The following is a 62,143-nucleotide window of genomic DNA, read 5'->3' on the forward strand; positions in this document are numbered from 1 at the left end:
TACACACAGACAAGGAGAAAGCAAAACACTTTCATTATTGAAGCTCACTTCTTGCCAGTTGATTCTGGAAAAAAAGGAAAGAAAGGGGGGGAAGAGAAATGAAATGCTTCATTGTACAATATGTACTATGTCAAAGCTGTTATACAATACAAAAGAAAAATAGACAAAAAATAGAAGGGTTTTTCAGATGTTGCTTCTAATTTGCTACAACAAATCAGTTGGTTCCGGGGACTTTAAAAAATGCACTTCTGGGACTTCCCTGGTGGCACCGTGGTTAGGAACCCACCTGCCAATGCAGGGGACACCAGTTCAATCCCTGGTTTGGGAAGATCCCACACCCTGTGGAGCAACTAAGCCCGCGCACCACAACTACTGAACCAGCATGCTGCAACTACTGAATCCCGCACGCCTAGAGCCCATGCCCCGCAATAAGAGAAGCCACCACAATGAGAAGCCCGTGCACCACAACGAAGAGTAGCCCCTGCTCACCTCAACTAGAGAAAGCCCGCGTGCAGCAATGGCCAACGCAGCCAAAAAAAAAAAGGATAAATAAAATAAATTAATTTTAAAAAATGTACTTCCTTAGAGTATGTACAGTCATTGCAAAGCTTTTACAAAGGTCTCTTTTAGACACAAGAGACAGCTATAGAGACACAGGGAGCTGGAAGCCGCAGACTCGGGTCAGAGCCCCGGGTGGCCACCAGCAAGTGGGTGATCTTGGCAAAGCCCTTCCCCTCTCTGGGTCCCCAACAACAGGCCACATGGCTTCTGCACCCTGTCAGTCTGCCTGTTTCATCCTTCCCTATCAATGATTAAAGTTTGTCCTAGATGCTCAATTATCAGTGAAAATCCCCTTGCCCCTGTCATAGAGGAATGACAGAGCACGTGACAGCTGATGATGTTTCTTGACTAGTCAACAACATCTATTGAACATTTGCTCTGTGCCAGGCCTGTGTTAGACTTGCTGTCGAATCTGGCCTCTGTACACCGATACCAAATTAAACCTCATAGACAGAGTTTGGGGTGAAGTAGAAAAGAATAGCTTTATTGCTTTGCCAGGCAAAGGGAGCCACAGTAGGCTAATGCCCTCGAAACTGTGTGTCCCAACCTGGAGAGGGGAGTTTTCTAGTAACGGTTCACAGAGGGCGTGATCAGCTAGTGGACAATCTTCTGATTGGTTGGTGGTGAGGTAAGTGGGTGTCGGCATCATCAACCTTCTGGTTCCAACTGGTCTGGGGTCTCCGTGCTTGCGGGCAGCAGACAGTTAACTTCTCCCGGCTGGTGGGGGTTTCAGTATCTGCAAAACGGCTCAAGATATTGTTATGTGTGTCCCTTGAGGGGGAACCAGGACTCCGCCCCAAGGCTGCACTATTGTTTCTTTTTTTTAATTTATTTTGTATTGAAGTATAGTTGAATTACAATGGTGTGTTAATTACTGCTGTACAGCAAAGTGACTCAGTTATACACATATACACATTATTTTTCATATTCTTTTCCATTATGGCTTATCACAGGATAGTGAATATAGTTCCCTGTGCTGTACAGTAGGACCTTGTTTATCCATCCTATATGTACCGGTTTGCACCTGCTAGTCCCAAACTCCCAGACCACCCCGCACCATCTGCCCCTTGGCTTGACTGTTCCTCCCTTGTCTCCGAGTCCCCTCCCTTCCTGATTAGCAACTGTTTGAACCTCCCCTTTGTAATTCAGGGAAGGTCGTGGAGGCTGAGTGAAGCGTATTTCCTGCAAACAAGAAATGGGGTACACAGAAAGACTTTTGTGCCCTGGAGCCCCACAGGGTCCTAGTCAGTTTCAGACTATGGGCAAAAATCAAACAGGATTGTATAGGGCACCACGGACATGGTATTTAATCTTCACCACCACTGCGTGGAGACTGTATTTTCATCCTCATTGTACATGGAATGAGGAAACAGTGGTCCTGTCACTTGGCTGGGGTCACCCGGTGCGATCCTCACTCCCCCAGCACTTCAAGAACTTTTTTTTTCTTTGGCTGCACCCTGCAGCATGCAGAACGTCCCTGCCCAGGGATAGAACCTGCGCCCCAGCAGTGGAAGGGCTGAGCCTTAACCATTGTACCACCAGGAAAGTCCACATTTTAAGAACTTTTCTATTCTCCTTCTAGGAAAACTTTTCTTGCATTAAAAAAAAAAATCTATTGTTCCATGTGCCTTTTTGTCAGAAAAGTGCGTAGACGTCTCTCTAGCCTGACATGGGGCCTCTTTTGCATCCACACTAGACCACAATCTCATTCATAGTGTTTGGTTGACCACGATTCTTCGTGTTAATTTGAATGTCTAATGTTCTTCTTGCTCTTATTTCATATTCCTGCTCATGCTTAGTTTCCTCTGACATACATTTATTATTATTATTATTACTATTATTTTGGCTGTGTGGCGTGGCTTGGGGGATCTCAGTTCCCCGACCAGGGATTGAACCCGGGCCTCATCCGTGAAAGCCCAGAATCCTAACCAGTAGGCCACCAGAGAACCCCCTATTATTTTCTAAAATGAATCTAATTTCTAATATCTGTAGGTGGATTTGCATTTTACCCACCTTACCAAGGTTAACATGTTTGAAATTTCTGTCCCTCCTAATTTTTCTTTCTAACTTCTGCCCATTTCCTGGTTTGAACGTAATTAAGATGCTCAGCAGAAACAGATTGTCTGCTAAACATAGCCTAATGGCTGCATCTCTTGACATCGGAAATTAGGGAAAAGCTAATGCTAGGATACAGGATGAACTGTCTGAGGAACAGTTTTAGAATGAGTCAAAAGTGCAAGTGGCTATAATTAGGTAGTGTTCAGGCAGAGTTTTAAAAGCAGAGCTCCTAGGATGCAGGCTGGCTCCATTTCACAAGCATCTTTTGAGCACGTAATATATGCCTGGCTGCTGGCACTGTGTGCGCTGGGCGGGCAAGGGGCTCAGGGCGGGGCCCTCCCTGGAGGAGCTCACAGCCTGTTATTTCTCACCTGTCACTTTTTCTTTTGTCATTTAGGGTATGAGTGGTCTAAGGAAGCAGGTTAACCAGGCCACACAGCTGAAACCCGAGAAGGCTGACCCCTTTGTCTATGAACTATAGGGAGAGACCTTCTTCAGCAATTGCTTTTCGAAGTAACATTTCCTAGTCTATTTAGAATTAAAGAAAGAATAAGGCTGGGAATTCCTTGGTGGTCCAGGGATTAGGACTCAGCGCTTTCACTGCCGTGGCCCAGGTTCAATCCCTGGTCGAGGAACTAAGATCCTGCAAGCCACTCAGTGCGGCAAAAAAAAAAAAAAAAAAAAGTGCAGCAGCAGCAGCACCTGGGATTCTGTTAGAGACGGGAAATTTCAAACCCCACCCCAGAATGACAGACTCAGAAGATTTGGGTGTGGGGCCCTGCAGAATCCAGAGTCCCCTGAAGGCAGGTGATTTCGGTGCAGGCTAAAGATTGAAAACCACTGCTCTGGGCAAAATCTCACACCAATTCCCTTTTTGTCTTCCTGCTAAGGTCCCTGTTTGTATCCTTTGATCTTCCATTCCGGAGGCCCTTCCACGCTCCCTCTCCCAGGGCCAGGTACGAAGTGCAGGTTGTGGACCAGGGTGCAGCAGGTTGTGGACCAGGGTGCAGTCTGCGTGGCCCTTGAGGGCTGAAGTCCACTAGCCCCTGCTCACCTGGGGAGGCACACCAACGCTGCGTCTACTTACAGGGGGCGCCTTGCTCTAACGCCTCCTCAGGATCAGGACCCACCTGGTCTTCCTTAGGATTTCACTACTACTTGTCCACAGTGAAGGTGAACAGAAAATGCACATTGGAATCGATGAGGCAGGGGCTCACCTGCTAACTGCATCCGCCTGTTTAACAGGTAGTCAATGAATATCCAGAAACTGGCTCTGCCTCCAGAAGAGATGAAAGACAGGTGGGTGGGCTGCCCAAGGAGCTTAGAACCTACCTGGGTGGCAGAAAGGAACATGAAAGAGACAGTGAGAGAAAGACAAATGTGACTTAAAGACAAGTCCCCACATAAGGGGAAAGACCACAAGGAGGTAAGAAGAGAGAAATCAAATTGCAGTGATCTGGAGAGATTAGATGTGGCTTTTCAGAGCCAACAAAGACAGTACCATCAACAATAATAATACCAACAATAACCACCCTTTGTTTTTTCAATTTACTTGATAAAATTCACATAACATACCATTCTATTTGATATGTACAATTCAGCGGCTTTTAGTAGACTTACAAAGTTGTGCAACTATCACCACTATCTAATTCCGGAACATTGTCAACACCACAAAAAGAAATCCCGTACCTGTTAGCATTCACACCCATTCCCCCAGACCCTGGCAGCCATTAATCTACTTTCTGTCTCTATGGATTTGTCTAGTCTGAGAATATCCTGTAAATGAAATCATACAATGGGGTGGCCTTTAGTGTCTGGCTTCTTTCACTTAGCATCATGTTTTTGAGGCTGATTAATGGGTTTAGGGTTTCATTTTGGGGTGATGAAAGTGTTTTGGAGCTAGATAAAGGTGATCGTTCCACAACATTGTGGATGTACTAAATGTCACACTTTAAAATGGTTGATTCTACATTATGTGAATTTTGACTCACTTTTTTTTTATAATTTTTATTTTTATTTATTTATTTATTTATTTTTGGCTGTGTTGGGTCTTCGTTGCTGCACGCAGGCTTTCTCTAGTTGCGGCGAGCGGGGGCTACTCTTTGTTGTGGTGTATGGGCTTCTCATTCTGGTGGCTTCTCTTGTTGTGGAGCACGGGCCCTAGGCATGCGAGTTTCAGTAGTTGTGGCACACGGGCTCAGTAGTTGTGGCTTGCTGGCTCCAGAGCACAAGCTCAGTAGTTGTGGAGCACGGCTTAGTTGCTCCACAGCATGTGGGATCTTCCCGGACCAGGAATTGAACCCGTGTGCCCTGCATTGGCGGGCAGATTCTTATCCACTGTGCCACCAGGGAAGCCCTTGACTCACAAGAAGTAAAAAAAAAAAAAAAAATCAAGGTAGATATGCATTGACTCAGCAGCTCCACTTTAGGAATTTCTCCTATGGGTACACATAAACGTATAGGAAATGATGCATATTCAGGGCTGGTCACTGCAGCAGTGTTTGAAAGATCAGGCTATTAGAAACAACCTAGGGCTTCCCTGGTGGCGCAGTGGTTAAGAATCTGCCTGCCAATGCAGGGGATACAAGTTCGAGCCCTGGTCAGGGAGGATCCCACATGCCACGGAGCAGCTAAGCCAGCGAGCCACAACTATTGAGCCTGGATGCCACATCTACTGAAGCCCGCGCGCCTAGAGCCCATGCTCCGCAGCCAGAGAAGCCACTGCAATGAGAAGCCCGTGCACCACCAGGAAGAATAGCCCCCATTCTCCGCAACTAGAGAAAGCCCGCGCGCAGCAACAAAGACCCAACACAGCCAAAGATAAATAAAATTTAAATTAATAAATTTAAAAAGAAGAAGCAATCTAGATGACCATCAGTAGGGGACAAGTTAAATAAGGGATGGTACAACCATGAACTAGTATAGCCATTAAATAAAATAATAAAGCTCTTTGGGTACTGGTAGGGGAAAATCTCCAAGTTAAAGGGTCAAGTAAAAAATACAAAACAGAGCAGAGTCTATACTATGCTACCTTTGGTGTAAGAAAAAGGGAATAAAAGAATAAAAGATCTCATATAACATGAGATCTTTGGGGAGATCTACCCTATGGGGAGAGGAACTTCGGACAGAGGGGTGGGAGGGAGGATTTCCACTTTGTTGGCTCTGTTTTTGTTATTTTTGAATCTTGAATCATGTGAATGTATTACCTATTTTATATTAATATATTAAAGTTAGTGGATGTTCAATAGTAAGATGAGAACAATACCTGCAAAGAACAGGTATCAGCTGAAAATTATTTAGTGTGTCCCAGCCCAGTTAAAGCTCAAGGCTGTTGCCCAGGCATTAGGTCCCACATCGCTAAATTCTCAGGACCGCTGGGGTGAGCGATCCCGGGGAAGGCCGTCTGCACAATGATTTAGGCAGGGAACTGCCTGAAGCTGCCGGGGATTGCTTAGCAACTAGAGTGAGGAGGCGGGCCGCAGTGCGCACGCGTACACGTAGGGCGGGCGGGCGCGGACAGGGCGTTTTGCGCACGCGCGGGCTAACGGACTCGAGGAGTTCAGGGCCAGACGGTTGCTAGGGTGACAGGAATACAACATGGCGGCCGGATCCTAACGCTCTCCATCTAGGGACCACGGCGGAGGTCCTAGTTCGGGACCCTGCCCCAAAGGAGTGGAAGCCAGGGGCCACCCTTTCTGTCCCTTTCTTCTCCTTCCACTATCGGCAAGGGGTTGTCGCCGGCTTGCGCATCCATGATGAAGAGTTGAGTGGGGCTGGGGAGGGGCGGGACGAGAGGGAGAGTGGCGGCGGGACGGGGGCCGGCTTCCGCAGCGGCTCAGAGGGCGGTGGGAGGCACCGAGGGTGGGGACCCCAAACCTCCCTGGGCTGTTCGAAACCCCAGCCTGCTGGGGTAGCCCGAGGGGTTCGGGGCTGCTCTGGGGGCCGTGAGGGGTCCCACAGCGCCGACCCGAGTCCAGATGAGACTTATTTTGATGCGAGGTTATGTTAGAGTTTGGGGAGCTGACTGAAAAAAAAATTTTTTTTTAATTTTTTAAAAGGCTGGATTGAACCCGAGATTCTTTTCTTGAACATTCGGCAGTAATGTAGTGAGCGGTTACTGTGTGGCTTCCTGCCTTTTATTGACATTGGTTTAGTGGACAATTGAGAGGAAAGCTGGGCTGTGTATTTTCTTTTATTATTATTTTTAGGTCAAGCAGTAGTGTTTTCATCGGAACTTCCTTATAGAAATTTTGAAACAACTCTTTAGTGAAAGAGTGTACTGGGAAGTTGTGAAATGAGGTAGGGGTAAGACATTTACCTGTGCTTCGATTTGTGGATTATGGACAATCCAAGTGTAACAACTAGAATGGTCTTTTTTTTTACATTACTTTACAGATATAATTGTCATTTACGCTTGTGAGCCAGAGGTGCAGAAAAATTCCGACCTCTCTTGCTGTGAAAAGATTACATTATGTTAGGTGTAGTTATAATGTTTAATTTGCATTGCATTCTAATTGTCAGTTGGTAGTTGGTATATGGCATATACCAACATAAAGTGTGGACTTATATACACATATTTTTTACGGTATTCCTTTTTTCCTTCCCAACTATTTATTTTGAAAAATTTCGAATCTACAGAAAAGTTGCAAGAAGAGTACACTGCATATTCATACACCCTTCACCTAGGTGCACCATTTTGCCTTATGTCTGTGTGCCATCTCACTTGTGCTCTGGCATTTTCTTTCTCTCTGTCTCTCTCAATTATGTGTTTATTTATTTTCGCTGAACCTGTTGAGAATAGTTGTAGACATCATTTCATTTCACCACTAATAATTCAGCAAGTATCCCCTAAGAAGAAGAACATTCTCCTACATAATCACAGTACAAATAACATGTTGATACAATGCTGTTGTGTAATATGCAGTCTATATCTCACATTTTCCCAGTTATCCCAATAATATCCTTTACAGGTGTTTTTATGTTTTCCAGGATCCCAGTCAAAAATCACAAATTGCACTTTGTTGCCATATCTTTTTGGTGTCCTTTAGCTGGCACAGTGTCTTGCCTTTTGTGTCTTTGATGACAACATTTTTCCAGAATCCAGGCCATGTGTTTTGCAGAATGTCCCACAATTTGGATTTGTCTGATAATTTCCTCATGATTAGCTTTATTTTTTTTCTTTTTCCTTTAACATCTTTATTGGAGTATAATTGCTTTACAATGTTGTGTTAGTTTCTGCTGTATAACAAAGTGAATCAGCTATATGCATACGTATATCCCCATATCCCCTCCCTCTTGCATCTCCATCCCACCCTCCTTATCCTACTCCTCTAGGTGGTCGCAAAGCACTGAGCTGATCACCCTGTGCTTTGCAGCTGCTTCCTGCTAGCTATCTATTTTGCATTTGGTAGTGTATATATGTCAGTGTTACTCTCTCATTTCGTCCCAGCTTACCCTTCCTCCTCCCCATGTCCTCAAGTCCATTCTCTACATCTGCGTCTTTATTCCTGTCCTGCCCCTAGGTTCTTCAGAACCTTTTGTTTTTGTTTTTGTTTTTATTTTTGCGGTAGGCGGGCCTCTCACTGCTGTGGCCCCTCTCGGCCATGGCTCACGGGCGCACGGGCTCAGCCGCTCCGCGGCGTGTGGGATCTTCCTGGACCGGGGCACGAACCCATGTCCCCTGCATCGGCAGGCGGACTCTCAACCACTGCGCCACCAGGGAAGCCCCCTTTTGTTTTTTTTTTCAGATTCCATATGTATGTGTTAGCATACGGTATTTGTTTTTCTCTTTCTGACTTACTTCACTCTGTATAACAAACTCTAGGTACATCCACCTCACTAGAAATAAATCAATTTCATTTCCTTTTATGAATGAGTAATATTCCATTGTATATATGTGCCACATCTTCTTTATCCATTCATCTGTTGATGGACACTTGGGTTGCTTCCATGTCCTGCCTATTGTAAATAGAGCTGCAGTGAACATTGTGGTACATGACTCTTTTTGAATTATGCTTTTCTGGGTCATATGGTAGTTCTATTTTTAGTTTTTTAAGGAACCTCCATACTGTTCTCCATAGTGGCTGTATCAATTTGCATTCCCACCAACAGTGCAAGAGGGTTCCCTTTTCTCCACACCCTCTCCAGCATTTATTGTTTGTAGATTTTTTGATGATGACCATTCTGACTGGTGTGAGGTGATACCTCATTGTAGTTTTGATTTGCATTTCTCTAATGATTAGTGATGTTGAGCATCCTTTCATGTGTTTGTTGGCCATCTGTATATCTTCTTTGGAGAAATGTCTATTTAGGTCTTCTGCCCATTTTTGGATTGGGTTGTTTGTTTTTTTGTTTGATATTGACCTGCATGAGCTGCTTGTATATTTTGGAGATTAATCCTTTGTCAATTGCTTCATTTGCAAATATTTTCTCCCATTCTGAGGTTGTCTTTTTGTCCTGTTTATGGTTTCCTTTGCTGTGCAAAAGCTTTTAAGTTTCATTAGGTCCCATTTGTTTGTTTTTATTTCCATTTCTCTAGGAGGTGGTTCAAAAAGGATCTTGCTGTGATTTATGTCATAGAGTGTTCTGCCTATGTTTTCCTCTAAGAGTTTTATAGTGTCTGGCCCTACATTTAGGTCTTTAATCTATTTTGAGTTTATTTTTGTGTATGCTGTTAGGAAGTGTTCTAATTTCATTCTTTTACATGTAGCTGTCCAGTTTTCCCAGCACCACATATTGAAAAGTCAGTCTTTCCTCCATTGTATACTCTTGCATCCTTTATCAAAGATAAGGTGACCATCTGTGTGTGGGTTTATCTCTGGGCTTTCTATCCTGTTCCACTGATCTATATTTCTGTTTTTGTGCCAATACCATACTGTCTTGATTACTCTAGCGTTGTAGTGTAGTCTGAAGTCCAGGAGCGTGATTCCTCCAGCTCCGTCTTTCTTTCTCAAGACTGCTTTGGCTATTCGGGGTCTTTTGTGTTTCCATACAAATTGTGAAATTTTTTGTTCTAGTTCTGTGAAAAATGCCATTGGTAGTTTGATAGGGATTGTGTAGATTGCTTTGGGTAGTATAGTCATTTTCACAATGTTGATTCTTCCAATCCAAGAACATGGTATATCTCTCCATCTGTTTGTATCATCTTTAATTTCTTTCATCAGTGTCTTATAGTTTTCTGCTAACAGGTCTTTTATCTCCTTAGGTAGGTTTATTCCTAGGTATTTTATTCTTTTTGTTGCAGAGGTAAATGGGAGTGTTTCCTTAATTTCTCTTTCAGATTTTTCCTCGTTAATGTATAGGAATGCAAGAGATTTCTATGCATTAATTTTGTATCCTGCTACTCTACCAGATTCATTGATTAGCTCTAGTAGTTTTCTGGTAGCATCTTCAGGATTCTCTATGTATAGTATCATACCATCTGCAAACAGTGACAGCTTTACTTCTTCTTTTCTGATTTGGATTCCTTTTATTCCTTTTTCTTCTCTGACTGCTGTGGCTAAAACTTCCAAAACTATGTTGAGTAATAGTGGTGAGAGTGGGCAACCTTGTCTTGTTCCTGATCTTAGAGGAAATGGCTTCCGTTTTTCACCATTGAGAACGATGTTGGTTGTGGGTTTGTCATATATGGTCTTTATTATGTTGAAGTAGGTTCCCTCTATGCCTACTTTCTGGAGAGTTTTTTTTTTTTTAATACATTTATTTATTTATTTATGGCTGCATTGGGTCTTCGTTGCTGGGCATGGGCTTTCTCTAGTTGTGGCAGGTGAGGGTGACTCTTCATCACAGTGCATGGGCTTCTCACTGCAGTGGCTTCTATTATTGCAGAGCACGGGATCTAGGTGCACAGGCTTCAGTAGTTGTGGCACACAGACTCAGTAGTTTGGCTCATGGGCTCTAGAGTGCAGGCTCAATAGTTCTGGCACATGGGCTTAGTTGCTCCACGGCATGTGGGTTCTTCCTGGACCAGGGCTCGAACCTGTGTCCCGTGTGTTGGCAGGCGGATTCTTCACCACTGTGCCACCAGGGAAGTCCCTGGAGAGTTTTCATCATAAATGGGTGTTGAATTTTGTCAAAAGCTTTTTCTGCATCTATTGAGATGATGATATGGTTCTTATCCTTCATTTTGTTAATATGGTGTATCACATTGATTGATTTGCGTATATTGAAGAATCCTTGCATTCCTGGGATAAACCCCACTTGATCATGGTGTATGATCCTTTTAATGTGCTGTTGGATTCTGTTTGCTAGTATTTTGTTGAGGATTTTTGCATCTGTGTTCATCAGAGATATTGGTCTGTAGTTTTCTTTTTTTGCGACGTCTTTGTCTGGTTTTGGTATCAGGGTGATGGTGGCCTCCTAGAATGAGTTTAGGAGTGTTCCTCCCTGTGCTATATTTTGGAAGAGTTTGAGAAGGATAGGTGTTAGCTCTTCTCTAAATGTTTGATAGAATTCGCCTGTGAAGCCATCTGGTCCTGGGCTTTTGTTTGTCGGAAGATTTTTTTTTTTTTGTGGTACGCGGGCCTCTCACTGTTGTGGCCTCTCCTGTTGCAGAGCACAGCTCCGGACGCACAGGCTCAGCGGCCATGGCTCATGGGCCTAGCCACTCCATGGCATGTGGGGTCTTCCCGGACCGGGGCACGAACCCGTGTCCCCTGCATCGGCAGGAGGACTCTCAACCACTGCACCACCAGGGAAGCCCTGTTGGAAGATTTTTAATCACATTTTCAATTTCAGTGCTTGTGATTGGTCTGTTTATATTTTCTATTTCTTACCGGTTCAGTCTCGGAAGGTTGTGCTTTTCTAAGAATTTGTCCATTTCTTCCAGGTTGTCCATTTTATTGACATAGAGTTGCTTGTAGTAATCTCTCATGACCCTTTGTATTTCTTCAGTGTCAGTTGTTACGTCTCCTTTTTTATTTCTAATTCTGTTGATTTGAGTCTTCTCCCTTTTTTTCTTGATGAGTCTGGCTAATGGTTTATCAATTTTGTTTATCTTCTCAAAGAACCAGCTTTTAGTTTTATTGATCTTTGCTATTTTTTCCTTCATTTGTTTTTCATTTATTTCTGATCTGATCTTTATAATTTCTTTTCTTCTGCTAACCTTGGGTGTTTTTGGTCTTCTTTCTCTAATTGCTTTAGGTGCTTTAGGTGTTGTTTATGTGAGATTTTTCTTGTTTCTTGAGGTAGGATTGTATTGCTATAAACTTCCCTCTTAGAACTGCTTTTGCTGCATCCCATAGGTTTTGGGTCGTTGTGGTTTCATTGTCATTTATTTCTAGGTATTTTTTTATTCCCGCAGTGATCTCTTGATTATTTAGTAGCATATTGTTTAGCTTCCATGTGTTTGTATTTTTTACAGTTTTTCTTCTGTAAGTGATATCTAGTCTCATAGTGTTGTGGTCAGAAAAGATACTTGATATGATTCCAATTTTCTTAAATTTATGAAGGCTTGCTTTGTGACCCAAAATATGGTCTATCCTGCAGAATGTTCCATGAGCACTTGAGAAGAAGGTGTACTCTGTTGTTTTTGGATGGAATGTCCTATAAATATCAATTAAGTCCATCTTGTTCAATGTGTCATTTAAAGTTTTTGTTTCCTTATTTACTTTCATTTTGGATGATCTGTCCGTTGGTGAAAGTGGGGTGTTAAAGTCCCCTACTATTATTGTGTTACTGTCGCTTTCCCCTTTTATGGCTATTAGCATTTGCTTTATGTGTTGAGGTGCTCCTGTGTTGGGTGCATAAATATTTACAATTGTTATATCTTTTTCTTGGATTGATCCCTTGATCATTATGTAGTGTTCTTCTTTGTCTCTTGTAATAGTCTTTTTTGTTTTTTGTGGTTTTTTTTTTTTGCGGTACACGGACCTCTCACTGTTGTGGCCTCTCCTGTTGCAGAGCACAGGCTCCGGACGCGCAGACTCAGTGGCCATGGCTCACGGGCCTAGCCGATCCATGGCATGTGGGATCTTCCCAGACTGGGGCACGAACCCGTGTCCCCTGCATTGGCAGGCAGACTCTCAACCACTGCGCCACCAGGGAAGCCCTAGTCTTTGTTTTAAAGTCTATTTTGTCTGATACGAGGCTTGCTACTCCAGCTTTCTTCTGATTTCCATTTGCATGGAATATCTTTTTCCATCCCCTCACTTTCAGTCTGTATGTGCCCTAGGTCTGAAGTGAGTCTCTTGTAGACAGCATATGTACGGGTCTTGTTTTTGTATCCATTTAGCCAGTCTATGTCTTTTGGTTGGAGCATTTACATTTAAGGTAATTATCGATATGTATGTTCCTATTACCACTTTCTTAATTGTTTTGGGTTTGTTATTGTAGGTCTTTTCCTCCTCTTGTGTTTCCTGCCTAGAGAAGTTCCTTTAGCATTTGTTGTAAAGCTGGTTTGGTGGTGCCAAGTTCTCTTAACTTTTGCTTATCTGTAAAGGTTTTAATTTCTCCATTGAATTTGAATAAGATCCTTGCTGGGTAGAGTAATCTTGGTTGTACATTTTTCCCTTTCATCACTTTAAATATGTCCTGCCACTCCCTTCTGGCTTGCAGAGTTTCTGCTGAAAAATCAGCTGTTAACCTTATGGGGCTTCCCTTGTATGTTATTTTTTGCTTTTCCCTTGCTGCTTTTAATATTTTTTCTTTGCATTTAATTTTTGATAGTTTTATTAATATGTGTCTCGGTGTGTTTCTCTTTGGGCTTATCCTGTATGGTACTCTCTGTGCATCGTGGACTTGATTGACTATTTCCTTTTCCATGTTAGGGAAGTTTTCAACTATAATCTCTTCAAATAGTTTCTCAGTCCCTTTCTTTTTCTTTTCTTCTTCTGGGACCCCTATAATTCAAATGTTGGTGTGTTTAATGTTGTCCCAGAGGTCTCTTAGGCTGTCTTCATTTCTTTTCGTTCTTTTTTCTTTATTCTGTTCCACAGCAGTGAATTCCACCGTTCTCTCTTCCAGGTCATTTATCCGTTCTTCTGCCTGAGTTATTCTGCTATTGATTCCTTCTAGAGTATTTTTAATTTCAGTAATTGTGTTGTTCATCATTGTTTGCTCTTTAGTTCTTCTAGATCCTTGTTAAATGTTTCTTGTATTTTCTCCATTCTGTTTCCAAGATTTTGGATCATCTTTACTATCAGTACTCTGAATTCTTTTCCAGGTAGGTTGCCTATTTCATTTTCATTTATTTGGTCTTGTAGGTTTTTACCTTGCTCCTTCGTTTGTAACATATTTTTTTGTCATTTCATTTTATTTTTCTTCTCTTTTTGATGGGTGGCACTCTCTTCCTGTCTTACTGGTTGTTTGCCCTGAGACGTCCAGCACTGGAGTTTGCAGGCAGTTGGTTAGAGCCAGGGCTTGGTGCTGAGATGAGGACCTCCGGGAGGCCTCACTCTGATTAATATTCCCTGGGGTCTGAGGTTCTCTATTAGTCCAGCGGTTTGGACTTGGAGGTCCCACCACAGGAGCTCAGGCCTGATGTCTGGCCTGGGAACCAGGATCTCACAAGCATGTTAATAAGGCAGATGTTTGAAGGTAGCAGCGACGGTCCTTGTGCCCTAGGAAGCAAACAGCTAGTGGTTGTGACTCGTGCTAGGCTCAGAGGACAAGGTTTGCACGACAGCCATGGGCACTTCCGGTGTTCTAAACCTCATGATTAGCTTTAGCTTAAATATTTTTGTCAGGAATATGTCAGAGATGAAGTCGTGTCCCTGTCACTGTGTCTCATCTAGAGTGTCCGATGTCAGAGTGTCTTAGTTTTGTTGAAGCTAGGTTTGATCATTTGATCGTTCCGTTTATTCACCTTTGCCTCTTAGACCCTTCTGTCAGAGTGTCTTAGTTTTGTTGAAGCTAGGTTTGATCATTTGATCGTTCCGTTTATTCACCTTTGCCTCTTAGACCCTTCATGCTTCTCTTCCTAGAGTCAACCACTCTTACCAGTTTCCTGTGCGTCTATATATATGTATGTATGCGTACATTATTGTGTATTTAGCCTCTTTTAAAAATACTGATGTTAGCATTTATATATATACACATTGATATATATGTTAACATTTGCATTTTATGATTTATATCCTTTAAACTTCTGGGGTTTTACAAATCTATATTAGCTGTTATTTGATATGTTATATGAGACGTGGCCATTTTGGTGGTTTTAGTTACTTGGTTTAGTGGTGCATCCTTATTCTCCCTTCTTTCTACCTTAAAATCCAGTCTGAGAACTGGTGTAACCTATTGTCCTTCAGGTTTAAGTCCTGATCATTAAATACTGAACAAATAGTCAACAGTGGAGAGAATATTCCAGAACAGAAAGTCACAGAGTCTTGGAATTAGAATGAACAGGAAGAGTGTGTAATGGTGAAATTGGACTTGTAGCTTGAGGTCATTGAGTGGGACTGGGAGTGCTAGATTATCATGCTGGTCTTTATTTTGCGGTTTTCTAGATGTATTTTCTTTTTTTTTAATTTTAATTTTATTTATTTTTTCCACTGTGTTGGGTCTTTGTTGCTGCACACGGGTTTTTCTCTAGTTGTGGCGAGCAGGGGCTACTCTTCGTTGTGTTGCACGGGCTTCTCATTGCAGTGGCTTCTCTTGTTGTGGAGCATAGGCTGTAGGCGCACGGGCTTCAGTAGTTGTGGCACATGGGCTCAGTAGTTGGGGCTCGTGGGCTCTAGAGCACAGGCTCAGTAGTTGTGCTGCGTGGGCTTAGTTGCCCCACGGCATGTGGGATCTTCCCAGACCATGGCTCAAGCTGGTGTCCCCTGCATTGGCAGGTGGATTCTTAACCACTGCATCACCAGGGAAGCCCCTAGATGTATTTTCTTATTTGTTTTCCAGGCAATGACGAAGTGCTTGGGGATATATTGATCATTCTGTGGATTATTCCTGACCACCTCCTTTTTGCTTTGCATCATTTTCAGTAGTAGGGACCAAGGAGTAACACAGCTTACTTGCTAAGAGTGTGGGCTTTGGAGCCAGGCAGACAAGGTATCCTCTGGCAGGTTACCGACCTTTCTTTTCTTATGCTGGTTTTTCTTCATCATTCCGGTTTTCTGCTGCTGTGTAACAAATTACCCCAACTTGGTGGCTTACAATAACAATCATTATTCTCTCCTATGGTTCTGTGAGTTGCCTGGACCCAACGAGGCAGGTTTCACTTGGAGTCTCTCATGTGGTTGCAGTTAGATGGTGGCTGGAGCTGGAGTCATCTCAAAAGTTTCTTCACTCAAGTGTCTGGTGGTTGATGCTAGCTGTCAGCTGGGACCTCAGCATGGGCTGTCAGCCAGAACATAACACTCAGAATCTCCATGTGTCTTGGGCCTCCTCACAATATGGCAGCTAGGTTCTGAGAATGAGCATCCCGAGAGTTTGAGGTGGAAGCAGCATTACGTTCTCTGATCTAGCCTCAGAAGTGGCATAATGTTACTTCTGCATCCCTCAGATTTGAGAGGAGAGAACATAGATCCCACCTCTTGATGGAGGAGTGACAAAGACACATAGTAAGATGAGCATGTGGGATGGGATATCTAGAGGCTGCCATCTTTGGAAAATAAAACCTTCCACACTCATCTTTAAACAGGCATAATAATACTTATTTTATAGGATTGTTTCAAAGTTAAATGAGATAATCTACGTAAAACTTACAGCATAGTGTCTGGTACATGGTAAAATGTGAATGAGTTATCATTTGCTATCCCAGTGGATGGCAGGCAAGGATGTAAAAGGGGAAAGAATGGCAAACATCAGTCAGATCCTTACTTTGAAAAAATTTACCCTTACCTAATCTAATGCGAGTATCAATTTTTTTCCTGTCTGTACTTTTTAATGGATTATTCAAAACGTATCTATAAAAAGAGAAAAAACTACATATTCTGAAGGCAGTAACAGTTTGCTATTATATCACAGAGAGAGTTTAAAAAATCATCTGTTGTAATTGCAGTGAGGTTTAAGCTTTCTGTCCCTCATGATGTAACTGAGCAGGACCCTATGGGACCTTCCCAGAACAGGCCCCTCCCCCATGTCCTCTGCTGTAGCCCCGCTCTGAAGTACCCAGATAATAGTATCTGATGCACATTTCCTGAGTTGTTTTACAGGTGCTAAAACCACCACCAAATGGGAGAAATGAACTACTTGATGACCATAAACAAATAGCTCCCAGACCTCCTGGCGCCTAAGGATTGATAATGTTAACCCCTGTGACATCACCCTGTTACATCACCATCAACCAATCAGAGAATTGTGCATGAGCTGATCACATACCCTGGGGCGCCTCTCCCTCACTGGGCCTTTAAAAATGCTTTGCTGAGGGACTTTCCTGGTGGTCCAGTGGTTGGGACTCCACGCTCCCAATGCAGAGGGCTCGGGTTTTATCCCTGAAGGGAACTAGATCCCACATGCTGCAACTAAGAGCCTGCATGCCGCAACTAAAAATACCACACATGGCAAGGAAGATCCCACATGCTGCAACTAAAACCCGGTGCAGACAAATCAAAATAAATAAATAAATATATATATAGAAATTAAAAAAAATTTTTTTTTAAATGCTTTGCTATGCATTTAAACCCATTGGGGAGTTCGGGTATTTTAAGCACTAGCTCTCCTGGACTCCTTACCTAGTGCCCTACAATAAATGCTGTGCTTTCCTTCACCACAACCTGGTGTCAATAGACTGGCTTTACTGCGAACTGGCGAGCGGACCCAAGTTTGGTTCGGTAACAATTTATGTCAGTATTTTTTTTTTTTTTTTTTTTTTTCCAGTACGCGGGCCTCTCACTGTTGTGGCCTCTCCCGTTGCAGAGCACAGGCTCCGGACGCGCAGGCTCAGTGGCCATGGCTCACGGGCCCAGCCGCTCCGTGGCATGTGGGATCTTCCCGGACCGGGGCACGAACCCGTGTCCCCTGCATCGGCAGGCGGACTCTCAACTACTGCGCCACCAGGGAAGCCCACATGTATATTCTTTTTCATATTCTTTACCATTATGGTTTATCACAGGATATTGAATATAGTTCCCTGTGCTATACAGTAGGACCTTGCTAATCCCAAATTCTCCATCCATCTCTCCCCCACCCCCTCCCCTTGGTAACCACAAATCTGTTTCCTATGTCTGTGAGCCTTTTTTTTTTTTTTTTTTTTTTTTTTTAGAGAGTATGGAGAAGTTGTTAGAGTAGCTGCAGGTTTTTTGGTTTTTTTTTTTTAAGATGTTGGGGGTAGGAATTTATTAATTTACTTATTTTTTTTTTTTGGCTGTGTTGGGTCTTCGTTTCTGTGCGAGGGCTTTCTCTAGTTGTGGCAAGTGGGGGCCACTCTTCATTGCGGTGCGCGGGCCTCTCACTATCGCGGCCTTTCTTGTTGCGGAGCATAGGCTCCAGATGCGCAGGCTCAGTAGTTGTGGCTCACGGGCCCAGTTGCTCTGCAGCACGTGGGATCCTCCCAGACCAGGGCTTGAACCTGCATCCCCTGCATTAACAGGCAGATTCTCAACCACTGCGCCACCAGGGAAGCCCGAGCCTTTTTTTTTATAGATAATTTCATTGTGTCATATTTTAGATTCCACATATAAGTGAAATCATATGGTATTTGTATTTCCCTTTCTGAGTTACTTCACTTAGTATGATAATCTCTAGGTCCATCCATTTGCTGCAAATGGCATTATTTCGTTCTTCTTTATGGCTGAGTAGTATTCCATTGTTTATAGGTACCACGTCTTCTTTATCCATTCATCTGTCGATGGACATTTAGGTTGTTTCCATGTCTTGGCTATTGTGAATAGTGCTGCTATGAACATAGGGGTGCATGTATATTTTTGAGTTAACGGTTTCCCCAGATATATGCATGGGAGTGGGATTGCTGGATCACATGGTAACTCTATTTTTAGTTCTTTGAGGAACCTCCAAACTGTTCTCCATAGTGGCTGCACCAACTTACATTCCCACCAGCAGTGTAGGAGGGTTCCTTTTTCTCCACACCCTCCTCAGCATTTATTATTATTATTATTTTAAATATTTATTTATTTAGTTTATTTATTTGGCTGCTCCGAGTCTTAGTTGCGGCATGTGGGATCTTTTAGTTGCGGCATGAGGGATATTTTAGTTGCGGCAGGCAGCATCCCTGACCAGGGATCGAACCTGGGACCCCTGCATTGGAACGTGGAGTCTTAACCACTGGACCACCAGGGAATTCTCATTTACCAATTTTTAAGTGTATTGTGGAATAAGGATCTAACTTGAATTTTTTTTTTTTTTTTTGCGGTATGCGGGCCTCTCACTGTTGTGGCCTCTCCCGTTGTGGAGCACAGGCTCCGGACGCTCAGGCTCAGCAGCCATGGCTCACGGGCCCAGCTGCTCCGCGGCATGTGGGATCTTCCCGGACCGGGGCACGAACCCGTGCCCCCTGCATCGACAGGCGGACTCCCAACCACTGCGCCACCAGGGAAGCCCTAACTTGAATTTTTAAATGTGAAATCTCCAGATTAATCAGCTTTATTGAGGTATAATTTGCACCCAATAAAATTCACCTATTTTAAGAGTATAGTTTGATGAAATTTGGCAAATATAGACAGTAGTGTCTCCACAGTCAAGATATAGAACCTTTGGGAATTCCCTGGCGGTCCAGTGGTTAGGGCTCTGTGCTTTCACTGCCGAGGGCCCAGGTTCAAATCCTGATCAGGGACCTGAGATCTAGCAAGCTGCATCGTGTGGCCAAAAAAAAAAAAAAACCCAGAAAAACAAAAACAAGGTATAGAACCTTTCTGTCACCCCCAGAAGTTGTCTTGTGCTCCTTTGCAGTCAGCCCCCTTTCCCTACTCCTGACTCCAGAGATCATTATTCCACTCCCAGCTGGAGCTGTGCTTTCTCTGCTCCTCACACCGAAGAATGTGTCCCTATGTCATTGGCAGTGGGGTTCCCAGGTTCTGCTTTTGTCATGGACCTTGTCAGCTGAGCCAGTTACTTTGGAAAGGATCTGTTACCGTGGTCACTGCTCTTATAAGTACATTTGTGTGACTTTATCTGTGTCTCCTGGGCAGTGTTCTGCTCAGGGAAGACAGCAGTGGCAGCGTGGTTGGGAAATGCTTCTGGGGTCAGACTCCCTGTGTTTAAAGCCTACTGCTTATTGAGGTGACCTTGGGCAGGCTACCTAACCTCTCAGTGCCTTAGTTCCTCATTTGTAAGATGGATTAATGGGATACCTACTGCATGGGATTTTTGAGATGATTAAGTGAAAAATGGTGCCTGGTACCTAGTGTTCAGATCTTGGTGTTTAATAAATATCTTTTTCCGATAGAAGGAGCCAGGGCTCCTTGGTGAAGCGGCTTATCCTAGGACGGAAGCAGGAAATGCATAAGATTTTGTAGTGCTAGAAAGTAAGAAAGTACTGAAAAAGAAACAAACCCCTTATTGATGGGAGCATGTCAAAGGGACAAAGGAGCCAACTGAAAGAACTCCCTAAGGCCAAAGCTGGAACAAGTTGAAGCAACAAGATAAAGTAGTATTAGATTATCCCGAAGGATAAAATAAATATCCATGGAGCCATACTAATATTAATGAAAACATATCCTAAAGACAGTTTGGAGACTTCCCTCGTGGCGCAGTGGTTAAGAATCCGCCTGCCAATGCAGGGCACACGGGTTCGAGCCCTGGTCCAGGAAGATCCCACATGCCACAGAGCAACTAAGCCCGTGCACCACAACTACTGAGCCTGCACTCTAGAGCCCGTGCTCCACAGCAAGAGAAGCCACCGCAGTGAGAAGCCTGCGCACCGCAACGAAAGAGTAGCCCCCGCTCGCTGCAACTAGAGAAAAGCCCGCGCGCAGCAACGAAGATCCAACGCAGCCAAAAATAAATAAATAAATTTATAAAAGACAGTTTGATTGCAGGACTATGAAGTTAATTTAAATAGCATCCTTCCAGTCATTTTATTCTTCTTACCCTTCTAATCTCACTGTTGCATTTGTGTGGCTGGTCTGACCTGGGAAAGGAGGTAACCTAAGGAACAAGAGTTCTCTCTCACTGTGATCAGAAATACCCAATATTTAAAGGCAGATGAATAAAAAAGTGTTGGTTGCCAATTAGTCAATAGTAATAATTTTGTGATTCAGTTATCAGCAAAGTTCCCCCTGCAGTATATGTACGGGGTATTATAGGAATATTAGATTAGGGGGCATGTGACCTGACATTTCCTCTTTGATTCATTTGTTGAGTATGTACAGGGCACGAAAGAGAATAGATAGTAGGCTTTGCCTTTAAGAGGCTTATGGCCCTATGGAGAGAAGGTGCAAAGCGGACCACGAGCAGGTCTGTGACAGAGGACAGGGTGCGTACAGAAGGTGGAAAAACATCTGCTCTAATGCCTACCTACCGGGTTGGTCCTGGGGGTTTAGAATCTACAGCACCAGGTACTCAATTTTGGACACCGTGTACTCATTAATTTGGCCTTTAATATTATCTAAACAGGAGCGTGGCTCTCTCCCCTGCCTCTCTCTTTTTTTAAAAAATATTTATTTATTTATTTACTTAGTTTTGGCTGTGTTGGGTCTTCGTTTCTGTGCAAGGGCTTTCTCTACTTGCGGCAAGCGGGGGCCACTCTTCATTGTGGTGTGCGGGCCTCTCACTATCACGGCCTCTCTTGTTGCGGAGCACAGGCTCCAGACACGCAGGCTCAGTAGTTGTGGCTCACGGGCCTAGTTGCTCCGCGGCATATGGGATCTTCCCAGACCAGGGCTCGAACCCGTGTGCCCTGCATTGGCAGGCAGATTCTCAACCACTGCGCCACCAGGGAAGCCCCTCCCCTGCCTCTCTGGGGCCTGGGAACACACTCTCAGTCCTCAGTGTGAGGGATTGTGTCTTACTGATCTTTGTGTCTTCCGTGCATGGCACAGTGCATAGCTGATGCTAATAAATCTTTATTGACACCCACAATGATGTAGTCATACCACCAGGGATGTTTAATTCATTTAGGCTGAAGTACAGCATAAATTGCGTTGGGGGGGCAGCGGGTCCCAAGATGACCCGTTGGTTCCATGATTTGCTCGGAGGACTCACAGGACTCAGGATATGCTCATACTCATGGCTGCGACGTACTCCAGTGAGAGGGTACAGAGCGAGATGCGCAGAGAAAGGGACATGGGGCAAAGTCTGGAGGAAGCGAGTCGCAAGCTGCCAAGAGTCCTCTCCCAGCGGAGTCACACAGGACGGACGCGCTTAGTTCTTCCAACAGCAAACTGTGACAACACGTGTGAAATATTTTCTATAAGGAAGCTCATTAGAGCCCCAGTGCCCAGGATTTTTATTGGACGCTGATAACGTAGGCACCCTCTGCCCAGAACATAGCAAATCCCAGCTCCCAGGAGGAAAGCAGATTCAGCGTAAACCCCATTGCTCGCTCCGACGGTGTGAGTCGGAGTGAGTCACTCTTATTGTGCAGGGGCTGGTGGAAACCCTGCCCAAGGGCCAACCTTGCAAGCAGACGGAGAGCGGTCTTAGGCCTGCCATGTGAGCTCTTTTCTGCACAGTAATAGACTGTGTCTCCTTTCAGGGAAATTTCTGGGCATTCTAGTCTAGTCCATCCAAGAGAAGGGAAAGGGTTGGTGTTGTTTTAACAAGCAGCAGCTATTCCCTGGCTATTGCTTGACGAGTGACAGTGGGGTTAGGCAGCTCAGGGTGGGTCTTCTCGAGGGCAGGAGGATGTATGACTCAGTTAAAGGGTCCAGCTGGTTGAATTTTCCCACAGAATTTCAAGTTTGGAGGCTCCTTGAGAAATTGGTCAAAGTTGTTTTATAAAGTTCCAAACTGGACAGATTAGTGGTAAGCCACAGAGCCTGTATTTTGTTCAGTTTGTTTTGAAGAAGCTTTTCGGGAGATTCACCCAAGAATCTTACATGTCTTGTTTCCAGGACTTACTGCGCAGGTTACCTGTTTTAGAGAGGCTCTGGGATTCAGTTTAAGCTGTGGTTGTCAAGCAAGTTACAGCTTCTGAGTTTTATCGGCAGGGATCTGACACTTCAGTCCTGAAGACTCCACCAGGGCTGAGCCCTGCCTTGCTCTAGCCAACTTCTCTTAGAGGGCGAGCGGGGAGGACTGTAAAACTGGCAGAATAGCTCTGAAATCCTGCCTTGCTGGGAACTAGACCAGTTAATTTTTTATTCAGGGAAGACGTGGTTAAGAGGGATTCTGCTAGCTTAGTTTAAAGGTCTTCAGTTTGCGGGCATAGAGCAGCGTTGGGGTATTAACTGGTATTCTTGGGAGACATGTCTGCTTGCACACAGCACACCCCTCCTGTGTGCTGCTTGGTGCCCTGGAGACACACTGCCTTTTCAGAGAGAAGTACTGAGGTCTGTAGTCAAACGTGTTTCTCTTTATTTAGCCCTGCATTTCCTAGATTTATTTGCTCATAGAACCCCCTTTTGTGGAATACCCATTAGTGTTTGGGGGGTACTAGTGTTTTGAGGAACTCAATTCAGAAAATGCTAGTCTAGAGGTTCAGTACCCTCAGGTGGTTTTCCCTGCTGATGACGTGCAGGGAGGCCCCTCCCGGTGTGATGGCCCACCCTCTTCTCACACAAAGCACAGGCTTGGCTTCCATCGCAGTGTTTGCTGAGGGCTGTGACTTGTAGTGTACAGATTTCCTTAGTTATGAATGGAATGGTCTTAGTACTAAAATCATACTCCATCGCCCCAAGCATTCTTTGTTTCTGCTGTTGTTTTTATGTGTTTCTTTGTCTTGGTGCAATGTAGTTTATCTCCAACTCTTGTTAGTTGCCAGGACTAAGAAATGTTAGTGCTGGGGCTGGCAGTCCTTCCCAGAGGGTTTTCACTTAGGACAAAGGAGCCACCTGGGAAATAGGATGGAGACCTGTTGCAGGGAACCAGAAGAGGCTCTCTGAAGCTAACCATGGCAGAGGATAACCAGTCTCCCTGTTGGGGGGGGTCTGTTGAAGAATATACGTGGCCCCTAAACTTTGTTCTCATTCAAGAGGTTGTTTTAGTCTGCTTCAGTTGTGAAGACCAGTAAGTCAGACTACAGTTCCCAATATGGAAGCGTATTATAATTATAACAGTCAATTAAGGGTGAGCTTGAGAACAGGAACACTCTAGAGCAGGAAGGCCTGGCCCTCCTGGGAACCAGAACCGTGGTGAAAGCACCTCCTTGTTGGGTCTCAGCAGTGGGAATTTGTGGATGTGGTTATTCCGACACTAGTATGATCTGAATCTGTTTTTCTTTGGGCCTTTCCTTGAATATACTCTTTATTGTATATCTTTTCTGTTCCTCATACTTCCTGCTTATTCCTAACTTTGGCTTGGTTTTTTTCTTCCGATTTTTAAATATTGGAGTATAACATACATCCAGAAAACTGCAGGAATTACAAGTACAGGTTGGTGAATTTTCAGAAAGTGAACCTGCTTGTGTAACCTGCTCCAAGATCAAAGAGCAGAGCGTTCGTTACCCGTGTCCTGGAAGTCCCCAGGGTAACCGCTGCTCTGACTCAGGCACCACGGATTTGTTTGTTTTAACAGCTTTATTGAGATACAATTTACATACTGTAAAGTTCACCCAGTTAAAGTATACAATGCAGTGATTTTAGGTATTTTTACTGAGTGGTGCAACCATCATCATCATCTGTTAAAACACTTTCATCATCCCCAAAAGAAATTAGCATTGATTCCCCATTTCCCCCAGACCCCACCCACCCTAGGCAACCACTAATCTACTTCCGTGTCCGGGGATTTGCCTATTCTGGACGTTTCATGTAAATGGCCTTTTGTGCTTGGCTTCTTTTACTTAGCGTAACGTTTTCAGGGTTCATCCATGGGTCTGTGGCTGAATAACAGTCCATTGTATGGATAGACCATATTTTGTTTATCCGTTCATTAGCTGATGGACATTTGTGTTGTTTCCACCTTTGGCTATTATGAATAATGCTTCCGTGAACATATGTGTACAGGTTATTGTTTGGACATATGTTTTCATTTTTCTTGAGTATATACCTAGGAGTGGAATTCTGAGTCATGTGGGACTCCATTTAATATCTTGAACTGCTAAACTGTTTTCCACAGTGGCTGCACCATTTGGCATTTCCACCAGCAATGTATGAGAGTTCTCACTTATCCATATTCTCAGCAATACTTGTTATTATCTATCTTTTTGAGTCTAGCCATTCTAGTGGGTGTGAAGTGGTGTCTTATGTTTTTGTTGTTTTTAATTTTCTTGTCAATTATTTTATATTTCATAAATTGCCACTTTCTTTACGATGATATTATATAAAAATAAATATACTTAGCTTTTAATCTCAAATGCCATTTTCCTTAAAGGAATCACAAAGAAAATCACCCTTTAAAAATTGTTTTTAATTACTTTAAAAAATTAATACATGGGCTTCCCTGGTGACGCAGTGGTTGAGAGTCCGCCTGCCGATGCAGGGGACGTGGGTTCGTGCCCCAGTCCGGGAAGATCCCACATGCCGCGGAGCGGCTGGGCCCGTGAGCCATGGCCACTGAGCCTGCGCGTCCGCAGCCTGTGCTCTGCAATGGGAGAGGCCACAGCAGTGAGAGACCCGCGTACCGCAAAAAAAATAAAATTAAATAAAATTAAAATTAAAAAAATAAAAAATTAATCCATATACAAAGTGTAACACAAAAAGAAGCACAGATTTATATATAGTGAAAAGTGAGTCTCTCTTCCGTTCCTGCCCTCCCACCCATCTAGACCCTCCCCCGCAAGGTAACCACTGTGGCACTTCCTTGTGTTCCTTCTGTGTATAGGTTAGCAGAAATGTGTGAGTGTTGTGTGTATAAGTTTTTTATTGCTGCTATAACAAATTGTCACAAACTCAGCAGCTTAGAACCACACAACTTAAACGACTCTCCCTGGACTGAGATCAAGTTGCTGGCAGGTGGCGTCCCTTCTGGGGGCTCCAGGGGAGAATCTGTTTCCTGGTCTTGTCCAGCTTCCAGAGGCCACCCGTGCTCCTTGACTTGTAGCCTCTCCTCTGTCTGCAAAGCGTCACATCTTCCCGTCTGTCCTCCGTCTGCAAAGCGTCATGTCTTCCCATCTGTCTCTGATTCTGTTTCCTCTGCCTCCTTCTGCCACTGATGAGCTCCCTGTGGCTGACGCATTGCGCCCACCCAGTAAATCCAAGATCATACCCTTGTTTTAAGGCCGGCTCCTCAGCAGGCTTAGCCGTTAACTCTCTCTTGCTGTGCAGCCTGACATTCACAGGCTCCAGGGATTAGAACATGGACATTGTTGGGCGCCGTCATACTGCCTGACACAGTGTGTAAACTGTTTTGAAAGCAATGTTAACACGGTTTACACACCGTTCTTTCGTTTGTCTTTTTCATTTAATACTATATCTTGAAAGGATGTTCCCTGTCAGAAGCTGAAGAGCCGCCTTACCCCTCTTTATCTGCCATATAATAGTCCTTTGTATGGCTTTTTCATAATTTAGTTAACCATTTTTCGGGTGTTTCTTGAGGTGCTAGACTTTTTAATTTTACGTAGTCAAATAAATCAGCCTCTTCTGAGTGACTTCTTACCTCGTTATGCTTAGAAAGGCTTTTTCCTTTAGTGAAAAAAATGAATGTTTTCCTTAGATTAAAAAAGATATCCGTTACATTCTATGTTAAATTTATGGGGCTGCTGCAACACTTTGTCACAAGTTTGGTGGCTTAATACCACAGAAATTTCTTCTCTCCAGTTCTGGAGGCAGAAGCCTGAAATCAAGGTGTGGGCGGGGCCCCGCGCCCTCCGAGGCCGCCAGGGCAGGACCCCTCCTCCCCCCCCCCCACCCCCGGTGGCTCCGGGCGTCCCTTGGCTTGTGGCCGCGTCCCTCCAGTCTCTGCCCCTGTGTTCACACAGGCGCCTCTTCTATGTCTGCATGTGTGTGTCTCTCTTATTTTGTTGTCGTAAAAATCACGTAACGTGAGATCTACCCTCTTAATAAATTTTTAAGTGTATAGTATCGTTAACTGTGTGCACATTGTTGTACTGCAAATCTCTACAACTTTTTTATCTTGCATGACTGAAACTCGGTACCCATTCAGTAACAACTCCCCATTTCCCCCTCCCACCAGCCCCTGGAGCCACGATTCTACTTTCTCTGTGTGTCTCTTATAAGGACCCTTGCCATTGGACTTAGGACCCACCCAGAGAGTCTAGGACGTTCTCGTTTCAAGCGCCTTAACTTAATCACACCTGCAAAGACCTTATTTCCAAATAAGGTCACATTCACAGGTACTGGGGCTTAGGACGAGGACATGTCATTTTGGGGACCACCATTCAACACACTTCACACTCTCAGTGCTTTTATTTTCCTCCCTAGAAATCATCTTTGGAAAATAAATTTTTGTGTAAAGCTTTTTTTTTTTTTTGTGGTACGCGGGCCTCTCACCGCTGTGGCCTCTCCCGTTGCGGAGCACAGGCTCCAGACGCGCAGGCTCAGCGGCCATGGCTCACGGGCCCAGCCGCTCTGTGGCATGTGGGATCTTCCCGGACCGGGGCACGAACCCGTGTCCCCTGCATCGGCAGGCGGACTCTCAACCACTGTGCAACCAGGGAAGCCCTGTGTAAAGCTTTAAGAATTATTTTCTTCAAACCTTCTCTTCAGGAGTTGTTGGGCATCTACCATATGCACAGCAGTTACAGGTTCTTCTTCCTTCCTGTGACAGTTACTACAGACTGGTAGTGGTATACGGTATTTTGAATGGTAATAACATGGTTAGATGCTGTTTTTGGGGAAAAGTAGTTTTTCCAATTTCTACAAATATGTGATTACAAATAGGATTTTCTTATCTTGCATGGCCTGAAGCTAGTATATATGAAAATGTACACTGAAATTGTTATTTTTTAGTAAGATTAAAAAGCGGCATTAGGGGGCTTCCCTGGTGGCGCAGTGGTTGAGAGTCTGCCTGCTGATGCAGGGGACACAGGTTCGAGCCCTGGTCTGGGAAGATCCCACATGCCGTGGAGCGACTGGGCCCATGGGCCACAACTACTAAGCCTGCGCTTCCAGAGCCTGTGCTCCACAACAAGAGAGGCCACGATAGTGAGAGGCCCGCGCACCGCGATGAAGAGTGGCCCCCTCTTGCCACAACTGGAGAAAGCCCTTGCACAGAAACGAAGACCCAACACAGCCAAAAATAAATAAATAAATAATAATTAAAAATGAATATCTGCTAAAAAAAAGAAAAAAAAATTGGCATTAGGGACTTCCCTGGTGGCTCAGTGGTTAAGAATCTGCCTGCCAATGCAGGGGACACGGGTTCGAGCCCTGGTCCGGGAAGATCCCACATACCGCGGAGCAACTAAGGCCGTGCGCCACAACTACTGAGCCTGTGCTCTAGAGCCCGTGCTGTGCAACAAGAGAAACCACCGCAATGAGAAGCCCGCGCACTACAACAAAGAGTAGCCCCTGCTCGCCGCAACTAGAGAAAGCCTGCACGCAGCAACGAAGACCCAACACAGCCAAAAAAGAAGAAGAAAAAAAAAAGCAGCATTAAAATCAATATTACCTATATATGAATTTTTATAAGAGTAATACCATACCAAGTACCCTGTATCAGCAAAACTGGTTAATGTAGGTATTAAACTGTAATGAGCCATTGGGAAAACAATTTGCCTCAGGCGCTGAGCTTCCCTGCGTGTTCTTGCTGGGTGTGCCAGATGGCAAGGGCTATTCATCTTGTTTACTGCTTGTTGAAAAAGTGCTGGGCCATTGGCCCTAGATTCCTCTCCTGTAAAGCAATCCACTGCGTGTGCAGGTGTCACCTGGGCCCATCCTGTCACCCCTGTGGGACTTCGGGGCAACGGGAACCAATGCTAATATGCTGGTGCTCATATATGTTGCTGTACCATGAGAAATGAAGTCCTTTGTCTCTGACCCAAGAGGCTGTGTCTTCTGCCAGCATCCATGAAACAGTGGCAGGCTAAGATAGTAACTTACAAGTGGGATAAAATCTCAGACAAATATAAACAAGTGAAATCTTGCAAATACAAATTCTGAAAAGTCTACTGTTCCATATGTTTTGTAAATTATGACATTTATTTATATATTAGTATGTTAGGATAATGCTTACTAGGTGCTGTAATGGTTAAACCCGCAATTCTCACGGCTTTTATACCAGAAAGGTATTTCTCTTGTTCGTATGAATGTCCACGTGGGTATTCCTGGTTGAGAGTCTTTCCTGGTGGCTTTTCCACCATCTTTATGTCATGGCTCCCAAGGTCTCCTGGAGGTCGTTTCTATTCTGGCTAGTCACAAGGGGGCATTGACAGGGAGGATCCTGGAGGAGGTTTTGCCCTTTTCTTTTAACTTTTCATCATGGAAACTTTCAAGCATGCCAGAAGTAGAGAAATTAGTAGAGTGAATGCTCTTGTGTATCTGTTACCTAGTTTCAACAGTGATCAACATTTTGTCATTTTTACCCCCATCACTTTTTTTTCCTGGAGTCTTTATTTTTTATTGTTGTTTTTTAAATAAAATAGTACTTTCATTATGGAATATACCTGACTTAGATAGTGAAATACCTGCAACCTTATCCCTCAGAGCAGCCACAAACTGGTGTGTGTGTGTGTGTGTGTGTGTGTGTGTGTGTGTGTATTGCCTTTAAGGACATTATTTTTAAGGATCTGTGTATCTGTGTCATTCTTTCAAATATATTCAATACATCCCATTATATAGATAAACCGTATTTAGTTTATACAGTTTTCTGTTTGGGGGCATTAGTTTTTCCCTATTAAGTAATGTTACGCTAACATTCTCATCTCACATATACTTGAGCAAGTATGTTTTGCAGGATAAGTTGTAGAATTCGAATTGCTGGGTCAAAGGATATACACATCTAAAATATTTAATAGATATCGTCAAACTGCCCTCCAAAATGACTATACCAGTTTATACTTCCAGCAGAAGTGAATGGGAATGTATAGACTTTTAAAGCAAATCTAAACATAATATCATTTCATCCTAAAACAGTTTAGTACTTCTTGCTAACAGAAAAGGACTTTAAAAATCTTTAAACATATCATTTCTAAAAAACGTTATTCTAAAAACAGTTGTGCCTTTTTTCTGTTGGTTTGTTCAAATCAGAATTCACACAAGGTGTTAAAAATGTGCTCTGTCTAAAAGAGGTGTTGTCTAAAAGAGGTGTTGAAGGGGAGGCCCTCCTTTGGAGCGGGGACAGTTTTAAAAGCCTGCTCTGTGTTGATGTCGGTTTGGGACGCAAAGGTGATGGGCTCCTTTTGGTCCAAGTTTGTTTAATAGGTTTCTGATCTGTTTGCTTCTGGTCAGTTCCACACTCAAGGTTCTTTTCTAAACGTTCTTCTCAAGCCTGTCTTATTTCTTTGGGGCCTTGCTGCTTTGCTTCTCCGTCTCAATCTGCAGGAGCCTCCTTCCTCTCTGAGGCAAGCGCCTGGGTTGGGTGGGGAGTGGCTGCCTTCCCGTGACCTTGGTGCAAGGCTGACTAGGTTGTTTGTCAAGTCTCACAGCTGCTTTCTGTCAAGATTTTTTTGGTTTTATCCTCCTATTATTTGGGCTGCGGAAGCTTTTCCAACCCAAAGAGACTTTTGCTTTCTGGACTTCTCTCATTGCTTCCATTTCTGCTTGGAAAGTAGCTGTTTTCTCCTGAGCTCACTTTTGTCCTGAGATCTCTTGCCCAGGCAGTCAGTAGTGTTCAACGCATTGTCATTCTGACTCTTCCCGCCACTTTCCCTGGGCCGACAGGCTCAGTGGATGCTTGGTCTGCGAGCATCTCGTAGGGGAGCTGAGCCTTTCCTCGCTGGTCAGGATTCAAGTCATGCGGTTCCCCGCTGCACGAGAGGGAGCAGAGACTGCGTGTTGCCAACATACAACCCAGTCTCTCTTGAAATGAGGGAAACACTGAACCTTAGAAAACATAGGCGAAGTATCCTCAATATATTGCCATTGGATTATTTTACAGATAAAGACGTCTGCTATCTGGAAGTGAGTACAAAACAGATGCATAAATAAACTTTTATTTTTATAATTGTTTTCATTTATAGACTATAAAGCAATTGGCAAAATAGGAGAGGGAACGTTTTCTGAAGTTGTGAAGATGCAGAACCTGAGAGATGGAAACTATTATGCATGTAAACAAATGAAACAGCACTTTGGAAGGTAGGCAACGTGAGACCTATTTGAGACTAAATACAGACACAGGTTTTGGTTTTCGGTTTTTTTGAATTTTATTTTATTTATTTTTTTATACAGCAGGTTCTTATTAGTTATCCATTTTATACATATCAATCCCAATCTCCCAGTTCATCCCACCACCACCACCACCCCTGCCACTTTCCCCCCTTGGCGTCCATACGTTTGTTCTCTACATCTGCAGACACAGGTTTAAATCGATGAGAGCAACTTAATGGGGAAATTGTATTCATGTGATAACATGTCATATCAGAGTTCTTTGGGCAGTGAGGATTATAGGCTAATTTTATATTATCGTACTGGAGTTTGTTCATGTCCAAGTTTACTACAATATCAGTGATTGATGTTCACAAAGAATTTAAGTGGTGGAAGTATGCCTCACTTTAAACAGTTTATATGTTCCTAAGAGTTGTGTATATGTTGGATTTTTATAATTGAAACCTTAGATTTCAGACACTGGAGGTCCGGGGACTTCCCTGGTAGCCCAGTGGTTAGGACTCTGCCCTTCCAATGCAGGGGGCGCGGGTTCGATCCCTGGTCGGGGAACTAGGATCCCACATGCCATGTGGTCAAAAAAAAAAAAAAAAAGTTAAAAAGAAAGATATTAGAGGTCCTTGTGATTTAATTAGTTGTAAATCAGTTACTATTGAATATATTGAAAAATAAGTTTCAGATAGGGTTAGAGAAATGTATTCCCTGGGAGTGACCAGTTGCAGTTTGTGGAGAGGGCAACTCTCCGGTTCTAGATCAGCCCCTTGGAGACTGCTGGGGCTTCTCCCACAGAGCAGCCTCCTAACGTGCTTGAGCTTACAGCTTCTTCACATGTGTTACACTAAGGAGTCCAAGACCAGATGTATTTAGGAAACTGTCAGAATAATGAAGTAAACAATGGCTTCACTGCAACTGTTAAACTTTTCAATAAAAAGGTTTGGGGCTTCCCTGGTGGCGCAGTGGTTGAGAGTCCGCCTGCCGAGGCAGGTGACACGGGTTCGTGCCCTGGTCCGGGAAGATCTCACATGCCGCGGAGCGGCTGGGCCCGTGAGCCATGGCCGCTGAGCCTGCGTGTCCGGAGCCTGGGCTCTGCAACGGAAGAGGCCACAGCAGTGAGAGGCCCGTGTACCACAAAAAAAAAAAAAAAAAAAAGGGAAAAAAAAAAGGTTTGAAACTCTGGTTTCATGTTTTTTTTTTAATCTCAAAGGAATTGAAGCCTCTAAACATCTAAAGCAAAGTTTTTAAAAAACACGGTAATTGCCCTACATTGATGTAGAGCCTTCCGAAGTGTTTTGGGGTATAGACCTTGATTTCAAACTCTTAGTATGAAAGATAGTTTTTCAGATCAGGAAGGAGTATAGGCCAGTTAACCGTGTCAGGGAGTATGGAGAACAGTAATGTCATCCTCGTGACATCCGCAGACGGTAGGCGTAATCACGTGAGGAAAGGTGGTTAGTGATGTGAAGTTACTAGAGAGTTGTCACTCTAGGTCACTAGGTGGACAGAGCCAGGCCAAAGCATATGGTGTTTACCTACCACTGCCAAGACTCTGAAGTCCCTGGGGCTTCTGCTTTTCCTCTCTTCTATCATGGCTTCCTCTGTGTATTCTGAATTCTTTGTATTTCTTTATCTCCCGCCTCCCCCCACCCACACTCCGTCTTTACCTTTAAACTACTCGTGGTAGAGAATTCGATGCACAGTGTTCTGATGATCCCATATCCAAAGAGCAGACAGTATCACTGATAAGTATCAGTGATACTTTACTTTTTTTTTCCAAAGTTTGTGTGTGTGTGTGTTGGGGGGGGGAGTTATTGTCAACCATTGTCACGTATTTCCTTTACTTAAAAGGAAATGCACTTTGAGCTGGTGGTGGCCTGTGGCCCTTTGATGTCCAGAATCAGGGACAGAGTCTCCAGCTTGGTTCTGATAGGTGTCTGCTAGCCTGTGTAATCTAAACCCACGGGGAATTGGATCTTGGGTTTCCTCTTGTGAGTTCTCATTTGCTCTTGATACACATGTCCAAAACTATAGGCGATTATAATCCAGTGCCATCATTATTTGAGAATTGTTCCGCTCTGGCCGTGGGGAGCACTTTCACGTTGGCTCCTATGTTCCTTTGACATCACCCAGCATTTTCTTTTTTTTTTTTTTTAACACTTCTTTACTTTTTGGTACTACAAGATTCTCTAAGCTCATCTTGTATTTTCCCTGCCCCTAGAATCCTCCATTTCTCAAAGGAGTTTTGGTCCCTTTTATCAGAGAAAGGTATTCAGAAAATCAGACCTTGGCACCAGGTGTGCTCATTGCTTCTGCAACGTCAGCACGTCTGGGTCCTCTGAGCAGACAGAGCTAGTGTGTATGTATACTAACCCATGTGTGCACCTCTCTCTCTCCCTCTTCATTCAAATAACCATGAGTGCCTACTGATGTAAATAAATGGCCGAATGAATAAACAAATTGGGATGAGGGGAAAATTCTTCCTTACAGAAGAATTCTAATTCATAAATACAGAGGAATGAGGGAAATGGAAAATCATCATTAGAATACATAGTAATAATTTCTGCAGGCAAGATAAACTGATGAATGCTAAAATTAGTAAGGTGAAACTTTAAAGAGAACAGGATTTCTGGGACTTCCCTGGTGGTCCGGTGGTTAAGACTCCGATCTTCCACTGCAGGGGCCACGGGTTCGATCCCTGGTCAGAGAGCTGAGATCCTGCATGCCCTGTGGTATGGCCAAAAAAGTTTAAATAAATAAATAGAACGGAATTTCTGCACAGCCTCAAGTGATCTCCTCCCAAATATTTATTAATCACTGTGGTGGTTTTAACTTATATCCACAAATTGTTTGATATTCCTTCTTCCAGGAGGTGGGGCTTAATTTCCTTCCATTTGACTGTGGGCTGGACTTGCTAACTTGCTGATAAAGAATAGAAAATAGAAAGGGAAAGATAGTAGCTTTACAATGAGAGACCTGGTAGATACCAGCTTAACTAAATGATTAAGATTAACATCATCAGTAATAAGACATATTGGTATCATGTACCTTCTGATAAAGCAGCACGGGAAGAGCATGTCGCCTCCATGGTGTTCTTTCCCACGGATCCATAATCTCGGCTGAATTATGAGAATACATCAGAAGAGACCAAATTGAGGGGCATTCTACAAAATACCTGCCCAGTACTCCTCAAAACTGTGAAGATAACGAAAAGCAAAGACAGACTGTGGAGCTGTCGCAGAGTGGAGGTGACTGAGGGGACATGACATCTTAATTGCAGTGTGGTCTCCTGGATCCTGGAAGAGAAAAAGACGTTAATGGAAGAACCGGGGAAATCCAAATAAAGTGTCTAGTGTAGTTAATAGATTTGTACCAATGTTAATTTTTAGTTTTGATAAATGTTATGTAAGATGTTAACATTAGGGGAAGCTAGGTGAAGGGGACTTCCTTTACTATTGTTGCAACTCTTCTGTTAGTCTAAAATAATTTCAAAATTAAAAGTAAAAAACAAATCAAAACAGGACTTCCCTGGTGGCACAGTGGTTAAGAATCTGCTAATTCAGGGGACATGGGTTTGAGCCCTGCTAATTCAGGGGACACGGGTTCGAGCCCTGGTCTGGGAAGATCCCACATGCCGCGGAGCAACTAAGCCCGTGCGCCACAACTACTGAGCCTGCGCTCTTGAGCCCGTGAACCACAACTACTGAGCCCGCGTGCCTAGAGCCCGTGCTCCGCAACAAGAGAAGCCACTACAGTGACAAGCCCGCGCACCACAACAAAGAATAGCCCCACTCGCCGCAACTAGAGAAAGCCCGCACACAGCAACGAAGACCCAACGCAGCCAAAAATAAATAAATAAACTTATATAAAAAACACAAACAGAAAATGACCATAGAGGGTCCGGAATGAGTCATATTGCACATAGCTTCTAACGTTGAAAAGGGTATTTCTGTTATTTCTGATTTACAGGAAGAAATGACTTTATAGTTTCTAGAAGAAAGTTCTAGAAGATAGACAATTGCTTTTGGTGTCATTTCTAGGAATATTATTGCTAATAATTTATTGGATGGTCCAGTGTCACTGATCCTTGATCCACAAGTTTTATGCTGTTCTTTGGTTTTAAATCTGTTTTTCAACTGTGAAAATAATATCTCTAGCTTTTAGAGTTCCAGAGTATCTCTCATCATTATAGAACAGTTTAATCTTATTCACTTGAAGAATAATTTTAGGTTCCTCTAAAAATCCATTTCTGCTCTGCTTATCGTTGCCTAACTGGACCCTCAGTCGCCTCGTGCCGCTGTGTGGGTGATGTGAGAAACCAGTCAGTAGCGGGAAAAGCGTGCTGCGTCGCGCAGGCCGGACGGGCTTGGTTTCGGAGCCTCTGACCCCCCCACCCCCCCGAAGCTGGTGGCTTTTGCAGTAGTCTTTGCTCATATGAAGTCCGGGTAAGGTATAATAAACCAGTGCATTAGTACTGCGTCAGGAGGCGTGCTTTCAGCTCCTGAGGACCGTTTTCCTCAGTGGCTCAAAGTCTTAGTTTGGAGATAATGAAGTTGGTTACTTGTGTAAGGTCTGCAACATGACCAAGTTGTTTTTCTTGTTTTTTTGTTTTTTTTTTAATAAATTTCTCCTTTTCTTTCTTTATATTTTGGCTGCGTTGGGTCTTCATTGCTGTGTGCAGGCTTTCTCTAGTTGCAGTGAGCGGGGGCTACTCATCGTTGCAGTGGGCGGGCTTCTCATTGCGGTGGCTTCTCTTGTTGCACAGCACTGGCTCTAGGCACACAGGCTTCAGTAGTTGTGGCACGTGGGCTCCACTAGCTGTGGCTCACAGGCTCTAGAGCGCAGGCTCAGTAGTTGTGGCTCACGGGCTTAGTTGCTCTGTGGCATGTGGGATCTTCCTGGACCAGGGATTGAACCCGTGTCCCCTGCATTGGCAGGTGGATTCTTAACCACTGCGCCACCAGGGAAGCCCCTGTGATTCTTATTTAATCTATACCTCCACCCAGTCTCCTTCCCCACTTGGTTATTATTATACAATTCTTTTTTTTAAATATTTATTTATGTATTTGGCTGCACCGGGTCTTAGTTGGCGGCACGCAGGATCTTCATTGCAGTGTGCAGGATTTTTTAGTTGTGGCATGTGGGATCTAGTTCCCTGCCCAGGAATCAAACCCCAGGCCCCCTGCGTTGGGAGTGCAGAGTCTTAGCCACTGGACCACCAGGGAAGTCCCAAATATTTTTTTTTTTTAAAGGCAAAATTTGCATATGTTGAGATGCACATTTTTTTTTTTTTTTTTTTTTTTGCGTTAAGCGGGCCTCTCACTGCTGTGGCCTCTCCCGCTGCGGAGCACAGGCTCCGGACGCGCAGGCTCAGCGACCATGGCTCACAGGCCCAGCCGCTCCGCGGCATGTGGGATCCTCCCGGACCGGGGCACAAACCCGTGTCCCCTGCATCGGCAGGCGAACTCTCAACCACTGTACCACCAGGGAAGCCCGGAGATGCAAGTTTTTTAAATGTATAATTTTGCCAAGTAGATATCTCCATGTAATCAAGACATAGAACATTTCGGTCACCCTCAAAACTTCCTTCATATTCCTTTTTACTCAGTTCTCCATCCCCATCGCAGGTAGCCACTGTTCTGGGTTTTGTTTTGTTTCCCTGTATCCTCTTCTAGAAATTCAAATGTCTACATTTAAAATATATATATTTATTTTTTTTATTTTGGCTGCACCGGGTCTTCGTTGCGGCACACGGGATCTTCATTGCAGCATGCAGACTCTTAGTTGCGGCATGCATGTGGGATCTAGTTCTCTGACCAGGATCGAACCCAGGCCACTTGCAGTGGGAGCGCGGGGTCTTACCCACTGTACCACCAGGGAAGTCCCTAGAAATTCATATTACGTGGAATCTCACAGTCTGTGCTCTTGTGTCCAGCTCCTTCAGCACAGCATAAAGTCCTTGAGATTCATCCATACTGTCGTACCAGTAGTTCATACCTTTTTACTGCTGAGTAGTATTCATTCCAATCTATGACTACAAAACAACTTGTTTATCTGGTCTCCTGTTGAGGAACTTTTGGGTTTCTGGTTTTGGACTGCTCTGAATAAATCTGCTGTATAACTTTACACTAGACTTCTTGTGGTTATATGCTTTCATTTTTTTAAATTAATTAATTTTATTTATTTTTGGCTGTGTTGGGTCTTTGTTGCTGCGCACGGGCTCTCTGTAGTTGTGGCGAGCAGGGGCTACTCTTCATTGTGGTGCATGGGCTTCTCATTGTGGTGGCTTCTCTCATTGTGGAGCACGGGCTCTAGGCGCGTGGCTTCAGTAGTTGTGGCGCACGGGCTTAGTTGCTCCATGGCATGTGGGATCTTCCCGGACCAGGGCTCGAACCCGTGTCCCTTGCATTGGCAGGTGGATTCCTAACCACTGGGCCACCAGGGAAGCCTGAGTGTTTCTTTCTTAAATGTTTAAAATAATTCACCAGGGGGGCTTGAAGTTGACCTGAAGTTGACCTGAATTATAAATTAGTTTCTTATTTTTACCTACACCATAGTATTGAGCAAGTGAACAATCTACGAGAGATACAAGCACTGAGGCACCTGAATCCACACCCAAACATTCTTACCTTGCACGAAGTGGTTTTGTAAGTATATTTGGGGCTTTAAACATTATCTAAAATTGATGATAATTATTAAATCTCTTTTTAAGAAAGAAAACCATAGTAGGCATTTTAAATATTTGCTTTGTAGCTCAGAGAATAATAATTTTTATTTTATCTTAAGTCACTTGCTTATTTGGACCAGTGTCTGTATCTGAGTCCTAACGTGGAAAGGCCTTCATTTCAGTGACTCCACCTCATAAAAGCAAACAACATTCAAATGGTTCCTCTCCTGTAGCAGTTGGGCTTCTGTGTAGACGGTGGTGGCCCTGGGCATCCGAGTGTGAGTTGTGACCTACTGGGAAAGGCCCTGTTGTCCTCTTTCAGGAGCTGCACTTTATTGCTGCCACTTGCCATCTCTGTGTGGTCTCATGCAGCCTTTCTTACTACAATTGACATAATTTCAGGGGACTTTTAATTTCTCTTCTAATTATAGAGTAGCTTCTGTAAGGTTTACCTGTTGATCAAGAAGGCAGAGCACAGCTTGTCTGGAGGGGCTTGTCTGCCAGGGGCTGGGGCTGGGGTCCTGGCCTGGAGCTCTGAGAAGGCGCCCCTCAGCAGGAAGCCTGGCCTGTACAGCCAGCCGAGAAACCGCAGCCTCTGACCCTTAAGGTGCAGGAGATTTTAATCAGGAGGCTGAACAGTTCTAAACTCAAAATGCAATGTCTTGTCATGGCTGTGTGGCGTCCTGGCCCGCGTGCTCTGAGCCATTAGTTGGGGCCAGATCCAGAGACCGCAGTCTGCGTGTGACGGTCACAGCACTGCCTGTGCTGAGGGTGCTTTATGTGCACTTTGCAAAGCACTTCTGTGCACGGTTGCACGTGGGCCTCCTGACAGTCCTGAGTGACAGTGGGGACCCCTTCCAGCCCCACCAGAGGCGCCTGGAGCAGGGTCCGGGGGTGACACTGCAGGGGTGTGATGTGACTCATCTTCCTCCTTTTTGCCTCGGCTGGATTTTTGGTTTTGCTCCCTGCACTGGGCTGTATCCCAATCACATGGAAGTAATTTAGGTAAATTAAAACTAAATTTGCAGCCACAGAGCATGAATCAAATCCTACTTTCTTCGTTTTGCTTCTACAACTCCTCAAACCTCATTTCTTCTTTCTGCCGGTAGTTAACTTTTCGATTTTCAAGACACTTCTCTTTAAAAATTGTGGGGAGGGGGGCTTTTAGAATTTTTGCCTGAAGTAGAGTTTTACTATTATTTAAATTATTTTTGCCTGAAACATTGATTAAAAATCAAAACTTCTGCTGTTTCAATCATTACACTTTAATCTTTGTCTGATATAGGAGTGCTTTGTGTTTATCAAAAGCGTTTACAAATGAATTAAATATTTTTTCTGATGAAGACAAGAAAAAGGAAACATTTTAAAAACCTGCTTTCTTCTTCAGTGACAGAAAATCTGGTTCTCTTGCACTAATATGTGAACTTATGGACATGAATATTTATGAACTAATACGAGGTACGTAGAATAATTTCAAAGCTAATCTAAGGTCTTTTAGAGCTTGTAGTTCCCATATATTTGTTTTAGTTCTCAAAATCATTTGTGCAGTAGTTTCATCTAAATATGCGGTACTGGGCTGTACGTACAGTACTCATGGGAGGTGTTTTTCTGGCAGTCTTGTTTGCTCAGAACTCAGCTGCAAACGAGCAAAGCCACGAGGCGTTCAGGCCGGCTGGGTGACGTGGTGAGGAGGGCGCAGAGGGCGGCGGCGGCTCAGCCCTTCCTCAAGCCTGTCCCCTTCTAGCATCTTTCCCGGCTCTGCTGCTCGACATTCTACTCTATGCTTCAGAATGAGGCAGGGCTCCCTGCTCAGATAATCCCTCTGAGAGGGAACTTCCTTCTGTTCGCATTCTTATGAAGTCCCCTGTATTGCAGAGTGCTCATTCATTTCCTTTCTCTCTTTTTTTTTAAAAAATAAATTTATTTTATTTATTTATTTTTGGCTGCGTTGGGTCTCCATTGCTGCGCACGGGCTTTCTCTAGTTGAGGCGAGCGGGGGCTGCTCTTCACTGCGGTGCGCGGGCTTCTCAGTGCGGTGGCTTCTCTTGTTGCGGAGCAGGAGCTCTAGGCGTGCGGGCTTCAGTAGTTGCAACGCGCAGGCTCAGTAGTTGTGGCTCATGGGCTTAGTTGCTCCGCGGCATGTGGGATCTTCCCAGACCAGGGCTCGGACCCGTGTCCCCTGCCTTGGCAGGAGGATTCTCAACCGCTGCGCTACCAGGGAAGCCCATCCTGTTACTTTTAATGCAGGTGCTTCTGGGAAGGGCCGCTCCAGTTTGGCTGTGTTGACGCAGCTTGGATGTCCCACGTCAACACACTGGGTAGAGCATGCGCAGTGCCGTGTGCGTTTCACGATGGTCGGTCCTGGTTAGGCCCTTTGAGCCTTAGTCCTTGTCTACCAAACGGGGATCATCATAGTGTCTGACTCGTAGGGTTGTTGTGGGGGGTAATAATATGTGTGAGGTGTCTGGCACAGTGCTGGCTTGGGTGGCCCTCAGTCACGGCCAGCTGCTGTCATTACCATCGTCATCGTATGACTTTACAGTTTATAGTGTGCTTACTCTGCGCTCCTGCGTTGCTCTTCCCATTTCTGTGAGCTCAACTCCATTATAGAGGTGAGGCAGTTGAACTTCCAAGAACTCAGAGCACTTGCCTGAGACGAGCCAGCTTCAAAGAGCAGAACTGGGAGGGCCCCTCCTGGAGTTTTGTCTTGTTGAGAGAGGGGTGCTGGTGACGGCTCCAGCTCCATGCTGCGCCTGACACCCCAGCTGCTACCCTGTAACTTCTCTCAGAACAGTGTGCCAGCAGGCAAGGCTCTCCTTTGGAAAACACCGATGGCAAACACGTGCTCACACAGTGCCGCAGGGCGTAGCCTCTGGGCCCAAGTGTAGACTGTGGGCATTTGGCTGTGCATGGTGGACCAGAATGCACCCCCAAGCCTGACCAGGAAAGCCAGGCGCAGGCCTGGGTACAGGGTCTCTCGTGAGAAGGCAGTGTGCTGGATATTCTATTGCAGTGCTGGCTGCACTGGAGGCCCTCTTCCTTCTGTTAGTACTGACAGCCAATGCCATAGTTAATCACTGTGTTCACTTCAGATTTTTTACATTGCTGGTATTGTATATGGCATTTTTTAGTACCTTCTTAATGAGAATATTGGGTAAAAATTAACTTGGGAAAATTAATTTGGCCGGGAGAGCCAAAAGAGAGAAATACTGCCTGCAGTCCGCTGGCATTCAGTAAAGGGCCACAGCAGGAGCCTCAGAGTGGTGTATCGATTGCACTCTGTGTGTTTGCTTCGAGATGTTTGTGAGCAAAGCGTCTGGTGGGAACCTGGCGAGTTAGGATCTTGTTTTGGGAAAATAGTGTGAAAGTCCGCGGTCAGTCCCCGCCTTGTCAAGGGTGTGGACTCCGATGGTTCAGACCAGTGGCCCACATGGCTCATGAGGGCCCCTCTGTCCTCCTGGAGCCCCCGTGTGCAGGCAGGCGCTCTCACGGAGGACAGGGGAGGGAGTCGTGGCCTTGCCCCACGGCTGTGAATGGGGGGAGCAGGGGAGGCCCAGGAGGAAAGGAAGGGCAGGCATCCCAAGAGTCCTCCGCCACTGGGGACTGAAGGCAGCCAAAAATGCAGATTCCTGGCCCACCTGCCTGGATTTGTGATTCACTGGGTCTAGGTTTGGGCCTTGGAATCTACTTTTTCAAAGCTCCCTAGGTGCTTATGAAGATTGGATGGATTAGACCTTTCCTAAAAGAGTCCGCCTTTCCTGAGTTCAAGTTCAGATGACTGTAATGGCAGTTGTACGCTATAAGATGCGGACGTGTGGACATGGCTGGGAAGGGTGCTTCTAGGAACAGAGCAGCGTGAGTACAGGATGCAGCAGGAGAGCTTTGGGGGCGCGCAGAAACGTCCCCGAGTGAATGTGGCTGGAGCCTTCTATAAACAAGCAGGATGTGATGGGGTGCAGTTCCTAAGGGGAGGGACCAGGCCTGGCGGCCCATTCTGAGAACTTGCTGGAAAGGCAGCTTCTGGGGCCCCGCCGCAGACCTACTGAACCAGGAGTGCCGGGGCTGATGATGGGGCATTCTTTCTGTATCTTCACAAGCCCCGGGGACTCGGGGGCTCCTGGGTCCTGAGAGCCCTGTGCTGGGAGGGAGTCTGCCAAGGGGTGTCTGGAGAGCCGGGCTAGTCAGTGGGCAGCGAGACCCCCTGCCCGAAGAGGGCCGAGCCTCACGAAGGTTCGTCCAGCCTCGCATGTGACAGAGAGTAGAAATTTTACTTCTTTTCACCTTTATATAGATAATAATTTGATAAAATCCCTCAAGTGGGGGGAAGCTGACAAAGTCTTAGTTTTAATTCTTTCAATTTAAATTCTGGAAAACTGATGATAAATTACGTGAAACAGAATAAAAGGATTATAGTATGTCATGGAAAGAATTCATTGCACTTAGACGCTTTGTAATTTAAATTACTTTCTATTATTAACATAAACAGTCTTGTTATGCGAGAAAAAGAATACATTAATTTTTTGACAGAAATTGCAAGCTTAGGATGAAAAACGTCTAGAGGGATATGTGCTCACGGAGGGAGGGGAAAGTGGTTTTCTGAGTTGTTAGGTGAGAGCAGGTGTTTTGCAGATTTAAAACCTGATGGCTTAGAAACACACACCTCTGATATTAAAATCAAGTAAAATGTGACACCTTCGAGAACAAGGGCAGCTCTGACGCTGGAGTGTGGTATTAAGAGTTTTGGAGCATCCTGAAAGCTGCAGGAGGGGAGAAGGTGTAGCTTACAGGCTGCTGCAGGGCGCTGTCAGCCGGCGCCCAGTGACTGCTTCCTTCTGTGAGAGAGGAACGTGCGGCTGTGCAAGTGAGAGCAGCCATTGGCCTTCTTGGGTTAAGAAAACGTAATTCATCCCCTTAAAGACGGAGATCTCCACGTAGCCAGGAAGCCGAGGAAAACCCTGGATTTGAGCTCATAATCAGCGAGAAGGAGGGTGCCCTGGAGGCCCACCCGAGGCTGTGTTAGGACCTCCATACCGAGCTGCCCTTGCGGTGATCCGCTCAGCACTGTTCTGACTGCAATCAGAAGGCCTGGCGCTCTGTGATTTTAAGTGAAATCATGCCAGTATGTAGGATTCTAAATGGCATATTTTGTAGATAGACCCCCATACTTCCTAGAACTACTCCAGGTTATTTTCACTGAGGAAGTTAGATTTTCACACATTGCTAAATAAAAATGGATTCCATCTTTCGTTTCGAAAAAGGGGATACGGATCATTGGTAACCATATCTGGCTATTTCCTTGACTGCACAGGGAGAAGACACCCATTATCGGAAAAAAAAATTATGCACTATATGTACCAGTTGTGTAAATCCCTTGATCACATGCACAGGTAGGCACTTGGAGACCTGGCAGCTTTCAAGTTAATAAAATGTATTACCGTTCATTAAGAATATAGTATAAAAGAATTGGAATGAACGAGGCACAATTAATTCTATCCTTCCTTTTATATTGAATGCAGAAATGGAATATTTCACAGAGATGTAAAACCAGAAAATATATTAATAAAGGTAAGAACTTTTATATGAAAAATTGATATCAGAAGAAAGGTAGAATATAAAAACTTTTCCCTGGATATGTTTTCAATCCCAGTGGATACCATGTTTGTTATAACATGTTTGGTTCTTTCCTTCCAGTTTGGGAACAAATGGTTAATTTAGTAAATGCCATCAGCATAACTGTGCATCTGGAAGAAGGCGCCCTCCTTATACTATACACAAAATAAACTCCGCTCAAATCATCATGCTAAACACTCTAAAGATAAAAGTGGGAGAGGCAGGATTTGAGCTCTGATACGTCTCACTTGAAAGCCCTTCAACTATGCCTGTGTACAATTTGCTCCGTTTGGGCGTATGCGTACACCCACGAATCCATCATCCCAGTCAACTTCACAAACAAATCCAAAACCCCTGAAAGCCCCCTCTTGCCCTTTGGTAATCCTTGCCCCCTGTCCCTTGTCCCCAGGCAAAGACGAGCTAGAAGGTTCTATAAACGGAGTTACATAGCATATACTCTTCCGTGGTCTGTTTCACTCAGCATCGTTATGCTGAGGCCCAGCCACACTGTAGTGTGCGCCGCGCCTTTTGAAATTGTCCCACAGTTCTTGGATGTTCGGTTTTGTTTCTGACGTTCCTCTATTGCTTGGCATTTCGGTTTGGGAAGTTTCTATTGGCATATCTTCAAGCTCACTGATTCTTTCCTTGGCTGTGTTGAGTCTATCAAAGTCTTTTAAAATTTTTGTTACAGTGTTTTTTGTTTGTTTGTTTTAAATTTTTTGCTGCGTTGGGTCTTTGTTGCTGCATGCCAGCTTTTTCCAGTTGTGGCGAGCGGGGGCTACTCTTCGTTGTGGTGCGCGGGCTTCTCATTGTGGTGTCTTCTTTTTTTTTAATAAATGAATTTACTTATTTTTGGCTGTGTTGGGTCTTTGTTGCTGTACACGGGCTTTCTCTAGCTGCGGCGAGTGGGGTCTACTCTTCGTTGCGGTGCACGGGCTTCTCATTGCGGTGGCTTCTCTTGTTGCAGAGCACAGGCTCTAGGCACGTGGGCTCAGCAGTTGTGGCTCACGGGCTTAGTTGCTCCACGGCATGTGGGGTCTTCCTGGACCAGGGCTTGAACCCATGTCCCCTGCATTGGCAGGTGGATTCTTAACTGCTGTGCCACCAGGCAAGTCCCTGTTACAGTGTTTTTTATTTCTAGCGTTTCCTTTGGATGGTTTCTTAGGGTTTCCATCTCTCTGCTTACGTTTCCCATCTGAACTTTCACGCTGTCTTCTTTTTCCATTAGAGCCCTTAACAAATTAACCATAGTTATTGTAAATTTCCTGTCTGGGAATTCTAAAATTCTAAAACCTGCGCCGTATCTGAGTCTGGTTTTGATGCATGCTTTGTCTCTTCAGACTGTTTTTTCTTGCCTTTTAATATGCCTTGTAATTTCTGTTGAACGTACTGGGGAATGGGAACAGAGGTAAAAGGCTGTCAGGGTAGGTTTCTTGGTAATCTGGCTAAGAGAACTGCTGTTTAATGTTTGCTCTGGCTGTAGGTGCCCGAGGCTTCAAATTTATCGACGGCATGAATTTTATTACTTGAATGTGAGAGGTAGAGAAGATGGAAGAAACACCTTGAAACCTGTTTCCCTGGGCTGTCTGACTTCCTTCAAGGATCCCACGTGGTGTAGGCCAGGCCCCCAGCCTCCCCCGAATGGGAACCAAGCTTCCAGAAGCACTGGACGCGGTGGGGAGTTTGAGGCATAACAGGGCATGTGACCAGGGTGTAGAGTTCATCTGTAGACTTACGCTGCGACTTAAAAATTTCCACAACCTGTAGACATTTTGAAATGTCTGTTAAACATAGCCAGAATATTCGTAAATGTGTTCCACTGAAGAGAAATACCGCTTCCTCACCTGCTACAGGCTACTTCAGGTGCTTATAAAGCCAGTACTTTATGTTCTACAAGCTAGTTTATGTGCTAGGAATTTTCCCGTTGGTGCATAAATATTTGAAATGGTTTGTATTACAGTCGCTGCTTGATGAGATGTTATTTGTCCCTGCTTCTCTCCCCCCTTGCAGCAGGATATCCTGAAATTAGGGGACTTTGGGTCCTGCCGGAGTATCTATTCTAAGCAGCCGTACACGGAATACATCTCCACCCGCTGGTACCGGGCCCCAGAGTGTCTCCTCACTGATGGCTTCTATACCTACAAGATGGACCTGTGGAGCGCGGGCTGCGTGCTCTATGAGATGGCCAGGTGGTGCCCGAGTTGCAGCTGCTGCTGGGCTGGGGGCGCTGCGTCAGGGTCCTGAGGCCGGTCCACGCGGGCCTCGGCCGTCCAGTGGCTTCGTGCCAGTCCCTCCCTCTGCGGTGCCGAGTTTACAGTCCTGGTGTCATGGTGGTTTTTTAACTCGACAGGAAAGGTGTCAAGCGCTTGTCCTTGCTTTCTGGGTGTGGAGGAAAGAACACTGTCAGTTACTTCTTTCCCACTGGCCCGCCCCGGCCCTGGGTCGGTGGGCCTCTCCAATTGGCCTCATCAGCGACAGGATTGATGAAGACAAATGAAGGAACAGAGTCGAGGCGTGCTTACTGCCACCTCGTGGGGCCTGCCATGGGGGCGGGGTGCGAGCGGTGCCCCCCGGTCTACCCTCAGAGTGCAGTCGCTCGGGTGGGGTGCTCTGGCCCCGGGAGTGAGGGCGAGCTGGATGGAGTCCAGGAAGCCCCAGCCCTAACCGTCCTCCCCTCCCCCAGCCTTTGTGCTTTACCGCTGGGCGCAGCAGGGCCAGGGCGGAGGCCCGGGAAGGGAGGAGGGCCTGTTCCGTCCACCGGCGGCGGGGGCACTGGGTGGAAGAAGCCCCGGGAGGAGGTGGGGCGGCACCTGCTCGTAGTGGGTCATGCAGGACGGGTGGGTGGGTTTAACCTTGGGGTGATGCACGTCAGGATGGTACAGCCCCGCGCAGGCAGGACCCGGGTCGTCCAGTCCCGCCTGCTCAACTGACCCCTTGATAAATACAGACGTTTGGGCCCTTCGGGACACGCCTTCTGATTCTAGATCATTCGTATTGATAAGTGACTGTTATTTTTGGAAAGGAGAGTGGTGATTTCACTGATACTAAAGTACCAACAAATGATCTTTTCTCCCGTGCTAAAATCCCTGAGTCAGTTTGGAGGGATGTCAGAGGCGCTGGTGCTGGCGGCATCCACTCAGGGCATTGGGCAGCTACGCTGAGCCTCGCTGACTGCACTCTGTGCCCGGCCTGCCGCACCTCAGAGGCGTCCATCTCCTCTGCGTTTCCTATTCTCCCCTGCGGCCTGAGCTCCTGCCGTTTTCCCTGAATAGAAGTCATCTTACCGTCAGAGCTACGTTTTTTTTGTTTGTTTTGTTTGTTTTTTTTTTGCGGTACGCGGGCCTCTCACTGTTGTGGCCTCTCCCGTTGCGGAGCACAGGCTCCGGACGCGCAGGCGCAGCGGCCGTGGCTCACGGGCCCAGCCGCTCCGCGGCACGTGGGATCTTCCCAGACCGGGGCACGAACCCCTGTCCCCTGCATCGGCAGGCGGACTCTCAACCACTGCGCCGCCAGGGACGCGCAGAGCTCCGTGTTTAAACTCTTCTTTGTGGCCTGTAATGTGTGTGGGTCTAAAATCTTTTAGCCACAATTCCCAAATCCGTGACCGCTCCAAAACCAAAGCGCTCCTCGGGCCTCATTTGTCTACACAGCCGACCTGGCCCAGCCTGAATTTTTGTCAATTAAACTCCCCGGGCCGTAAGGAGGCTCTGGGGGCTTTCATCTCTCATCCGGCAGAGGCACCTGCTGTGCAGATACGGGAGTGTGGCCCTGTCCCTTAGAAAGACACCGACCCGTAGGGACAGTAGGAGGAGGAAGGCCCAAGCATGGGCGGGGGGGCTGGAGGTCCCTCTGCTGGGAGGCCGCCGCCCTGACCACAGCCCTGGCCGCCCGCCCAGCCTGCAGCCCCTCTTCCCCGGAGCCAACGAGTTGGACCAGATCTCGAGGATCCACGACATCATTGGCACACCTACTGGGAAGACCATCACCAAGTTCAAACGGTAAGTGCAGCCCACAGGCCGCCCCACCACCGCGGACCCGCCCTGCCTCTGTCGCCCCCAGGGGCCTCTTCACAGTCCCACGAGCCCGGCACGCGGGGTTTTGTCCCGGGAATGTTCACTCAGGCCACAGAGGTCTTTGAGTGGGAAAGGCTCCCCAGCACAGGCTGCACGCACAGACCCTGCAGAGCCGGCAGCTTGGCCACCCTGAGCCCTCAAGGGGGACTCGGGGGCGTGGGCAGCACCCAGCAGCTCCCAGCACCCTAGGGAGGTAAGGAGATGACAGCCATGCTGGATTCTTTTTCTTTTTCTTTTTTTTTCCAGTACGCGGGCCTCTCACTGTCGTGGCCTCTCCCGTTGCGGAGCACAGGCTCCGGACGCACAGGCTCAGCGGCCATGGCTCACGGGCCCAGCCGCTCCGCGGCATGTGGGATCTTCCCAGACCGGGACACGAACCCGTGTCCCCTGCATTGGCAGGCGGACTCTCAACCACTGAGCCACCAGGGAAGCCCTTCTTTTTCTTTTTTAAAACTTTATTTCATTCTTTTCTGGTGGGAATGTGGTATTAGTCTTCTCAAGAAAAAGTTTTCTTACACTTACAGCGTAACAGATTTCACGACCTCCCACCCTTTTTAAAAAAACAGACTTAATTTTTTTAGAGCGGTTTTAGGTTCACAGAAGAACTGAGCGGAAGGTACAAAGATTTCCCATCTACCGCCCGGCCCCACGCAGTGCACAGCCTCCCGGCCACCAGCACCGGCCCCGGGGTGGCATGTCTGCTATCATCAAACCTGTGCTGACACGTCATTCTCACCCAAAGTCCACGGTTTCCACGAGGATCTTGTATTCTATGGGCTTTATGCCCCCCGCCCCCTGCCCTTTGTAGATTGTAAGCTGTTACCTTCAGTGCAGGTCCCTGTGGGGTCGTGATGCTGGGCCGGCCGCGTGCTCTAAATGGCGGCGTGATCGTTTATTATCATTGGGCTTTCAATACAGGTCGGGAGCTATGAGTTTTGATTTTACTTTTAAAAAGGGATCAGGAATACCTCTACTGACAGCCAGTTTGTCCCCGCAATGCCTCTCCCTCCTGCACGCAATGGTGGCCTATGATCCCGATGAGAGAATCACTGCCCACCAGGCCCTGCAGCACCCCTACTTCCAGGAACAGAGGTAGGCGCCCTGCTGGGTTCCCGTGGGCCACGCGGATGGGTGGCTGCTTCCCGGGAACAGTGCCGGTCCCTCTGGGAACCCGCACCTTGCTCCTTTCTGGTCTCTTCCCCCGAAAGGAGGCGATTAGTGGCATCACGGCAGGGTGGAGGGAGGGCCTGTGGCCGCTTTGCGGTTGATGCCAAGGCTGTGGTGTTGAGCCCTGGAGGGTCACGTGGCACACAGCGGGGGGAGCGGGCTGAGCTCGCTCGCTGTGAGGTTCCAGGGCGCGTGTGTTGGGCGACACCTGCCATTGGAAGTACCTGCCCTGAGGGCTTCGGACTCCACCCCTCTGTCCCCTCGTGCGTGTGTGACGTGGGGGTGACGTCTGACCCGAACCTCGAGTCACTGGGCAGGGCTGGGCCCACGGCTCCGGAGCCCAGAGGCTGTCAGGCTGAGACAGGAAAGGAAAGGAAAAGCTCCTCGGGTGAGAGGAGGGCGACAGGCACAAGCCCACACTGGGGGCAGAGGAGGCCGACAAGCCCTGTGGCGGCCAGGTTCTCAGCAGAGGCGCCCCTTGCCCCTTCCGTCCTGTAGGGCAGCTGAGAAGCAGGCTCCAGCCAGGCCCAGGAGGAAGGCCTCCGCTCTCTGCCCCAAGCGGCCGGTGGCACCGGAACTACTCAGTAACAACTGGCAGCCGGCACAGGAGGGCAGCAAGCAGGTACTGAGCGATCAGGCCGTCTGAGCTGGGACTGGACACCCTCAGGGGCCCGTGTCTCTCTGACGCAGATGCCACCTGGGGAGGTGCCACATCTGCCTGGAAAGTGCGCCCGTCAGCGACCTGCCGCCACGCCAGGTGGTACCTCTGCGCCCCCGGCCTTTCTGCGCCCCCAGCTAAGGTCCACAGTGTCGCGGGCTGGGATCCTCCCAGCCGCAGGGCCAGGCCGGTGCCCAAGCACGTTGTGCCCGCAGAGGACCCTAGCCGGGGCACAGGAAGCCAACACTGGCCCAGGCGACCGTCCCCACTCGGCCGCTGAGCCCCTGCGAGAGCAGCAGCCCCAGAGGAGCACTGCGCCTGGCACAGAGGTGGCCTTGCGCGCTTCTTGGTGTAGAAAGCAGAGCTGCATCCCGCGATAGCTTCCCCTTTCTCCATGTGCCGCGGGGCCCCCTTTGCTCGGCTCCCCCAGCTTTACAGTTGTGGGCTGGCACCGAGCTCTGTGGTAACCGTGGCCTTCCATCGTTTCTCACTCAGCCCAGCATCTGTTGAGTGTCACTCTGCGCTGGGAGCCGAGGACGCAGGTATACCTGCAGCCAGGCTGCTTTCCAGAAATCCGGACCCCCGTGTCCAGACACCTGCTTGACGGCTCCAGCTGAATGTCCAAAAGACAGACTTGTTCAAACCCGATCTCCTGTCTCTCCCCCCAGACCTGCCTCTGTCCCCGTGCCTTCCCTCCAAGGGCGGGTGAAGGCGGCTCCCCTTCAGCTGCTCAGGCCGCCAACCGGGGACGAAGCGCCCCCCCGCCCCCCCGCTGAGCCTCCCTCACTTTGCCCCTAACTGCCCTCCCTGCCGGGCCTCCTCTCCCTCTTGGTCAGCTGTTGGCACCCGCCGCGGGCGCCCCCGCGGCAGAGCCGAGGCGCACGCTGTCTGCCAGGGCCCCGGAGTGAGGGTTCAGGCTGTGCCGGCCATAACGTCTGGCGCGACTGCCCACTCTTCTGGCCGGTGGCGCCGCGGACCATACGTAAACGAATGGTGGGGGGGCTTCCCTGGTGGCGCAGTGGTTGAGAGTCCGCCTGCCGATGCAGGGGACACGGGTTCGTGCCCTGGTCTGGGAAGATCCCACATGCCGCGGAGCGGCTGGGCCCGTGAGCCATGGCCGCTGAGCCTGAGCGTCCGGAGCCTGTGCTCCGCAATGGGAGAGGCCACGGCAGTGAGAGGCCCGCGGACCGCAAAAAAAAAAAAAACGAATGGTGGGGATGGGTTTCAATAAAACTGTGGACCCTGAAACTGGAGTCTCATAATCACGTGCCGTGAAATTTTCTCCAACTATTAGAAGATGTGAAATCCATTCTTAGCTCACTGGCCACACAGAAGCTGGCTGCAGGCCGCTTTGGCCGACCTCAGGGAATCCGAGCGGGAAGCGTCACCGTGGCCTCGGCCCTTGGAGCTGCACGTGCGTCAGCGCGGCCTCCCCCGCTGTCCGCCCTGGCCCCGGCCCAGGGAGCGGCCACCGCACATCTAGGGGGCTGGGACGCGGTACGTGTTGTCCAGTCACCATAGCGTCACACCTCACGGCCAAGAAATTGTATGAGGCAGAAGTAGCACAAAAGAGCCCCTTTGCTTCCCCAATCCCCACAAAGTGGGGCGCATTGCGTGTTCATCTGACCTTTGCTTTATTTCCAGAAACAGCCCCTCAAGCAAGAGGAGGACCATCCCAGGAGACACGGGCCAGCCTACGTGATGGCACTGCCCAAGCTCAAGCTATCGGGAGCGACCAAGCAGCCCTTGTACTACAGCCCAGCGCTGCAGTCAGTGGTTGCCCCCGGAGCGACCCGGAAGGTCCCGGTGCTGAGACCCCCGAAGTGTGTTGGCCCGAACCAGAAGGTGGGCGTCCCACCGGTTCCCCTGGCGCCGCGCTCGCGCCCATCCCGGCCTCTGCTGAGTGTCTGTCACTTTCTTTAACAGACAGACACACAGAAGGACATCCAGCCTAACCTGAAACAGTACCGCCGGCCCACAGTAGAGCGGAGAGGTGGAGGCTACTGAGTGGCGCTGCGGCTCCCTGCTCGGGGCGGCTCCCACCCGGCCGGGCCCCAGCGGGCGTCCCGGGAGAGCTGCCCCCAGACCAGCACCAGCACCTCGGCTTGGAGCCTGCCGGCCCGAGGCTGCTTGCGTCCTAAAGGCAGCCGTACTGTGGGTTCCAGTCTCAGACCTTTGTAAAACCACCTCATTCTAGGGTTTCGGTTCCTTTCCGTAACGTAAGAATTTGGGGCAGGGAATATTTTGTAATTTTTTATATGAATCAAAACAGAAATTATACTTCGTTATGGATTATTTAGGCCCGGTTTCACCGAGGCTCTGCACACGGTGCCTCCCTTAGTGCATCCACCAGCAGTGTCCTAGCACGTTTGGCTTCCAGATTATACCTTGGAGACCCCTGATTTTTATTAAACAATAAGCTGTCATTACAGTGTTGCATCTTAATATATCTTGAGTTAAACATGTGTCCTGATTAGCCATTCCTTTATTGTGACTTTCGTGGGCGTATCAGGGGCGTTGACTTTGTTGGGACACTTCGGTACAGCTTCACTGTTCACTTGACCGTCCACTGAGGAACGACGCGGGCTGGCGCTCGGCCCTCGGAGCCCCCGGGTGCGGGCCGCGGGCAGGTCGCCGGTCCAGCTCCCAAGCCCCAGCTTCCTCCTTGAGTAGAGGCCGCTGCTTCCCGATGGCCTGCGGGCGCGCCCAGCTTCGTTTCTGGGGTGCCAGCAATAAGCGGGCACAAGAAGAAACCTGTTTCCCGTGGGGGAGGGAGGGGAGGTGGCAGAGCATTTGTGGCGCCGGAAGGGGCAGGGCAAGGGGCCAGGAGGGACAGGGCGAGGGGCTGGGGGAGGTGGACCCGGGGGGGGGGGGGTGGGGGTGGGGGAGGGCAGGCCGTGGCCAGCATTTCCCGGTGCCCGGGAGAGGGGGAGCCATGGGCGCGGGCGCGTGCGGGCCCAGGGCGGGCAGAGCCGGTTCACGTGGGGAGACCTGGGGGGCTTCGGGGACGTCCCGGGTGGAAGTGGCGTCGGGGCGGGGCGGGCAGAGGGCTGGGAGCGCCGCGTCCCGGGGGCGCTGCGGGCTCGGCGAACTCGGGAGAGGCCACGGACAGGCCCGCGCTCTGAGCGCGGCTCCAAGTGAGGGCAGGTGCAAGGACAATTTAGGGAAATCGTCCCCCCCTTTAAGTATATAAACGCGAAGGGCCTCTCTAAAGTTCTTCGGCGCTGTACCTTTTTGTGAAGGAACCCTCCTCCCTGCGGGCGTGGTGCCCTGGGCCCCGTGGGCCTCCGCCTCGGTTTCAGGGGGTGGGTCCGGTTTCCCCAGGGGCCCCTGCGTCCACTAGGTCTCTGTGCCCCGTGGGCCTGGCGACGGGCGGGCGCTGGCCAGGCTCTGGGGGCACAGGAGGCCGCCGGGCCCTGCTGCCAGAGCGCTGGTGGGTCTCCGTGCACCCCAAACCTGACCGGTTGCGAGGCCGGGCGGCTGGGCCATCTCAGCCTCCCCGGGGCCACTGGAGGGCCCGTCTCCACAGACCCGAGCAAGGGAGCTCCCTCATCACCACCCCGACCGACGCCCTCGTCCACGTTTGAGACGCGGTTGGGGCCGAGGTTGGGGGCAGAGGCCGCAGGCGGACACCCCAGTCCAAGGAGCCCGGCCCTGCCGGCTGTTGATGTAAACCTGCTCCCGAGAAGACAGAGCAGGGGCGACGCTGCCGAGGGATGAGGGCGCTCCAGGCGAGCAGTAAGAGCCGACGAAGCGTACCGGGTGCGCCAAGCCGACCCTCCGTGGCTTCCGAGAGGAGGGGTGGGGGCCGGCCTGGGGACCCTCTGCCCTGGGCCTGCGGCCGCGGGGCGCGTGCTGGCGGGGCGGGCGGGGGCGGGTAGGAGGCCGGCCGATTTGGGAAGCCATCTTGGAGCACTTGGCCAGGGGCCAGCCGAAAAAAGAAAAAGATGCGTTCCCAGCACGGATGCATCTCGCAAACTGCACCGCAGAGTCGCACGGAGGGCGGTGGGCGGAGCTAATAGGGCCGGGGCGACGTCAGCCTCGGGGCGCCGAGAGCTGGGCCGCGCCCTGGGTCCTCGGACTTTTCACACTGCTGTTGTCCTGGGGCCGCCAGGTACCCACCCGTCACTTCCTACAAACAAGCAGGCAGTTCACAGGCAAAGGAGTCGACCCAGAAGAACCGCAAGGCTCAGGATTCTGGACTCGAGTTCCAAGGCGGCCTTTTCTGATCTCCAGAAATACGCGTGGCTTCCTCGTAGGCCTTCAGTGTGATGGACAGCACTTAGTGACCAGTGCTTTGACTAGGATGACAAATACCAAACTATCTAAAACGTGCTGATGTTTTCATAGGAAGGGCATTCTGAATGTGTCCAACATATAAATCCTGCTTCTTTCACTTACAGCGAGAGGGTGTCCTGGTGTGTGGTGGTTTCCACCTTTCGCGAAGGCTCCCCTGCCCTGTGACGGAGGCTCCCCGTGGCGCAGCCCTCCTGGGCCGGCGGCTGGTGAAGAACTGGCTCCCTGACCCTCCTCTCCTCTGAGAAGGAAGCCAAGACCCAGGCTGATGAGAATTTTTCTGCAACAGTAACATTATCCTGTTGCTACGTTCACAGAAATGATGGAAATGGAGCGTGGACACATCTCTTCTAGCCTAAAATCACTTAGACGCGCCCCCAGTTCATTGGGATCACTTAGAGAAATGTGTTTTAGGCACTTCGTGGTTTAGAGTCTGACCACATAAAAAGGCCTTCAAAGGGTTCAACTGTGTATGATTTTGTTCAACTGAGAAAAGTTCCTGTACTTGGCAGCCACACTGTCATGATTCCAGTCCCCTGTAGTGCCTACAAGTAGGCGTGGGCATGACCAAGATGCTCACCAGCTGGCTTCAGCCAGATAAAAATCCCATGTAATTGTCATCAGCCTTTTTTTCTCTGCATCCTTAACAAAGCACTTTCACACTCACCGTACAGAGTCGTGTGTGATCTTCCAACAACAGAAGGTGGACTCGTGGACTTGAAGCTGTAAGGAGAAAACTGTTCCCTGAGACCGCAGTCCGCATGCATGGGCAGCTGCCCACAAAGGCCGAAGATGGGGAGACAGCAAGAAGGGGCCAGAGAACCGCAGGGCTCTCCGGACGAGCCACGGTCTTGAAGAGCCTGCCTCACATCAGGGCTGCAAGGGACATGGTGTAAACATTTAATTCAACAAAAACAATACAGTAAAAGTTGAGCCAATTTAACAGAAGATAAACAAATGGCATATTCAAGCAAGTTTTAATTTTTTTGTGAATTAGAAATATCACTCTTAGAAGATGAAAAGTACTACTGAAGCAACCATTTCCCCAACTGCAGAATGACATTATTTATGCATATAATACAGAGCCGATTGCATTGGAACAAGAGTGTTAAATGTTAACAGATTAAAAAGGGCATCTTCACGCCACACCTTGGAGGCCCACTACACCCATACTCAAAGTTATTATTATTTTTATTTTTTTTGCGGTACGCGGGCCTCTCACTGCTGTGGCCTCTCCCGTTGCGGAGCACAGGCTCCGGACGCGCAGGCTCAGCGGCCATGGCTCACGGGCCCAGCCGCTCCGCGGCATGTGGGATCCTCCCGGACCGGGGCACAAACCCGTGTCCCCTGCATCGGCAGGCGGACTCTCAACCACTGAGCCACCAGGGAAGCCCTCAGAGTTATTTTTTAACAGCATTAAACTATTTCAAGTGCAAACAATTTTTAAAAACCTTTGCGCGCAGCATCCGTCTTCCTGAATTACATATTTAAGCCAGAAAGTAACAACTTTCTTGATGAGTGCATTCCAGGTTGTCTTCTGACACCTAAGGTGTTAAAAAGAAAATCAGCAAAAATAGAGTGAAGTACTATTTTTAACAGTTGGATTTAAGGGGATTTCTTGTCCAAGAAACATTTTATTTCACACTCTGTATATATGTATATATTACATAAATATATATAACATTTTTATTACATTGAGTTTTAGAGTAAAAAGCAAGAAAATCTCATTTCTTATTTTTTACTGCAGCCCCAAGAGAACGATTTAAAAATGGAAACAGCTTCTTTGGGTGAGCGGCGCCGAGCCCCGCTTTCCTCTTCCGCGCTGCTCTCCACGCGGGCGATGCCTGCCTGCGGCCGGGGCCTGACGCCCAGGCGGCTCACGTGCGGCCCTGGGCTCCGTCGTCGCTCCCTCAAGACCCGGTCCGGGGTGAGAACCTCCGAGCGGGAGCGGGCTCGCTACACTATAGTCCCACCTGGAGAACTGGCCTGGTTTGGGGCTGACATTAAACCCTGCAAACAAAGCAGTTTACATTAATCCAGCAGAACACGGGGCCGCGAAGAAAGTCACAGTCACTCATCCTTTCCAGCGGTTTCACAGGAGCACAATTAGCTTTCTGTCGGTTTGGAAGCCAGGGTTTTAACAGCCCCTCCGTGTCCATCTACTTAATTCCTCACTCATCGGAATCCTGAGCCTGCCCCGCCCCCACACCTCGGGTGGCACGCTTCGGGCAGGGCTGGCCTGGGGGAGAGAGTGGTCTCTCAGGGCCAGGGGTCCTTGGAGAATCACTGCCCAAAGGCCAGGGGCACCTCCCAGGGGGGCTGTTCACTGCCCTCCCCAAGGGCTGCAGCTCCGGGCCACAGAGGGGTCCCCCTCCCCCCCCCCCCCCCCCCGGCTCCGAGGCCAGCTCGCCCAGTGAGGCCAGACAGCGGCACGCCCAGTCCCCCAAGGGCCGGGGTGGCCGCCAAGGACAGAGTCTAGTGGCATTTTTGAAGAGGCGTTTTCTTTGCTCTCTCTGATGGGTGGTGTGATGGTGGTGCCCCTCTGGCATTAGCGCCAGCCCACCGGGCCCAGCAGGTAGAGAAAGCAGGATCCAGTCACGTGGGTGGGGCGGCTCAGGACAAAGGCTGCCGCTCGGCTGCGGTGGGTCTGGGGACTCTCTGCACCAGTAAGGGGTGGTGTCTGTCCCTCTGGGCTGGCTCCTACGGAGAGGCAGGAGGCTGTCACGGATCTCTTGCAATACAGGCGTGAGCTTAGGTAACCCTGAAAGGGTTTTTACCTCTTGTACAGCAAAGAGCACTTACATCTCCCTGCATTTGCTGGGATGCACGTAGTTCCAGCACAGTTTGGCATTCATTTATTAAGAATAATTTTAAGGTTACAGTATTGCAACACTGAAGCTACAACTTTTCAGTTCTGTGAACACAAGCATCCTTAAGCTGTCCCCCAAAATGCTGCACACAGGACACGCCTTAAGCAAACATGGCTGCGTTTTCACACCTGGCCTTGGGCTGTCACGGATGAAGGGTGACGATCTGCAACTGGCCCTCAGCTTCACCCACGCCTTGTCGGAGGGAAGCCGGGAAGCACGCGGTCCCGCTCCAAGTCACTTTATCTCATTTCTTACCTTAAACCCGAAATCCGTTCATCCAGGCAAGATCAGGAAGCAGGGGCGAACGGAACTTAGCAACTCGCCCCCCGCTCAGAATCTACAGGAGTGCTTTTCCTTGACCTTGGAGTTACTGCCGGAAAGGCACACAGCCCTGTCTGATCTCCACGGCGACGGGCAGCTTCTCACTCAAACCCCTCAAGACAGCGTGGATGGAGCCTGACAGAAGAGGTAAAGCTCTGGCCGGCCCAACGGGAGGGAGGAGCTCTTTTGGACACTGTGCCCATCCCGGCCCAGTCCACAGAGCGGAGGACGGCTGGTTTACCGCCTCGGTGATGAAGGGAACGTTTGGCCAAGTGATGAGAAACGCTCCCCCCGAGTCTGAACTGAGCTGCAGTGAGGCCGCCAGGCCCAAATCCCTGTCCATCGCGGACAGTCTGGAGGGAAGAAGCCTGTAACATCACAGATGACCTCATCCAGTCTAAGGTGTCTGAAGCAAGGGGACTCTGCCCTTCGCGGGTCAGCCACAGGCAAGGAGAGGGCGGCCCGGGACTAAGCTCCCCGGGGTGAGTAGAGCAAGGCCTCAGGATCTGCTCGGTGCCCGGCACGCAGGCCAGGAGCCTGTCGGGGGGCGAGGCCTGACCCCTGTCCCCTTCCCAGAGATGGAATTGTTCTGCAGGACAGACACACCCTGGAGGCATCGGGGGAAACACCACTATTCAAAAGAAAATGTGAAGAGTAACCTTATTTCTGGAAGCCTGTGCTTTAGTTTCGAAGTTGCTGGGTGATAAGAAAGATGGAAGACACACTTGCAGGCCTCCATCGAAGACTCCAGAACACTCTTAGGGGGAAGCCTGGCTGGACACGTTAACCTAAGGGCACGGTTTGGGGCAGGTTTTTCAGCGAGGAGGACCCGCCGCCGTCTGCCCCGCTGTGGCTGCCCGTGAGGGCGGCCTGCCCTCTGACTGCATCCTCCCTGATGACTTTCTCAGGGAGGATCAAGCGCCTGGCCTCAGCGACCCTGCTGGCTTCCAGCTGTCCAGGCAGCATGGTAGCTGCTGGTCTCTCCACCTGACGCCGGACAGCTGGCAAACGAGGGCTTTACATGTATCACTCAAGCAAAAGATTTCTCCAGCCAAGAACCTGCTTAATGTCCCGTTACCCCTCCAGGAAGGAAGCCTATCACAGAAATAGTGGCAGCTCTTGGATCTAATATTTAATAGGTTGTTCTGTTCTCACCAGAGTTGCCATTTTATTCCTGCTAGAGATTTCATGTGAAAATTGATAAAATACCCCAGCTCTTAGTTTGGGTTTGATTATAACTTATAACACTAAGCTAACAGAATTAAACCTTGTTTCATAAGAATGTATATATAGAAAAAGTAATATTTCGGCTAAAAAACAATTTACAACAAAGGAACATGTCTTTGTTCGTGGGTGCTGCCGAGATCAGAGACCCTGACAGCAAGAAAAGACCGTGAGGGTCTCAGAGGCCCTCATCAGAGAACGGCCTCGTCCTGAAGTCCCGCTGGGCCCACGGGAGGCCTCCCCATCCGACTCCGGCTACCATGGACTCAACTGGAAACGTGTGAGACCGCAGACCCTCGAGAGAGTGGTCGTGGGATGGGCATCCGGCGCTGTTCAAAGCCTGGTCAGTCGACTCCCAGAATCACCCTCTTCACCCCAGACGAAAGTGACGTGCACACTGGCCCCGGGACAGGTCTTGCTGCAGACTAGCAGCCTCTCGAGACCGGCAGAGAAGTGCTACAGGAGGAGCTCAGCGCTGCTGCGGCCCTCGGCCAGGTCAGCCTCACCTGGAGGGGTGGCCCTGCACCTGCCACAGAGCACTTAACCCTGGAGGCTCCGGTTCAAGGCAACCTGCCAGGAGCTCCCCCGAATTATCTCACTTCACTGGGAGACTAAGAGGTAAATATTTGCGAAGTGAGGCCCTTTTAGAGACGGTACACAAACGATGAGAACCGTCACCCGGCTAACTTCCTCAGGGCCGCTTCTAGCTATGGATACATTCTCCTTATTTCATCCACAAGAATCCCGCCACTCACACTGCCCAGGCCGCTGCATAAAAGAACCATAGAAGAGCTGGACAGAGGACCTCCCAAGGCGCGTGACGCCTGGACTCAGTGAGCCAAGTTTAGGAAGTGGGTGCGGGCTGGGAGGGGCCCACTCCACCGGCGTGTCCTCTGAGCCATTCTCTGAGCATCTGGACCCCTCCCTGCCCCAGACCCACTGTTCACCGCGGCCTGGGACCTTGGCTCCACTAGGCAGCTGCCCCTTGGCCGGCCCTGACCTGCCCGGTGACTGGCCACACTGGCGGTGACACATTTCCCCAAAGAGGCCACTCAACCTGGGAAAAGTCGCCCAGGGAAAACGATCGTGGTGTTTTCAGACACCTGCGAAAAGGCTTTCTTAGGGCACAACCAGTCAAGGGCTCCTGCGAGAACCGTGCTGGGGAAGAGAGCCTCGCCCACGGCCTGCAGGCCCTCCCGCCGGGTGACCCGCTGTGGCTCTGACATCCTCTCTGCAGGCCGGGCCCTCCAGTGTCTTCTAGCTTGAGTCCCGTCATGGGGCGTCCACGTGAAGGCCGGTTTAGAGGCTACCGACACTAGCGGGGGTGGGGCTGAGCACCCCTAGATGTTCTGTCCCTTTCAAGAGATCTGCTGGTCCAGAACCGACTGTTTCAAAAGGCAGCCACACGTGGGAGAATGGACTTATGTTTTCAAGGTGTACAAACTAGTTATCTTTAAAAGATCAAAATGCTGTGCCTGTGTGCGTCTTTTTAGACTTCCTGTCAACCTACTAGCGTTCAGGGCTTAAAATCCCCTCGAGCGCTAAGGAGCAAACGTGCAGCTCCTGTGGTAGTAAAGTCCAAGCAGGTCCCTCTGAGGGCGGAGCATCGGACCGTGTCTTCTGCGCTGGCAGCTTCGAGTCAAAGGCAAGAGCTCACACACCCTGCAGCACGGGCGGCTCAGGACAGCGCGGCCAGGAAGATTCTGGAGTCCACCGAGAAGGACAGGCGGCCGGGAGGGGCTTCCAGAGGCTTTGCAAGCCCCGAGCTCCAGGCCCAGGCGTCTCACGAAACGGCAGGGACGCAGCGGCTGAGTGGGAGCCCCAGGGCCTGACGAGGCCTCTGTCCCGGGCAGCTCACTGCTGCCCCCACGAGCCCCGGGCTGAGCGTGCGGGCCGAGGCCTGGAACTCCTGCCATGAAGGTTCTTTCGGGGCCGGAGGCGCCGGCGCTGCCGAGAGCGAGGGGCGGTCCAGAGCAGGCCAGTGCACATCGCTCCTGCTTCCCGCCCCGGGAGGACCGGCTCCCACTGCCCTGCTCACGGGGCTCGTCCTGCACCGGAGCCTCGGGGCCCGGGCGCGAGGCAGGACCACCTCCACGGCGATGACAACGCCTCCGGCAAACGGAAAATGACAAACCCTCCTCAGGAGAAGAGCTGCTACAGCGTCGCCTGCCACACAGAACCGGCCCCAGCTCGGCCGCAAAGCCAACCCACGGTCCTTCCCCACATGGGACTTGGCTCAGAGGAAGGTCACAGAAAACAGTGACTACCTCCCGTGCTCAGAACAAACATTTCACTCAGAAAGCTTCTAATTCGGAAAAACTCAGCATCAGTAATAAGAGGTAGCAATTCCTGGGGCTCTTTGTTCTATTAACATTAACAAGGCCCTTGATTTTACAGCATTTAGAAGCTTTTCTTTTTTGGTTCACTGAGATTTTTTTAAAGCTCTGATGTGAAAGTGACTACTGAAAATTTATCTACATTTACGGTTCATTCACGCGTTTATTTAACGTCATTATACAGAGGACAACCCCAAAGTTCTTCAGAATATCAAGTATGTAGTAAGTCTCTAGCTGTGACAGTGACAAGGGAACAGCTAAAAACCAAGGCGGTGAAACAGAAACACGATTTTCTTAAAATTATAAAGTAACAATACTGGTATTAAAGCTTCATTAATTATTGCAACAGTTAAGAACTTAATTTACCAACATTTCATGTTAGGAAGGCTCTTTATGAAATTTATTCAAGTTTTCAAGAAATTAGATGAGAATGTAAAAAAGGAAATACATATGAGTTTTGATTTTCATTAAGGGTAAATATTCATACAATTTTATACAGTGTCACCTAACACAGTAACCTTTAATAAACTTAGGTATACAGAAATCAAAATGCAGAGAAGTTTTCTTCTACATATTTAACTCGCGCAACAGCGATGTGACCATGACACAAAGTCCACGTAACAGCTGCAGCAATGAATAGAAAGTACCCGTGGAAGAGCGTCCCTCTCCCGGAGGGGCTTCTACACACAGCTTTGAACTTGGCTCTGAGTTTCAAAGGGAACAGCTGGATACAAGTGCCTTGCAAGAGGAGCCCTGGACTCCACCCTCCCAGACCGCCCCTCTCACTGGCCAGCACTGGGGTGGTGGAGCTGAGCCCCCTGACTACCTGAACAGGTGACAGTCCCAAGCAGCCCAGCGCGACAGGTGTGCTCTGGACAAGGAGGGAGCCTTTGCCCATTGTTCCCTGCCGTGGTGCCCGAGGCGGACATCTCCTCCGGGTCACTTATCAGGCCTACACGTGAATGCGGAGGAAGGAAGCCCCAGGAGTGGACACGCCCGGCACAGCGGGACGACCCGCACAGGAGGCCAACCGCTGCCCCTCGTTCCCCTACGCGCAGGGGCCACGGCCAGTCACCCTGCGCCAAGCCCTCCCGCAGAGAACGGGACGCGGCGCGCCGTGTGTTTTTCCCGGGAAACCACGGTCGACCTCTGCTTCTAGTTCCTCCTTGGACAGACAGGTCCACGAACGTGGCCTTTGGGTTTTCAAAGGATTCCTTCCGCGGTGCTCCCCGGCCCTTTGGCTCTCCCCTCACACTTTGAGCTTCCTCAACCAGGAAATCAAAGCTCTCCCTCCCGAGCAGGAGGTAACGAGAACCTTGTACACGGGTGCGGACATCGATAAAGCTGCTTCACCAACTTCAGCACAAGTTCAATACTTGACAATTTCTTAAAAATTCAGGATGTACCACAGGAAGTGGAGGAATCGGGGGGAAGCGGCTGCCGGGCCACCTGCCAGCCTGCACTTGCACTTGGCTGTGGAGCCCAGCGGTGGAACAGAATACTAGGGGCACGCGTGTTACACGCCTGTAAAAACTGAGAAAGCTTCAGGGCCTTTTGTCCCTCATCGTTTCTGGATGTCTGAGGCAATAATCACTGTCAGAGCTTATCCCTGTATTTCCACTGCTCTCTTTTTCTTCCATTAAGGCATTTATCCTTAGTCCCAAGTCAACGGCTCACAGGAGCACCCTTCAAAAATGTGAGAAGATCCAGTCAGCACAAAAAACAAAATTAAGATTCTTTACCACTATTTAAATCAATTTAGAACCCAAAGCTACTGGTTAGTTTTAGAGTCTGCCTACTCCCTTTTCCACATTTGCCTTTAAAAGAAGGCCAAAAATAAAAATAAAAGTAAACTAAGAGGCCAGGTTTTCCAAAGGCTTCCCGCCCCAGCTCTCCCAGCGGAGGAGAAACAGAGAGGGGCTGGGGCTGGGGCAGCCAGTGGATTCAGAAGCCTGCATCGCCCAGGTCACAACACAAAGCCGCTCTGGAATTGCCAGAAGCCTTAAGGGGCGAGCCAGGGCAGGGCAGGCAGGGAAGACCCCACAGCCTGGCTAATGCCCTCCGAGGGGTCCTGTCGCCGCAGGCGGGCAGAGCCACCTCTTGTTGGGGGGGAGCAGCTCGGCTCACGTGCTACCCTGAGCACTTTATTTCTCT

The 62,143-nt window shown here is 48.2% G+C and overlaps 1 protein-coding gene across 1 annotated transcript; it reads left to right on the top strand.

Annotated features, from left to right (window-relative positions):
• Nucleotides 1–30,639: 30,639 nt before the first annotated feature.
• MOK (MOK protein kinase) lies at nucleotides 30,640–50,949 on the top strand (the record flags this gene model as incomplete). The annotated part of the gene is made up of 10 exons (XM_082838202.1): nucleotides 30,640–30,746; nucleotides 38,822–38,892; nucleotides 42,743–42,821; nucleotides 42,951–42,999; nucleotides 45,055–45,233; nucleotides 46,941–47,042; nucleotides 48,036–48,209; nucleotides 48,783–48,906; nucleotides 50,587–50,787; nucleotides 50,869–50,949. The coding sequence occupies exons 1-10, from the start codon at nucleotides 30,685–30,687 to the stop codon at nucleotides 50,947–50,949; spliced, it is 1,122 nt and encodes a 373-aa protein (XP_082694328.1). The 5' UTR covers nucleotides 30,640–30,684.
• Nucleotides 50,950–62,143: the final 11,194 nt, after the last annotated feature.

Source organism: Leucopleurus acutus, assembly GCF_964270905.1.
Source record: "Leucopleurus acutus genome assembly, chromosome: 1".
NCBI classification, from domain to species: Eukaryota; Metazoa; Chordata; class Mammalia; order Artiodactyla; family Delphinidae; genus Leucopleurus; species Leucopleurus acutus.